At 52.7% G+C, this 69,304-nt stretch overlaps 1 protein-coding gene across 2 annotated transcripts; it reads left to right on the forward strand.

Annotated features, from left to right (window-relative positions):
- The first annotated feature begins 3,610 nt into the window (after positions 1-3,610).
- IGSF9B (immunoglobulin superfamily member 9B) lies at positions 3,611-57,078 on the forward strand. Of its 2 annotated transcripts, none has more exons than XM_045790830.2 (20): positions 3,611-3,868; positions 14,835-15,032; positions 16,817-16,963; positions 22,189-22,340; positions 22,611-22,728; positions 24,101-24,242; positions 24,562-24,707; positions 27,367-27,509; positions 27,822-27,962; positions 28,046-28,162; positions 28,440-28,590; positions 29,692-29,803; positions 32,175-32,350; positions 33,404-33,630; positions 34,484-34,568; positions 36,841-37,002; positions 37,375-37,420; positions 38,014-39,663; positions 47,414-47,535; positions 50,672-57,078. In XM_045790830.2, exons 1-20 carry the CDS (start codon positions 3,805-3,807, stop codon positions 50,878-50,880), a joined length of 4,308 nt encoding a protein of 1,435 aa, XP_045646786.2. In that variant the 5' UTR covers positions 3,611-3,804; the 3' UTR covers positions 50,881-57,078. The 2 variants fall into 2 exon arrangements, with proteins under 2 accessions (XP_045646786.2, XP_087724394.1); XM_087868268.1 differs by lacking the exon at positions 50,672-57,078 and adding an exon at positions 41,161-41,206 and having other exon boundaries at positions 47,414-47,547.
- The last annotated feature ends 12,226 nt before the right edge of the window (positions 57,079-69,304 follow it).

The raw sequence follows: 69,304 nt of genomic DNA on the forward strand, positions 1-69,304 counted from the left end.
CCTTGAAATTGGCGCAGAGTTTTGATTCTTGCAGAAGTGATGCTATGCATCTTCTAAAGCTAGGACATAAGGGTAATACATCTTCTACTTGGTTCTATTGGGATGCCAGCTCTTGGAATCCAGCCTCCATGCTGTGAGGAAGCCCAAGCAGCCTGTGGAGAAGCCCATATGGAGAAGAACTACAGCTTTGCCTACAGCTTTGGCTAACAGCCAGCATCAACTTGCTAGCCATGTGAGTAAGGCATCTTGAAATACAACCTCCATCCCCTAGGTGGTCAGATACCATATTAAGTAAACAAGAGCTGTCCCCACCAAGCTCTGTCCAAACTGCAAATTTTTAGCAAATAAATGACTCTTGTTGTTTTAAGTCACTACATTTTGGTATTTTTTTTTTTATATGGCAAGACAACTGATACAGTTCCTTAATTATATAAACACTAAACATGGATTCTGGTGCTTATTTTGGGTAAATTGCTTTGACTTAGAGCTGCCTCTCTTCCCCACAAGCAGCTGTCCCAACAACTGTTCTAGCCTAGATTCTACAGAGATGTCTAGAACAGTTGAGGAAGCTAAGTGGTGACAGGTGAGTGGACTATTGTTTTTGAGTCCTACTTGTCAGTGGATATAAAGAGGGAATAAGGATGGTGTCCTCTTCTCCTAGGTTTGAAGCTTCTGTCACCTCCAAGGGCCTACGGAGATAAGGACTAGCATTTTGTATTTCCAAAAAGAAGAAGCGAGGCCATATACGCCCATACCTGATATACATACACTGCATTTGTTAGTGTCACTGATGATTAATCAGGTACACTGCCATGAGCAGCTCCTTCTTCTTCCCTAATGTCCCTCTTGGACAGCTGGGGTCCATGCTCATCTTGAATACACCTATGAATGTGTCCATGCCAGGGAGGGTCTGCCATCCTTCCTGGGTCCAGAAATTAGCCATATGCCAAGAGGGGAAGGTTTAATTGGACCTACTCCTCACTGTGACCTGAAACAGGATAGCTCTTTTGAGCTCATATGAAACCAGACTGAGACATGTCTGATGATGATAATGATGATGATGGTGATGATGCTAACTTTTGCCTTTGTATCTCAATTTTCTTCCCCTTTTCTCTCTGCCTTCACTTTCTTGTTCCACTTCATCTCCAGTAGTCTTATTCAGAAGAAGTTTAGTCTTGGGGTGTCTGGGCGGCTCAGTTGGTTCAGCATCCGACTCTTGGTTTCAGCTCAGGTCATGATACCGTGGTTGTGGGATAGAGTCCCATGTCCAGCTTTGTGCTCAGTTCAGAGTCTGCTTCAGATTCTTTCTCCCTCTCCTCTGCCCCTCCCTGCTTGTGCGCTCTCTCTCTCTCAAATGAATAAATAAAATCTTTTAAAAAATAAAAAAAAGAAGAAACGTAGTCTCTTTTTTAGATAGTTCCTTTGTACGCCTTCCCAACTCAACTTATGCTTTTAAGCTCTTTAGGTTTTTCTTTTTCCTGCTGCCAACCTGACAGACAGTTTTAATTCCCTAGCAGAAACCACCACACTGAGTAGGACAAAGTAGATGGCCAAGCAGATACAATCAAGATGGATGGTGAGAGCGGCTCCATCCTTTTCCTTAATTCTTCAGGTCACTGGAAGAATGTTTTCCTGAGCACAGATGCTTCCCACTCCTCTGCCTTCTTTATGGAACTGGGGCTAGCCCTTGGGAATCCAGCATTTCTCTCTACACCAGTTAGTTGCTTAGAGGTTTTGGAAGGGAAAGAATTCTGTTATCGCTGCTTCTGCAAATGGATCCCTGTAAGGCTTTACAGCCCTAGAACCCTGGGAAAGTAGGTGTATGTGTGTTTACGTATATGTCGAGGGTGAAGTTGTCATTCTTGGGCATGCTAGCTGGAAATTAGCCCATCAGTGGGGGCTGAGAGCTTGTAATCCACTTCATATTCCCAAGAAAGTCATCAAGGCAGACAAAGAGAGACTAAAGCAAAGGCTCATGGAGAGATGTCCTCAGTGTTACGCTCTTGAGTGTGTTTGCACGACTGGAGGGGGTGGGTAGGGTAGGATGTTCTGGTTCTCCAGGTTACGTCCAGATGCTAAAACTTTACCAGTGGGTCTGCTGCTCTGCTGGGGGGGGTCCCAGTTTTCTACCTCCTGGCTGGCTGTGAGCTGAAAGGGCTCAGGTTTCAGGGAAGGCTGTCCCTCCAGCAGTAAGGGGCAGTTTTGATGCATGTTGTGTGTGGATGTGTTTTCCCAGAAGCAAGTCTCCTTCTTGTTCTTTTAGGAGCTTCATGTCCTAGAGCCAGTGCTTTGTGGCCAATGAGTGCTTTGAGAGGGTGAAATTCCTGAACTCTTCTTTGCTGCCCCTGTGTCTTCCTTCCTTGGCCCATAGCCCATCCTAGGGAACTGTGCCACTCTCACATTGTTTTCGCTCCTTGAAAGAACAAACATCTTCACTGCAGCCTCAGAACACTGGTGTGAGGTGATTGTTTATAGTAGATGTTTCCATGACACTCATTTATTTCTTCTGCAGATACAACTGTGTTGGGGGAGGGGATGAGAGGTTAGAGTAGAGAGACTGAGAAATATGGAGACCTTCCAGTTGCCTCATCTATCTTCCTCTGTAGGAATAAGTCCATCTGGCCTTTTCCCTGGGTCCCTCTGTCCTAAACCCCGAAACTATTCCACATCTCCATCTTGGCTTCCTGATGCCGAGATGCAGCTAGGTTCCCAGATAGGTGGGAAGGGGAGGAATTTTGTGCATGAAGAGGCAGGCTTTTTTAAAAGAAGGGGGAAAAAAACTTTTATTGCTCAAAGTAGAGATTTAGTAATGATGAGCAACGATGACCTGCACTGGGGGTGGCAGCATGTGTGTGTGTGCGCGTGTTCCTGAGGAGGGGGTCTCTGACACTCCCTCAGCTGAGCCAATGACTCATTCTAAATTGGAGCGACTTTTGGAGGTCATTTTAGTCATCCCCCTGCCGTCAGGCCGGATGGAGTTTGACTTAACGGCATCACGTTTGGGTGGAAGGGGGTGCATTGCTGAGGGAAGAATGTCGGTGTATGGAAAGGAGTGGGGGAGGGTATCGTATGACCTCTTTGAAAAGATCTCCAGCGAAGGACGTTCCCTAGCTTTCCCAAGCTGCCCGTTCCTGGGTTTCCCCATCCCTGAATCAGCATCGTTCTCCAGGGAACAGCTTTTTGCTGGTTGAAAACCGGATGTTGGGTTTCCTGGGTGGGCGGGGGCGCCGTCCCCTCGGACCTGTCCAGGGTAATTGAGATTCCCGGGGTCCCGTTAGCAAGCCCGAGAAGCTACCATTCCCTTCACCAGAAACTTGCCATGCAGTGTGAGCAGAGAACAGTACAGAGCAAAGACGCTACAACGCCTTCTCCCTGGCAATGCGCATGATTCTGCGGCTCTGTGCTCGCCACACTTCAACGCACCTTGAAATGGGCTCGCCTCCTTCGCACCGCGACGAACAGACAATCGAGCCAATCGGCCCCCAGGCCTGAGAGCAGTGTCCAATGGGCGGCTGGCGGGGGCGGTCCCGGAGGCCCGGCCCGGCTAGGCTTCACCGTGAAGCTGGCTGCGCTCTGCCTGGGCTAGTAGTGCAGGTGCCGCTGCGCCGGGGGCCGGGGAGGCTGCGCGCCGAGCCGAGCGGAGCCGGGGAGGGATGGAGAGCGGGCCGCCCGGGCTGCAGGAGCACCGGCGCGGGGCGTAGGCTGGCGCGAGCGGGCGTGAGCAGGCGCTCGGGCGCGAGAAGTGTGAGGGCGCAGGAGCACTTTGCGATAGGATGAGGCTCTTGGCTGGCGCGCGGTAGTACTATGATTTGGTATGTGGCCACTTTGATAGCAAGTGTGATCAGCACCCGAGGTCTTGCGGCTCAAGGTGAGTTGAAGTGCAGCGCCCCTCCTCTGGCCCTCCCCGGCGCTTTCAGCCCCTTCATCCCCGTTTCGGGCTCCTCGGCTCGGCCGAGTGCTGCGCCTTTCCGCGGGCGAGGCTCCAGTTCCAACGAGGCGCGCTCCGGAGCACTGCCGGGAACGGCTGGGGGCCGCGGGCCGGAGGGGCCGGGCGGAAAGGGGCGCGAGTCCATGGGCTGCCGGGCACTCGGGAAAAGATCTTGGGATCCGGGTCTACTTCTTCCGCCTTCGGCCCCGAGGCTTCATACCAGCGTGCCGAGACAGGTGCTCTTTGCCGGAGCAGCCGCCTCTTCTAGCGTTGGGGAGTCGGCGGCTTTCCTAACTCTGGCTGCCGGGGAGTTTGCGGGTCTTTGGGCAGGCTGCAGCACGCTCGAGCCCCGCGCAGCGCCACCGCTCCGCAGACGAGCCCTTGCAGGGAGGCGCGACCCAGAGCCTTGGGACTCTTGGCACCCACAGCTCCTAAAGGGACAGGTTTTTCGGCCCTGCGGGCGCCCCCCGCTCCAGCTCACACCCCTTCTGATCACACATTCTGGCGGCTGAGGGTCGGATCCCCCTCGCGGTGCAGGAGGCGCACGGAGCCCGGAGAGAGGAGAAGAGCTGGTTAAGCGCTTGAGTCCCTGCGCCGGCTCCGAGGAGTGTCCGCTTATGCCTAGCCCTGCCAGGTGCCCGCTCCAGTCTTAGCCGCACCTGGGCCCCGGCCAGGCAAAAGTTCCCTGGGAGCGGGCCGCAGCCGGGCCGACCCCACGCCGCCCCCCTCCGCTGTGAGGCAGAACTGGCTGGGGGTGAGGGCGGCGGGGTGGGGGTCCCCTCTGCTACATCTCCAAGCGGAGGGAGGTTTTTCTTTTTCTGATTTTCTCCGTCTGAGCTGGGGGTGAGACGAGGGAAGCCAGCGAGTTGGGTGATGCGTGCGTGAGCGCGCGCGCTTTTGCTTTGGAGACGGGCAAAGCGACCTACAAGCCTCTGGGTGGCACCCCAGGCTCTCGGCCCTTGTATGGAAGTAGGAGCGGAGCCTGGAGGGTGCTAGGACTCTGAGCTCACTGTTTTCAGCACGCAGACACAACCCAGCTGCGGGCAAGTTCACAAAGCCTCCGGGAGGAGAGGAGAGCTGGGAGAGAACCTGTCGGGGGGTGGAAGTGAGCTGGGAGGACCCGGCGAAGAGAGAACCCGCTCCCAGCCGCGCTAGGGCAGAGGGGGTCGTAGCGAGGCGCCTTTTACAGCCAGGGTCCTCTACTTGTCTGGGGGTGTGTAGGGGGAGAGGGGAGTGATTTGAGAAAGTTTCTAGAATGGACTGTCTTCCAAGCTATTTGAGGAAGGGAGTGAGTCTGAAAACGGAACCAGAGGAAGGCGAAGGAAGGGTGATTTTGTTAAATGATATGTTGACTTGGGTGGTTTAAAAACTCCATTTGTCAGGTGGGAAAACTGAGGCCAGGGAGACTCAGAAGCTTACGGAATGGGGGTGGGTATGAGGTGGGTCGGGTTGTGTGTGCGAATCTGTCCTTAACCTTAGCCTCCTCCTTTCCCATATATTCTTGTAGTCTTCCAATGCCCTCGTCCTCCTCCCCTCCAGTTTTTGGTACGTTCCTGCTATGGGACTGTCGCTGAAAGCACAAAAGGATCTGCTGGGATCTTTGAATAAAAAAGAGACACTGAAAGGAGGCTCTGAAATAGTCTCCACCCTGAGAAGTCAGGGTGAGGGGAATGGACTTTGTGCAAATTTAAATACAGAATAAAGGCAAATGGGTTTATATTGCAGCAACACACAGAATGGCCAGACAGAAGGAAGGACTTCCCAACATTGAAGGTTGTTGGGCATGAAGGTTATACGCTCTTTCTGGGTGTGGAGAGGTCCTTCTATCTGGGATGGCTTGACATGCACCCTTGAACCTGCCACCCCTATTGGTTTTGGGGTCCTTTTAGCTCGAAAAGACTATTTGTATGTTAGTTAAGGACCTAGGTATGGGTCAAATGATCTGGTTTCAAATCCTGGCTCTGCCACTTGCTGGCCCTGACACTTGCTGGCCCTTTGACCTTGGACAAGTTGCTTAACCTTTTAAATGTCATTTGCCTCAATGGCAAATAGGATTAACAGTATGAGCTTGTAGGGTTTTTGGTGAACATCAGTGCTGTAAAGAAGTGAATATAGTAATATAATGTAGTATAATTGGGAGCCCTGGAAATGTCTTAAGGGAAGCTCAGAAGGCTGCCTCTGTCAGGAACTAAGTACCCTTTCGCAGGCTGACCTTGTCTGGGGAGAACCTCTTGTTCCTCTGAATCCCAGGGAGGTATGCAGAGGGCGTGCAGACCTCAGGACTGCTTGGAAATCCTTTGAAAGATCTGCAGAACTGGGAGTTTTGTCAGTGGCCAGAGGCTTGTGGGAAGGATGCAGGGAACCCAGGAGGCAAACGGGTCATAGCATCACAGCCTGGGGGCGGGGGGCGGGCTGTGTGGCAGGTGTTTACTCACATGGGAGTAACCAGCCACTGTTCAAATTCTGGCTCTGTGTGAGACCTCAGCTGTTCTCTGACTGGCAGAGGTGACTTCTGGGGAGATTCCCTCGAGGTAGGGACTTGGAGATACCACTTTTAGGGTTTGGCTGAGGCAGAGGTTGCTCTAGCAGAGGGGTAAAAGGGAATGGGCCCTTAGGCAGTGTCGGGTTGGGCAGAGTTAGAATGGGCTCCCCTTTTGCCTTTGATCATGTGTGTCTGAGTGGTGATTAAGGTCAGTAGAGAGGTTGGGGAGGGTACGGAGAAGATACGTATCTGGAGTCTGGGAGCTGGTGATTGGAGACTCAGCATCCCAGATGGAGCAAGCTTGGGGGAGGACTGTGGGCCATGCCATAGAGGAGAAGTCTGGGCCTTTATTCCCAAGGCTGCCTCCTCCTGTCCACCGCAAATTCTGTGGCTGGATTATCCCTGACTGCAGTGTCCCCAAACCAAGAGGGGTTCTGACTCAGATCCCACTGGTAGAGTGCCCTCTCCTCTTTGCCTGGCCTTACTCTCCCTTCTTCCCTTTGCGGATGAAGATGGGAGGGGGAGGTGTAGACCAGGAGGCTTCTAGCAAGACCGCATGGACAGTCCATCAGCAAGGAAGGACTCTGCTCAGCAAGGGGCCAAGTGGTATGTGTGTGCATGTGTGCCTGTGTGTGTGTGTCCCTAGCACACATGCCAGAGGCCGGGGTGTGTCTGGCAGCATGCGTCCTGGAAGAAGCTGAGGACGGGATGTGTTGGAAAGGGCATGGCAGGGGGGCAGTGGGAAGAGTCAGATTTCAGTTCCTGGCTTGAGGCCCTACATGCGCCAGACTTGGAGTAGGCAGGTCCCAGAGCCGGGTGGTTTCGTGTTTGTGGCTCTGAGACAGAACGCTGGGATCTGGTTACCCAAGGAGCAGAGGCTGCCTCGCTGGGGAGATGCTGAAACTCAGCATCTCTCTGCTCCTCCCTCTTTCCTGGATCCTGGCACTGCTGTCCTGGTGCCTGCATTTTCTCTCCCCTCTGCCCACCCCAGCCAGGGTGCGGCTCTCAGAGCTTGGCCTGCTGCTCTCTTCTCCCCTGGTCCTGCTTGCTGCTTGCTCTTCTCTCCCAGCCTTCCGGTGTGCTGGGGGTGGGGGGTGGGGGGGTGGTTTGAGGTCTGGGTGATAGAAGGGGCTGGGCCCGAGATTTAAGACACTTCTCTTCCTCTTGGAAGTCTCCTCCCTCCCCAGACGCATCCTGTGACCTTCTCAGGCTGGGGCCCAGGGTCTCAGGGGGCAGTTTTCTTCTGTCTGCTGCCTAGGATGGGTTAAGCAGCTTGTGAGAAGAGTGGATCTGAATTATGAAAAGAGCTGTAATTGGTGTGAGCTGTCTGCAGATGTGTGCACGTGCCCGTATAGGTGTGTGTGTTTGCACGTGTGTGTGTACACATGCCTGTGCTTGTATGTGTGTGCACACACACTTGTGTGTTGGCATGCACATGTATAGAATGCAGCAGGACAGGGGGACAGCTAGGCTCCAGGCACGGCGTGGGGAGTCAGTCCTCTCCGAGTGCTGTGTTTGTCAGTGAGACGACACTCAGAGCAGGCACCTTACTTTCTTCATCCCCCTGCTCTGCCCCTGAGTCTAGGCAGCCCAGAAGTTTTTGAAGTTGGAGGCTCAGCCCAAGGGCTGGATTGAAAGATACCTAAGGTCCCTGAGAGGAAGCCTAAATGGGCAGGGAGGGGGCACAAACCCAGGCGGAGCTCCAGGGGACACAGAAAATGGGCCTGTCTTGCTACAGTGGGCTCTGGCATCAGTTCCCTGTTAACCCAGTGCGCTCTAGAGTAGAGAGGGGCTGGGTCCCTGGGGAGATGGGAGAGGGTGCTAGGGCTGCAGGGGCAGCTTGTAGCCTGGCCCCCTCAGGGGCACTGCCCACGGGTGCCAGCTCAGTCTGCCCGAGGCAGCTGACCTATTTTTCTTAGGAATCTTCCTGCTTTTCTGTTCTCTCTTGCGTGAATAAGCAGGAGACTGGTGAGCAGAGACAGGGCCTCCGTGAAGGTTTTGGAGAACAATTCCATGTGAGCCAAAGCTTTGAGGGAGGTGCCAGCCAGCCTAACTGTCCTTCTGAGAAGAGAGGGGACTGGGACAGTCCCCGCAGCCTGTCATCGCATCCCTAGTGCCCTTCCTTCCCTCCTGGTCACAGTCACCCCCCGAGAAGGTCTGTGGCAGATAGCTTGCACACTGGCTCGCCTTCACAAATTGCGCGAGGTGAGCCACTGTCCTCATTTTCTGGCTTCCGAGTAGGGAATGCTGGCGCTTCACTGTGAGTAAATATGGGGCTTCGATTTCCTAACTTCCTTGTCTTACCCGAGGAGGGGAGGGTGGCCTGGTGCAGGCCGAGCCCACCATGCCCTCACCTGTCTGGGCCTGCCCGCCTGCCAGCTCTGAGTACACGCGTGCCCTTGGCCACGCGTGAGTGTGCAGGGTGCAGGCCTCCACCATGTGGGGGGGTGGGGGTGGGGTGTGGCTTCGTCTTTCTGCTGAGGAGCCATTAAATAGCAGAGCGGAGGTTGAATTACTGACTGCTTCCTGTCAGTGGCTCATGGGGAAAAGGCTCTTGGAAATACAATCTAGCTGAGAGCAAATTAAGGTTGCTAATAGCATCGCTGCCTCGTGGGCTGCCGAGGGGAGCCCAGCCAAGAGGGTTAGGAAGGAGAGGCACCCACAGGAGAAAGGAGGCCTGCAGTTCCTGCCCCTCCCTCCCCAGTGCCTTGCTGTTTGGAAGATGGGAAGCTTTCCCGGCTAGGGCCTGTCTGGGCTCCCCTGACCTCTGACTTCCCACCCTGAGAGGTTTGATGGGGAGTGGGGGCTGGAAGGGCTGTGAGGATTCTGATAGGGAGACCATGGAAGGTGGGGACTTTGCTGAGAACCTGCCTAGGCTGGGTGTGGGGGCCCTTGCTGGAGGCAGAATGATGGCCAGATGACCGCTAGCCCACCTGCCTTCTGGAAGGAACAAGGACATGACCAGATGTTTTGGTCCTGTGTCCATCTCACACTTGTAGAGTGTTCTTTGGTCTGGGCGATAGGGAGTCTGTCCTCTGCCTTCCTCAGGCCATCCCTCTGGGTGTATACTGCTGTGGGAGGCTCCCTGGGAGCCCGAGTCCCCGGCTTCCTGGAATCTCCTGGAGCCTCCTAGCTGGTTGGGGAGGAGTGATTGGGGGACTATTGGGGGCTGTGCCTTTTTTGGACTCAGCAGGGATTATTTTTAGGCTGGCAGATGGAGGTGGCGGTGGCTGTCGCTGGTATTATTAGACAACAGGCCTGTGGTTTGGGAGTCTGGTGCCCAGAGGAGGAGGGGGCGGGGGACGACAAGGAGGAGCTGGAGGAGGAGGAGGAGGAGGAGGAGGAGGAGGAGGAGGAGGAGGGGGGAGAGCAAGAACAGGAGGCTCCCGTAAGGACTTATAAATGCTGGAGGCTGGTGCTCATGCCGTGGTTTTCCCTCACCACAGCCACTAGCAGACTAGCCGGGGCTGCAGACTGATGCCGAGCCCAGAGCCAGTCAGAGACACCAGCCGCCTTTGCAGCAGGTGCACCGTGTCTTCCTTCTCCGGTTGAGGACTGCAGGGGCCTGGCCCTTGGAACCTGAGCAGAGGGCACCGTAGGGAGGGACTGCCCCTGGACTCAGGGAAGAAAGGGGCGGGGCGCTGTGTCTGGGCTGTGGTGCAGGAGAGGCCTTAGTGCCTGGGCCTGTGGTCCGGCAGGATGGTGCCCATGAGTGTGGGCAAAAGGAGGCATGGCAGCTGGAGCCTGACTCCCCCACCTGTCCCTGAGTGACTGTGTGGAGCCAGGTAGCCTCCCAGTTTGCTCATTTGTGAAAATGAGCCGGTAGTATTTCTGTCAGGTGGGCATTGGGAGCATTAAGGGAAATTTGTGTTACATGCCTGCCCGGCCCAGAGCCTGGCATGTGATAAGTATTTAGAAGAGGTTAGGTTTCCTGACAGCCAAAGCTCTCCCTGCTCTGGCTCTTAGGCCTTCTCAGGCATTTGGAGTGTTTGTCATTCTCAGGTACCCTTCTTCCTCCAGCCCTGCCCTGGAGGAAGAGCCCCAGGCCGTGAGTGTCGGCACAGGGGCTGTGCCAGGGCCTGGCTCCTCATGGTTCTGTGCCCACAAGGGAGCCAATGGCAGCCTGGATTTGGCTGCCCACCAGGCACCACCTGGCATAGAGAGCAGAGGATTTGTACCCTATGGGCTTCCAAAGGTCAGCCAGACAGCAGGGGCTACCTTGTCCTCCTTTGCTCTCCTGCTTTCTCTTCCCTATCCCGGTAAAACAACTCCAGAGTGGGCTGGGCAGAGCCCCAAAATGCAGATTCGCTCTGCTCTGGGGACTGCTGTTTCCTGCCTCCTCTAAAACGGGTATGTGGAATCCAGGGCACCTCAGGCCTCCTACCGCCCTCACCCCTGCAGATGCCAGTTTGCCCTTTGAGGGTGCAGCCTCAGCTCTTGGGGCTGCTGTACGCCTCTTTGGTGGGGAAGGGGCCTGGGGGTGTCACCCCCTCTTGCAGCTCCTCCTCACCCAGGTCACTATCCGTCCTTCCCCTCCCCTCCCTCCCTCCATCTCTTCCTCCCTCCTTCTTGCTCCCTTCAGAACCGGTGGACAGTTGCTCCAGTCAGCCCTGCTGGGGAGAAGCCCACTCGCTTCCCGAAGGAATCGCCTGCATTCTGTCCCCCTCCTGGTTCTGGGGTCCTTTGAAGACCTGTGTCTCTGTGTCCTCTGTGCCCCAGAGTTCTCTCTCCTGCCCTGGGCTGGGCTCTGCCTGTGTCAGGTTTGCACTGTGCCATCCCTTCCTCTGTCTCCTTCCTGGTTTCTTGAGTCTCTTTCGCTCTTCGATTTGGGTTTGGTGTCGTCCTAGGTTAGAGTTTCTCTCTCTCTCCTCCATCAAACCCCTCTTCCCTTTTTACTGCCAGCTTGTTTACTTTTTCTCTCTTGCTTTGAGCTTTTCTGGGGAAAGTGTTTTATTAGACATATTTTGGCTCGGAAAGGATCAGGCTTAGGAAGAAGTGCTTGTAGGTGATGAGTGAGAGTGCTATGTGTGTGTGTGTTTAGGAGTTGAGGAAGCTGATAAATATTTTAGGGTTCAGGGATGCCTGGGTGGCTCTGTCAGTGAAGCGTCTGCCTTCAGCTCTGGTCATTTTCCCGGGTCCTGGGATCGAGCCCCTCTCCCTCTGCTGCTTCTCCTGCTTGTGCTCTCGCTTTTGCTCTTTCTTTCTCTCTCAAATAAATACAGTCTTAAAAAAAATATTTTAGGGTTCAGAAAACCAGGAGGGTTGGACCGAGTGCAGAGGCTGGGGCAGGGGCTCCCACCCCTCTGCTTTCTTCTTGGGAAACACCATCTCTTTTTGCTTGCTTAGAATCTTTGGGATGCTTATCTCATGGAGTCCCCTCTCCTGCCGCTTGTCCTTGGTCGCAAGGGGCCTTACGCAGAGAGGAGGGGTGGGGCTGACTGGCTCCTGGGCTGGCCTTGGGTTGGGTGCTCAGTCCTGAGCCCAGGGGCTGGCTAGGGGGTGGGGGTGGAAACCTGGAGCCAGCGCGGTGCTGGGGGAGGTGTGAAAGAGGCTGCCTCATTGCCATGCGGTGAGAATGAGGCAGCGTGGAGCGGTAGGCACTGTGGGGATCCATTGCAGAGCCGCCCCACCTCCTGGCCTTGCCCCCCAGAGCCCGCAAGCCCGGTCAGTCGCTGGGGAGCTACAGAGCCAAGCTTCACTGCTAAAAGTGGGCAACCGCCTGCTCAGCAGTGCTGGCCGTTTTCTCAGAGCCCCTTCCTCTTGCCTTTGGCTTTAGGGCTAAAGCCCTGGGAAGGAGCCCCCTTCGTGGACTGCCTCTGTCCCCCACACCTGGTAACCAGGCCCTGGAATAGGTCCTTCCTCTTCCCCTAGGCTCCTGTGTTTCCTCTTTTCACCTCCTGGAAAGTCTGTGTGACAGACACTCACATATACTTGCACACGGCCGCATACACACATCTACATGCTCACACACACGCATTCCGCCGTGCACACACTCATCCCCGTCCTTTTCCTGAGAGCCACACATATGCACACATGCACATACACACTCCTACATCCTTTTGCCAAGAGCTACTCTCATGCACATAGACTCTCACATGCAAACACACATTGTTCCCCCTGCTCGCTCATGGTGCCCGCTGTTTGCCCATTCCTTCTGGGTCCAGGATCAGCCTTTGTGCTTCTGGAGGCTGAGAGGCAGCCTCTGTCCCTCTCTAGGTGCCCCTGGGGTTGTGGGGGAGGGGCCTGATGCAGCTGAGCCCTCTCCTTGCTTTCCCTGAGGGGTTGGAATTCAAACCTAGCCTGAAGCAAGGTTGGGGGTGGGGGGATTGGGAAACCTGCTGGGGCCTCAGGCAGGTGAGTGCAACACTCTGCTCTGCTCCAAAAATACTCTGTGATCTTAGCTCTTTCTCTAGAAAACAGTGATGTCACCAGCAGCCAATCAGCTTCTAGAAGAGCTTGCCTCCTCCTCCTTCCGCAACTTAGGGAGGAGAGGGAGAGGGGGATGGGGAGGGAGAGAAGGAGAGACACAGAGATGAACAGACAATATGTAGTCAGACATGGAGAGAGATACAAACACAGAAACGTAAGCACACAGAGGTCCCTCCACACAGAAAAGCAGGCAAAACCCTTTCCCGGTGCATAGGCGAGAGGAAATCCACATATTTCCCCCAACACACACACACACACACACACACACACACACACACACACACACACTGATAGAGACATGAAAACTGAGAAAGACCGACAAGTAGAAGCATTCACATAGAGTGGGAGCTAAAGAGGAAAAGACAGAGAGACGGAGCAGCACAGAAAGACATGGAGAAGGAGTAGGAGAGAGACTTCTGTCTCAGAGCCAGAGAGACAGAGGAAGAGTCAGAGAGACAGACCCATAGAAGGAGCCAGAGACGCAGAGACGTATAGGAAAGACAGAGAGGAGAGAAGGAGACAGGCAGGAGCACACAGGGGTCAGAGATGCAGTAAGAGGCAGAGGCAGAGGCACCACAACAGATAGGCAGACAGACAGATGGACAGAGGGACAGACGGACAGGCAGATGCCGTTCTTCTGGGCGTCCTTTCTGTGGTGGGAGGGCCCATCAGCTCTTGGCTTTGCGCCTCTGGTAGAGCAGCTGCTGTCCTTGGTGCTGCCTGGAGGGGCCCAGCAGGGACTGGGAAAGGAGGCGAGTTTGGATGGTGAGAGCTGTGGTCTAGTCCGGAGTTGTGTTGGGTAGTGTGAGGGAAGGCAGGAGGGAGAGGCTTCTCCAGGCTGTCCCTTTCACTGGGAAACAAGCTGGACAAGGTGACTTTGTGGTCACGGAGTCCTCGTGTGGGAGGGAGCAGTTTCAGGCTCAAGGTGGGGGTGGCATGCCTCCTGTAGGGGCTCAGGAGTAGGCTGCCAGGTGAGAGAAGCTGTGCCTGGGTTAACCTGTCCTTTGTGTCCTCCAGCTTGGGGGTGGGGGTGGGTCTGTCTCCACTTTGCCCTCCTGATGCCAAGAGGATAGGTGCACCCTATCCAGCTGTATGTGTTATCATCTGCCAAAGGTGGATGATATCCCCTTAGCTGGCTGAGCTTAGCTGTCCCAGGGGCCCCGCTCTGTCCCCATCATCCTGCTTTCCTAATGGTGATGCCTGGGGTTTGGAAATTGGAGGGCTGGAGGCCCCTCCTGCTCCCCTCTCTGCAGCAGGTGCAGTGGGGCAAGGGAGGAGGGGCCTGGAGAGGCCAGTCAGGCCTGTGGGGTTTTCCCTCTGGTGTTGCCATGAGCAGCCTCTGCTCAGCTTGTTAGGGATTCCCCTGCTCCTGTATGGAGTACTCTTGTTTTGTGCTGCGAACATCAGGCTGAGCTGGGGGTGGGGCGTAGGAGGAGGCTGGCTCTGCGGCTCCTACCAGGCTCTGGTGGGAAGCATCCTGCACAGGAAGAGATTCCATATTTATACTCCCGGCTACAGCAGGCCCCTGTAGCCCAGACTGCGGGTCTCCATAGCGAGGCTGAGGCCCCTCCACTTTCTCAGTAGCCAAACCCCTTAGAACTGTTGGGGGGGGGTGCAGTGGGGGAGGACATGGTCATGGCTGTGCTCTTTGGGATTAGGGAGGGAAGGTTTGGCTTGCAGGACTGGAAAGAACTGCTTCCCTTTCTTCTTCCCCCCTTCCTCCCCATCTCAGGTTCATGGATACATGGGGCCCCCAGGGCTGTGGGAGGTATGAGCAGGGAGGGGGAGAAGGGGGTTCAGGGTGCATTTGGGACCCTCTGGGGAGTGACTGAGCTCCTTTTCAGGAGGAGGGCTGGGGTGGGCAGCTGGCCTTGGGGAGGGGGTGGGAGATGGAGGTCCTTGGACATGGATGGACAGGGGGCTGCCTCTTGGGCTGCTGGGGCAGGATGTCCTTGTCACCGCCCTTTGTGCATCCCAACTTTGCTGACCCACTAGCTGCCCACGGCCTGCGAGAGGAGCCCGAGTTTGTGACCGCAAGAGCCGGTGAGAGCGTGGTCCTGCGATGCGACGTGATTCATCCGGTGACAGGACAGCCCCCGCCCTATGTCGTGGAGTGGTTCAAGTTTGGGGTGCCCATCCCTATCTTCATCAAGTTTGGCTACTATCCACCCCATGTGGACCCTGAGTATGCAGGTAAGGTCTGGGCTACAGCCCCCCCCACCATTTCCTCTCCTGGTTTTGGCATGGCTGGCCCTCTTCTCTCTCAGTGGTCATGGTCACTGTTCCTCCTGCCTTTCTCTCTGTTGCTGCTTATATTTTTCTGACTGGTCTGTTATCTGCTCTCTATAGTCTCTGCCTCTTTCCTCCATCCTTTGGACTTTGGTAGGTTTTAATTAAGTGATGGGGAGGAGAGGTATGAGGTGACGCAGGCACAAGGCATCACAGCACAGCTAGGGACGTGCAGGGGCAGAGGCAGGAGTAAGGACAGGCAAGCCTAGAGAGCCCACCGTGTAGGACAGCAGGGCTGCGCTGAAGGGCCGCTCTGTGCAGGAAGCAGCTGAGTCAGAGCCCTGCTGCCCTCGGCTGGGCTGGCTGGCGGCAGCTGTGGAGTCTGCTCTGTCTGCCTGGGCCCACTCCTTCCCTCTGGCTCTGAAGTTGGGGCCTCATCCCGTCCCTGAGTGGAAGCAAACATCTGGGGCTAGTTCATGCCGCGGCGGTGGGCACCTGTTTCCTCCTCCTCTGCCGCTGCGGCCTCCCTCCTCCAGGCCCCCTGGCTGTCTTGCTCTGCAGTTGCTCCTGCCAGCAGGGGCCTCGTTGTGAGTCACTGCCAGTGCCTGCCCGCCAGCCTGCCAAGGAGGAGAGCGTGCGGCGTGTGCATGCATGAGTGTGAGCGTGTGTGTGTGCACGAGTGCGCGTGTGTGCTGGGGTTTTAAAGGAAGACAGGAAGCTGGCAGACCTTGCTTTTATCTTCACTTCTGGCTCCTGAGGTCTGCAGTGCATTTCTCCCAGAAATCTTCCATTTCTCTGTCTCTCCCTCTTGGGCCTACCCCTCCCTCTCTTTTTGGCTGTGGTTGGTTTTACATTCTGGTTTTTAGGCAGATTGCCAGTGTTGAGATAAGGATGAAAACAGAAGGTGGTGACATTGGGGTGAGGGGTGGGCTGAGGTCGTGGGTGAAGGAAGGGTGGGCCCCGAGGGCTACTCCTCATCCCCGACTCCCAGTCGGCTTGGCTCCTGCTGCGTCTCGTACCTTCTCATCACCGTGAGTGAGATGAAGATGGCCTCCTAATGGGGAAGAGGATGGAGTTAAGGAGGGTAGCTGGGGGGCCTTTGCTCTGCTTGCCAGCCCTAGCCTCATTCTTGGGCTTATGGGCCCTGGTGTCTCAGGTCCTGGGGGCAGTGGGCTCTGGATAGATGAGCAGTCACTGGCATGGGCAGTAGGACTGGGAGGGGACCCCACCACTCTGGTCCCTGTGTGCCCTCTCTCTGCTTTACCGTAGGGAAGCCAGGCAGAGAGGTGCTGGGGGTGGGGACCCGGGTGGGAAAGGGATGTCACTTAGCCTGAATTGAGGTTCTGGGGCCTGCTCTTGAGTCCCCTACCTCACCCTCTTCTGTTTGCACCTTTCCTTCCTCCCTCCCTTCCTCCCACTCTCTTTCTTCAACTCTGCATCCCCCATGCCTTTCCTTTGTCCCAAGAGATCTGCAAAAGAACAGGAGTATTCCGAGGGACTGAAGTTCTTCCCAGTGCCAAACCCAGAGTTACAGTTGCAGGTGGGTGGGGCCAGCCGAGGCTGGGAGAATGGCTCCATGGCTAGGCCCTTTGCCACCTGCTGCCTGGAGTTGGTGCCAGCTGTTATTTTGGGGCCCTGCCATGGGAAATGGTCTGAAGGTTACAATGGGTCCTCTGCCTTTGCCGAGTGTTGTGCTGTTAGCCTCACCCTGACGGCCTCCTGGGCTTTTGTCCACTCTCTTCCTGCAGGCCGGGCAAGTCTTCACGATAAAGCATCCCTGCGGCTGGAGCAGGTCCGCTCTGAGGACCAGGGCTGGTACGAGTGCAAAGTGCTCATGCTGGACCAGCAGTATGACACCTTTCACAATGGCAGTTGGGTCCATCTTACCATCAACGGTGCGTATGGGCCTCATTCCTGGGGTGGGTGAGGAGTGACCTGGAAGGTTATACTCCGAGGACGTCCTTTAGGGGAACCCTCTTTCCTGATTGTACCCTATGCCTGCTCCGAATCTCTTCTGCAAAGAGGAGTCAGCAGGGCTGGGCCCCATTGAGTTAGCCATTCCCACCTCCTGCTCCCCCTCGGTGGTCTCCCTAGAGCCTCTGGGGTCAGTGGAGGTGCCTGGGAGGAGCCGCTCCCCAGGCATGAGGTGGGGTTTGCTGTGGGTGTTGGCGTCAGAGTTCCTTAGAGGGAGGTCGGAATCTGGTTCTTGAAACCAGGAAGGTTTAGGCTCTGTGGAAGCCAGATTGGTAACTGCTGGCACCATTTCTCAGCCTTGGGAAGACCGTGCTAGCCCGGGAAATGCCTTCCCACTCTAGTGGGATTCCTGGAGTCCCACCAGGACAGTTTTCCTTTTTAGGTTAAGATTTTGGTTCCTTGTTAAATATGTTCATTTGAGTGACATGCAGTGAGGGTCTGTTATGTGCCTCGCCTGCACCAGGTGATGGGAAAACAATGGTGACAAAGCCCAGACACAGTCCCTGCTCGTACTGGGTTTACTGTCCAAGGAAATGTAAGAATCCAGTGAAGAGTAACCATTTTAATGGCTATCAGGTGTTTAGAGCTCACATGCAGTGAATTGTGCTGTGTGTTGATGCTTTTTAAGTGTTTGCAGCGGCCCCAGGTGAGCTGGCCCGGTTCCCAATGCTGGTGTAGGCTTGGGCCTGGCTCTGAGGCTGTGACCGCACCAGGCACTGGGCCTTCTGCGTGTCCCCAGATGGAGAGTCTCTCTTGTGTCCCTGGGAGTCCTTCCTTGGGAGGAGATACTCAGGAGGAGCCAGGAGAAGCTGGAACCGCGGAGAAAAATCTGGAGAAGTGGCATATATGCTTTCGATGTGCCACAGACAGCTTGGGTCCTTATGGTTTTGATGTCTGTGACTATAGATGCTGTGGGTGGGAGAGAGAAATTGATGCTGTTCCTGGCTCGGAAGCTTCTGATGGTAACGATCTGCTCTGAAGGATGGCTCTGTCTGCCCTGCCTCGTGGGGTTGGGTCAGTCCTCCCACGGGGGTCAGGCCGTGCTCCATGGCTTGACAACCTCTCCAGGGTCCTAGAGGAACACACTGTTTTAGCCAGGGCACTGGTCTCTTAGCCACTGCGGTCCTAGAACAGTGTTGGTCCAGGCTGCCTGACCCATTCGATGTAGTTGGCTCTTGTCAGTCTGTCCCAAGAGACTGATTGGAGGCTTATTTTAAGTCTTGGGTGGGCTGTCCCCACCACACAGCAAGCTTTTGAGTCACCTCCTTTTGATGCCAGCTGTTGTGTGTGCCGAGAATGAAAACTCATCTTAATATTAGCCCAAGCAAAACATAATTAGGAAGGTAAATCGGCTGCTAAAAGCTTCACTGACTGAACACTGAGCCAAGAGTCCCCACGTTGCTTTCTGTCTCTCTTACGCCCTTTGGAAGCTGGGCTGAAATCTCGACCCCCTTCTCCTTTCCTGTCATCCTGGCTGTGTCCATTCAGTGACCTGAGACATCGGGTGCTCAGTAGGCATTCACATGACAGGAAAGTAGAATTTAGTTGAGAATTGTGTGTTCTGTAACGTCCCTATGTGCGTGAGTGGGACTTGATACTTTGAGAATTCCTAATTGCTTAGAGTGGAATGAGCATGGGACGAGACCCTGAGAAGGTTTGGTTTATTTCGCGAACCCACTGCATTCATTCATGAATCCGAGAGCTGTAGGATCCCAGGTAAGTCTCTGAGCGTCAGCTTCCAGTGCCTGTTTGCAGAGGTGTTGTGAGGATCAGATGGAATGCTGTGTGAGAGAGTGTCTTGCACAGTGTCTGGAACGTTAATTACATGTGGGTCAGCTGCTGGCCATCCTCTTTCTCAAGAGAGAAAAAAGACGAAATCAGATGAGTGCGTGGTGGCAGGGAGACAGTGACACAGGAAGGTCCTCAGACTGGAAAATGTGGAGGACCGTGGTAGTTTGAAAGTCCTTGTCGATTCACAACACATCTCGAATCCTGGCTTTTAGTATTTACATGAGTAACCTGTATACCCTGGGCCTGGAGATCAGGCTGGAGTGCTCCTTGTAAATCTTGTAAATAAAGGGAAGTAACACACACACACACAGACACACACCCACCCACACCCACACCTTGAATGTTTACTCTGTGGCAGGCTCTGGGGACACAGCAGTGGACCCAATCCAGACCTAGCTCTTAAGGAAACTTCCAGAGGCAGTAAGTCTAGGGACAATTGCAATATGGGTTTGGGAGAACAAAGGAGGGAGAGCTTCTCCGAGGGAATGACTCCTGTGCAGAGACCCGACTAGGGAGTTAGCCAGGTGCAGGGGTGGGAGGTGCGGAACAGTATTCCAGGCAGAGGGAACAGCATGCCCAGAAGCCCAGAGGAAGGAGAGTCAGTACATTCAGGGAGGGCGGGCAGGTTGTTCATAGGGAAGTGATGGGCAGAAAAGCTAAGAATGTTCCCCTCTCTGCCCCAGGCTTCAGAACCAGAGCTTACCATAGAATACTTTGCCCTTACCAAGGAGCCTACCTCTCAAATGGGGAGAACAAAGCAGATACCTTTCAAGGTGAGAGAGCTCTCTCCCTTTGTTCCCGCCCTCCCTTCACCCTGAGTTCTGAGTTCCTTCCAGCATAAATATTTCCATTATAGAAGGAAAGAGTCTAGAGTGCCAACATTCCATTGCTTCCAAACTAGAATGTTTAGTGTCAGGCATTTTCTGACAGAGATCACCTTTGGAAAATGAAAGGCCAATGAAAAATTAGAATTACAAATGGTCTCATTCTCCTTCTGTGTGTTCCTAAAGACCAGTTGGGTGGAAACAAACCCAATTATTCCTTTATCACATGTAAAAGACCCAAAAAGCCCAAGCCAAGTGTTGCTTTAGGTTGGTGAATTACTTGGAGGAGAGGCCAGCCTGTTTCTAACCTGCACTATTAATTACAGGGCACTTGTAAAAAAGAATTAAGCCTGGAAATGCAGCTGGCAAGCTAACACCTAATTCTGTAAATAATTGAGAGTCAAACCATTATTTTCCTGAAAACTCGAGATTGTTCAAAGGACTTTCCTGATTAGCACCTAAATAATAAAGTAATTATGTAATTAGTAATTAATTTGTCACTTGAGGACGTAATTTTATTTATTATCTTTTCTTTTAAGCTTGACACCAGAGGTAATGGAGGCTGTGGCTGTATTAACTGTATTTCAAGGGACAGGCTTGGCAAGAGGGGCTCTGTTGGAGATGAGCACACTTCCATTTCAGAAGCTGGGATTTCAGAAACCCCGTATAAGGATTTGGAATGGTTCTTGCCGTCATTTTTATTGAATTCGTTGTTGCATGAGGATTGACGTGCTTGAAGGTGTCCATTGTGTGTGTTTCGTGTGTGATGAAGTATGCTTCTTAATTCACTCAGGATTCACCCTCCCGGTGCCCCCCATGTGCCCACACTGAGCTAAGGGCGTTGGAAATGATTGAAGAGAGTGGTCTTGTCGTAATCTCGCTCCTAGGAAGTTTTGTGTGTTTGAATTCGTGTTGGTCTGTAGGTGTGTGTATGCGTGTATACTAAATTCGTCCGTCCATTCAACAGCTGTTGTGTGCTCTGTTGCATGCCAGGAACTGTGCGAAAAGCTGGGCATGCAGTGGGATTTACAGAAAAGATCTTCGTTCTCAGGGAGAGTCAGTGATCATTACTTTAAAGAAAATAAAGTGGTCCAAGGAGGTAGAGAATGCTGGAAGTCCTGTCTCACATGGGTTGACTGCTTAAGGCTGAGACGACATTTTAGCAAAGTTTTGAAGGAACCAAAGTAGTGAGGTCTGGATACAGAGAAGACGGCAAATGCAAAGGCCCTGAGGTTGAACGTTCTTGGCACCTTTGAGGAAGCCAAAGACAGCCAGTGTGGCTAGAGCACCGTGAAGGGGGTCTGTGGTAGCAGACAAAGTTGGCAGAGTGAGGGGCAGGCAGGACCAAATCTCAAAGCACTCTGATTTGGTTCTCAGGGCAGTGCTCTCTGGAGAGGTGCCACCCATCTCAGAGCTTCTCGTGGATGCCTCAGAGGTTTCCGGGGAGATGATAATGATAAGAGTAATGGCAAAATAACCAACATTTCACACATACTTACATTACAAGATCCCTTTGACAAACTTTATCTCACTTACTCCTCATGTCAATCCTGGAGGGGGCCAGATTTAGGTAAAGGCCAGAGAGGATGAGTAACGTGCCCAGGGTTACCCAACAAGTGGCAGGCTAGCACTTTAACTTGGTCTTGACCTTTGGGTAACTTGCGATGAGCTAAAAATGTCCTGCCCCAGCCTGGCATTGTGAACTCCAGGGCCGATGTTCAGCAGTGGGGCCTCTCCTTGTCACTTCAAAAGCACTGACAGTCCTGTGGGTTAAGACTGACCCGATTGCCTCCGCAAGCAGCTCAGACTAACGAGGCGGAGTCTCTTAACAGCTGATGATCCAAACAGGATGGAATTTTAGTCAAAACTCCAATCAATGCAAGTCATGGTGCGGGGATAGCCTGGCATAATCAGAAGAGAATTGAGAAGGGAGTAGCCTGCAGAGTGGGCTGTCTTTCTGCCCGGATGCCAGAAAGGGAGGAAGGTGGATGATTTTCTTTGCAGAATCTGGAAGAGTAAGATTCCTTGTAACCATGGTCTGTGGTCTATGTTAGGCCTAGATGGAGCTCAGATAGCAGACGTCCCGGAAACGTGGGGCCTGGCTGGGCCGGGGTTAAGGAAATAGGCGTATCAGGGATGAGGTGAAAGACTGGGGGATGACGGAGCAGTCTGGAGCTGGTGGCAAGTATGTGCAGGCTGTGAGAGAGCTGTCTTGTTTATTGCTCTGTCCTTAGTACTGAGCATAGTGGCCTCCTTATAGATGCCCAGCAAACATTTGTTTTATTGGTAATTAGCCAAGTACAGTGGGAGAAGTTCAGAATTTGTACCCAGCCAGACTGACTTTGAATTTCAGGGCTCCCCTCCCGCTGTAAGACTCAGGCGCAGAGGATTTTACCTGTCTCCCCCTTCCTTTGTTTTCCCTAGCACCTCGCAGAGGTGCTGTGTGAACACAGCGGGCGTGGTGCCTGGCGTGGGTGGGCGCTGCACGCAGGGCCGCAGCCTGGCTAACCGCACCCTGGGTCTCTCTGCAGCTCCTCCCACCTTTACAGAAACACCCCCCCAGTACATCGAGGCCAAGGAGGGTGGCAGTGTTACCATGACCTGCACAGCTTTTGGGAACCCCAAGCCCATTGTCACCTGGCTCAAGGAGGGGACACTCCTAGGTGCTAGTGGGAAATACCAGGTAAGTGGGGTTCTCCGTTGGGACTGCGGCACTTCTTCCTTGCTCACCTTCCTTTGCCTCCTCCCTTTCCACGGCCACCTCCCACTTCACATGACGGGTGACACTGTGCACAGCATGCAGCCTGGCTCGGGTCTGTTGGAGGGAGATGGGACATGAAACCCCTGGCTCCGTATCCCCCCCAGTGTATGAGCCCCAAGACCCTCTCCGCCAAGGGATGGCATTGGTGGGGCCCCAGGGTGGGTGCTCAGCTCTCTCTCTTCTTGGCCCCAGGTGAGTGATGGCAGCCTGACGGTGACATCGGTCAGTAGGGAGGACAGAGGCGCCTACACCTGTCGTGCGTACAGCATCCAGGGAGAGGCTGTCCATACCACTCACCTGCTTGTCCAAGGTAAGGGCAGTTTCTCTCCTCTTCGTGCCCCCGACCTTTTGCAGGGATTCCCAGCCATCTGAGCTGCAGTGGGGTTTGCCTAGGGCACGGTTGGCACAGCTGCGGTGGCTGGAGGGATGGGCAGCCCACGAGGAGTGGTGTCGGGCCTCTCCTGAGTATTGTGTGGCTCACAGCCAGAGCTCCCATGGTGGCCTGCTGTGGCCATCACGTGGGTTGGTGGGACGTACCATGTTGAGTTTTGGGTTTCTCTCTCTGTCCAAATAGTGTCCTGCCATGCCTCCATCTTCCCTGGGGGAGGGGACCTCTCTCAGGTTCCAGTGATGGCATCAATAAATAAAGATAGGAATTCAGTCCAAACCTCAGACATTTAAACAACACTGAGGGCATTTGGCAGAGCTGGGGTCTGCCTGGTCAGCACTGGGAAATGCCAGGCTGCCCTGCGTGGGGCCCCAGAGTGCCGCAAAGGGGGCAGCATCCGGGTGGCGGGGTCTCTGTGCTAAGCCCATCCACCCTGGTTGCCTCCCACCCACTGCCTGCTAGAGGAACAGTGAGGGCTGGGGGCGGCTGTCTGGGCTGCCAGGGCTGCTGAGACACATGTTCTTTCTGCCTCCTTCTGACGTGGACCGTTGAGTGGCAGCAGGGGCCAGAGGTCCCTCTGCAGCTTGGAGAAGAGCTGCCCTCTCAGAAGAGAGCCAGGTGGCAGCTATGGCCTGTCCGGAAAGCCAGCGCCAGGGAGGGCTGGGATTTCGCCCCCTGTTGACTCTGCTTGCCCCCTGCCTCCTTGCCCCCAGTCTGCCCTCCTGAACTCTGGCTGATAAGCAGCAGAAGCCTCTTAACTCCAGAGGCCAGATCATTCCTTGCTCTGGATTGAAGAGAGTGGCCTTTGTCCCTCCTGCTTGTCCCCTGCTTGGGGTCTGCTGGAGAGAGGGATGGGCAGGAATGGGGGTGCGTGCGTGCGTGTGTGTGTATGTGTGTGTGTTTGTGTGTGTGTGTGTATGTGTTTGTGTGTGTGTGTGGCGGGTTAGATGGCCTTTTGTGCATGGAGGTGGGGTACAGGTATATGCCAAGAAGCATGTCTGCAGCGGGCTCCAGGGTCTGGGGCATCCCGTGACCACACCCCAGGACCTTTTGCATCTCTGGGACCTGTAAGGAGAGTAAGAACCTGAGCTCTGGCAGCAGCTAGAAGCATCTCTATGACAGCTGCCCAGGGTGTGCTGCTCCCTCTTGGGCCAGTGCTCCCCCGCCGTCAGCTCCCTCGCAGAGTTCTGGGCACCCCTTCCTGAGGCATCTCAGAGCTTCCTGGGAGGTGCCCTGAGCTGTCGCTCTCCCCTCCTGCACCGGGTAAGGTCATGTTTATTTCCTCTTTCCCCAGGGCCTCCCTTCATAGTCTCCCCTCCCGAGAACATCACTGTCAACATATCCCAGGATGCTCTGCTCACCTGCCGGGCAGAGGCGTATCCCGGCAACCTCACCTACACCTGGTATTGGCAGGATGAGAACGTCTACTTCCAGAAGTGAGCATGCTGCCCTGCCCTCTCAGGGGGGTCCCCAGCCACCAGGCCTCCCAGGGGAAAGGCCTTTGAGCAGGGGCTGCCCCAGGCTGCCCTTGGGCTCTGAGAGCTTGTGGAGGGGTGGTCCGGTCTGTGCCACGTGCAAGGCCAGTGTCTGCACAGAGCGGCCTTGAAAGGGGCCAGGAGCGTGAGGAAGTGCTGGGTCTCCTTGCCTCATTCACAGGGTGAGGGGACTCCTTGCTGCCTTGCTCTTCGGTGTCGCGGAAGACCCTCTTCCCTCCGTGCCAACCCCGCCCCTCCTTGTCTCCTTGTGTGTTTGCAGCGACCTGAAGTTGAGAGTGCGGATCCTGATTGATGGGACTCTGATCATCTTCCGGGTAAAGCCTGAGGATGCGGGGAAGTACACCTGCGTCCCTAGCAACAGCCTGGGCCGCTCCCCCTCTGCCTCAGCGTACTTAACTGTGCAGTGTGAGTAGGGGCGAGGCAGAGCTACGCATGGTAGGGGTTCCAGAGGAGGCAGGCCTCGTTAGCTGTGCTGGAGGCTGAAGGACAGCAAGAGAGCGAGGGCCATTTGAGGGCATGTGGGCAGAGGAATGGCAGGAAACAGGGACGGCCCGACAGGAGGCCAAGACCTGGACTGGTCAGTTGAGGTGGAACTCACACTTGCTGGGCGCCTTCTGTGGGCCACACATCGCTACACGTGTTAGCTGACTCATTCCGTCAGCCAAGCTTATGTTGGAGTCAAGGACCTGCAGACCTTCTGAGCAGTTGTCCGTGCGTTGAATGCTAGCCAGCCCCTCTCTCTGGACCACGAACAAGATGCTGTCTGGTGCTTTTACTCCCTCAGGGATGTGAGGGAGGGTAGGTGACGCTGATGCCGGGTGAGAGTTCCTGCCCGCCCTACGCCTTCCCCCACTGCGGACGAGCGGGTGGGGCGAGGGGGACAGAGCCCCCTTCTGGGGTGACTTGATCTAGTTCTGCCAACGCTTGGCTCCCTGTTGGTTCTCCTTGCTCTTCTCTAGGGCTGCCAGAGATCCAAACGGATGAGCCGCTCCTCACGCCGGAACAATCGAGGGCTTTTGTGCAAGCACAATAATTCAGTTTGCTAATCTTGACTCCGTCAGCATAGTCAATGCTTTCCCACCCCCTGGCAAGCTGATCATTGTGAGAATGAGAGAGAAAGATGAGTAATGAGGATTAATTTCTTCCTTTTGATTTGTGCATGGCCCTGTCACTCAAACAACAAAGGCGCTGCATTGTTACTGTAGGTGACAGGCTCTCCATCACTTGAGGGCTGGTGTGGGAGAGCCGCTCGCCCCCAAGGGCATGCAGCAGCAGGGTGAGAAGGTGAGCAGTCTGGAGATGCCTGGGTCAGCATTTGAGCTGAGAACAAGCAGAAGAACAGTCGTGACCCCAGGAGGTGGGGCTGTCTCCGAAGCCACTCTGCAGAGCTGGGTGTTTGCCCTTGTCTCCTGTTGAATGGGCGCTGGGGTGTCGGAGCCAGGATGGACCTTGGAGCCCCGCTCAGCTGCTAACCTCACATTCTCATCATTTTCTTCTCGATGCAGTGACTTTGCGGCGGCGACAAAGGCGACATTTCACCATTTCCACTGTTGTCAACTTAAAAGGGCTTTCAGCACGCTACATTAGGGGTCCCCAGTTTTGAAAGGCTATGAGGCCCAAGAAAAACGATGTGATGTGACCCAGGACCTCAGGCCTGTCCTGCCCAGACCTGCAGTAGGAAAAATCTGGTCAAGAAGCTATTTGCATGTGACTTAGCTTGTGCCCCAAGCTGTGCTAGGTGTGAAGGGGCCTGGGGAAGGGAAGAGCCCGCTTGGAGTAGCATCTCGTCTGGCTATGTCACTTGGGCAAGAAGGTGGCAGTGGCAGAGGGGAGAGCCAACAGGGGTCGTCTTCAGAAGGATGATGAACTTACCAGGAGTAAGCCCCCCATCCGTGAAGCCATGGGCCATTTTTCTGCCGAGAGGGGTGTGTGGTTTCCTCATCTCTCCCCAGTACCATCACCCACTCCCACTTGTCCTTTTTTACCTCCTTGTTGCCTTCAAAGAGAATCCGGGGGGTGAGATTTTCAGGTGGGTGAGACAAGGATCTTTATTTCTGCTAAAAAGCAGTGTTCAGAGTATTTCCCATTCATAAACCCTTTGAAAATCTTGGAGGAAAAAAAAAAAAACTCTACATACAAAAGTAGGAAGCTATGTCTAAATATATAACTCGGCCTGGTATTTATGTAATGCTGTTCTCTGAAGAGCTCCAAATGCTTAAAAGATACCAGCTCATTCATCCTCACTGCCTCACTGGAAGTTCTGGATCTTTCTCCTTGGTAGCCCTCAGGGGAAACTGGGGGAATCGAAAGGTGGTGAGTCACCCACATCACAGGATGTGCTGTTCCTGCTGCTCTCCTGAGACCTAAACTTTCATCCGTTCTTTGGCCAAGGTTGAGTCTGCATTCCAACCGCAGAGGGGAAACTGAGGCTTGAGGGGGGCTGGGCAACTAGCACAATGGAGAGGAGAGAAAAGAACCACGGGTGGTCATGCCTCTGAACACCTTATACATAGAACTGACGTTCCTCTTCTGGCTTATGATGAGGACTGAGAGCGGCTTGCTGTCCAAGAGAGACTTGGGATAAGCAAGTTGATGGAGGGTGTGGTTAAACGTTGACTTGGAGTTTGGAGTCTAGGGCCTGGAGATACGATGTCCTTGTTCTGCTTGTTCTGCAACTCATTCCATGCGTAGAAGCGCGTTTGAGGAGTGCCATGGAGCGCAGCAGGCCAAAACATGCCTTTGTTCTGAAGAATGCAGTCGGCAGGACAGACAAAAGCAGCCTGCAGGTTGCGCTGCATTGGGGCAGCCCATTGTGGCCTCTGGGGTTTGTCTGTCTTGTTCCTTGTGGTGGTCCCAGCACCTGGCACTGTTGTGAGCACCGAGGACACCGTCACGCAGAGTTTACTGAATGGGTGGGTGGGTGTGAATGGCAGTTCCTCAGAGACGGGGTGTCCGTAGGAGACCCCGGGGGTGTGTGTGGGGTCTTGGTCCCCTGCCCAGAATTCTCACTCCTTGACTTCCCTCATGCCTTTCTTCTCTCTCACCCCACGCAACCCCTCTGCAGACCCAGCCCGTGTCCTCAACATGCCCCCCGTCATCTACGTGCCCGTGGGAATTCACGGCTATATCCGATGCCCTGTGGATGCAGAGCCACCGGCCACCGTGGTCAAGTGGAATAAGGATGGCCGCCCCCTGCAGGTCGAGAAGGTGCTAGAGCGATGCATGTGGGGTCACAGGGAGACACACTCCTTCGCTGAGATGCTGCCTCTGAGGGTCTGGGTCCCTGCCAGGACTCCTCCACTCCCCACCAGAAGTCTCTGGGGAAGGAGAGCGGCTTCCTGTGGGGGCCTGCTGTCTGGTAGAGCTTTTGCCATTCTCCCAGGGCACTAGGCAGCCCCCGGCCCAGGCTAGCTGCTGCTCTGCTCAGGTCTGGCCTTGAGGGGGCCGGGACCCAGGGGCCGAGACTGAACTTCTGCCCCCTGACCATTGCTCCCCACTCTGCTGTCTGTGCTCCGGCAGAACCTGGGTTGGACCTTGATGGAGGATGGCTCCATTCGGATCGAGGAGGCCACAGAGGAGGCCCTTGGCACTTACACCTGTGTGCCTTACAACACCTTGGGGACCATGGGCCAGTCTGCTCCCGCACGGCTTGTCCTGAAGGTGAGGCCTGGGGCTGAGAGTGGCCCCCGTGGGAGTGGGCACCCGAAACGCTCGACTTCATGGCTTTGCTATGCTCTCCCTAGGACCCCCCGTATTTTACGGTGCTACCAGGCTGGGAATATAGGCAAGAGGCCGGCCGGGAGCTGCTCATTCCCTGCGCTGCTGCAGGGGACCCTTTCCCTGTCATCACATGGAGAAAGGTACCTCTGGGTTCTGGAGCTCCTGGGAAGTGTGGCGGATGGGCAAGACCTCTAGTGGCTCTGTTCTGACAGGGCCAGGTGCTGAGTAGCGGGGCTGACTAGAGGGATGGGCCCTCTAGAGGAGGGGCGGTGGTGGGTGCAGGCGAGTGTTTGGGTTCTGCTCTCTTTCTGTTCTGGGACTTCTGACATGTTGGTGGCTTCTCTTCTTCCCTGTCGACCTGGTTCCTCCCCTGCCGCCCCGCTCCTGCCTTCCTCTTTGCCCCCTTGTTTGGCTAAGGTAGGGAAGCCCAGCAGAAGCAAGCACAATGCCCTGCCCAGCGGGAGTCTCCAGTTCCGAGCCCTGAGTAAGGAGGACCACGGGGAGTGGGAGTGCATCGCCACCAACGTGGTCACCAGCATCACTGCCAGTACCCACCTGACCGTCATCGGTATGGGGGCTGTGGGCAGGAGGGCTGTGGTCTGGGTGCTGGGCACTGTCCACCCTTTCTGGGCGTCTTTCCTGAATCAGCCCACCCCTGAACCCAGAGCCTGCCCCGTGTAGCCCTAGCCCTCTGTAGACTCTGCAACAGGGAAGGTGACATAGCTTCTGTCCCTGGGAGATCTTTTTCTGGCAGAATGTACCCAGGAGCACCGCCACACAGAAATGGGGCAGGGGCGTGGGCAGGAGCAATTGCTCAGAGGTCTGTGTCTAGGGCCTAGGAGGGGAGCTGGAAGAACAGAATGAGGGGGATCTGAGAGGCACGCGTGTGCTGAGCTCCATAGGCTGGGCTTGGCATGGAGGTTCCTGGCGTTCCCATTTCCTGGGGTGCCAGGCATTATGTTTCCACTTATGCCTGACCTGTGTGCCTAAGACCTCAGCATGTACCGTGGTAGCCTGCCCCTCTGGGGACGGACAGCTGGTTGTAACAGTGGCCAGCACTTCGAGTGTTTGCCACCAGTTTTAGGCTCTGTACCAAGTGGTGCCCCATCGTTTATAACCTATGAGGCGAGAGCTGCTAAGTCCCCAGCGTACATCCATTAGAAACCAAGGCTGGCGTGGATCGCACGCCTCACCGAGCATCGCATCGCTAATGAGTGTTGGGTCCAGGACTCGAACCCAAGATGAAGTTCGTAACAGTTGTGTTGTGCTGCCTCTCACTGTGATGTTCGGGTGGAATATGGCTATCTCATGAGGCCAGAGAACTTTACAGGACAGGGGCTTTTTGGCTTTGCCTGTGACCTTAAGGGAGAGCGTCTCTGTGTTTGCCAGGTGAGCACAGGACTGTGGCCTGGGGTGATGAAGGTTGTGGTTTCCCTTTGGCCATAGTCCTGGTGCTCATGCCATGTCTTGCTAGAAGGGCTGGACGGCACAGGGGGGACGGGTTTTCTCGTGCAGCCCTGCTGCTCAGGGCGTCCGCTCCTCAGAGCGTCCCTGTCCCCAAGCGCTGCACTCGGGGCACTGCATTTTGGTACTGCGCAGTGCCACTGTGGGTGCCCAGCCCACTGGGCCCAGCTCATTTCAGTCTGAGAGGACTTCACTTGGTCTCCAGGCACCAGCCCCCATGCCCCGGGCAGTGTCCGGGTCCAGGTCTCCATGACAACTGCCAACGTGTCCTGGGAGCCAGGCTATGATGGAGGATTCGAGCAGACATTCTCAGTTTGGTACGGACCTCTGTGAGTCACCCCCGCATGCTTTGCTCTCTGCTTCTCCCTCCCCCAACCCCCGACTTCAGTCAGTCCCTGGGGTGGGTGGACGTTATGAGAAGGCTGTGGTTCTTCGCGTGCTAGACCTCCAGGCAGTGAGGTGTGTGGACGCAGTGGCTAGGTCTTGTGGGGGAGGGGTGTGTCTGTCTGAGGGATTCCGGACGTTCTGCATTCCCAGCCTGCAGGGTTTGGGATGCCAGTTCAGGTTGTTGCCTGAAGTGACCATCACCCTCTGCGGCTCTTTCCCCAGCTTATCTCACGACCCCTTTTTGTGTCCTTGGTTCATGCTTCTTTTAGGTCCCTCTGTCCTCTGGAGTCTGGAAGTGACTCCTCATCTTCAAGGGCGTTGTGAAACAGCCCAGCCGGAAGCCTGGAGTCTGATTTTTTTCTGCCACTTCCCCAGTGGTTCCAGAAACCGATTTGAAGTGGTGCTTGCCTTCTGGCCTTGTCCTCAGCATCTCCATTTTCTCTAGGACCCCGTGTCTCTATTGTGTTTCTATCTCTGCTGTTAATTTGACCAGATGTAGTGATTTGAGATCTTTGCCTAAGCCTTGGGGTGGGTAAGGGATCTCAAAGATGTACAAATCAGGCTGAGGTCAGGAGGCCCAGAAAAGGTGGAGAAATGAGCCATAGCTGACCTCCTTCCCATTCCCCAAGGATATCTCTCCCCACACATTCCTATCCTGAGCCAGGAGCTGGCCACCTGCAGCGTGGGACATCCTTGTGCAGGAAGGATGAGTCCTCCCACTTCCTCCTTTTCAGACCAGCCGCATCTGGGTGTGTATTCCCAGTCAGGCGCACCCAGAGCCTGGGAAGGAGGAAATGTCCCTGCAGAGGGCAACTCGTGGAGAGTCAGGGCGAGCCCCTGATACACTTCTCCACAGCAAGGGAGGTTGAGAGGAAGCTGCCCTCTTTCCCATCATGGTGATTTGGTGGATATGTCCTGAATATCCTAGGGGTTTGGAGTTCTGGATAGACACCCTGGACCTTGATGGTGAGCGTGGGGAGCTCTCTGAGTTGCAACCAGAACATCCTCCAACCCTTATCTCTGGTCCTCCAGAGGTGGGGGGGATGGCGGCCTGGCGAAAGAAGGGGTGCTCCTGACAGCGCTGTCAGGTGACCAGTGCAAGAATCATGGTGCTGCCAGGTGGCTGTGTGTCCAGGGAAGGGTGTTTGGCACGGCCGGGCCATCTCTGGGGACGTCGAGGTGGCAGGTGTGGGCATAGATTGGGGTTCCCCTCACTGCTTGCGGTCCTGCTCCACGCTGCTGCTCATTTGCACCGCTTTATTACACTTTGCTCACTTGCTTGGTGCCCGGGGCCGGGGTGGGGGGTATGGGTGGTTGCAAAGTCTGGGGAGGTCTTCCCTGCTCTCATCCGGATTGCCTCTGACGCTCCCAGTACTGACTCAGACATTTGGCACTAGCTTCCTTTTTGCTGTGCTTTCTGCTGCCTCAGCTCAAACTCCTGAGCATTCATGGTAGTGAGCCTTTAAACATAGAGGGAACCCGGTGGGCGGGCGTCCCCGAAGTTGTAGCTCAGGGCTGCAAGAAGAAAGCGGCCCAGGGTCTCAGTCCCATAGGATGATGTCTCCTCCCCGTGGTGAAGTGGGGCACTGCACCTGTAGACCGCCGGCTTCATTGCCAACGGAGAGTTAGGTGGGCGGTATAGAACAAGGCCTACCCTTCACTCCTAGTTCCAGGGTTCTCCACACACAGCGTGACCTTCCCCTTGATGGTGAGTTCTAACCATTAAGGACTTAAGGATCCTGGTCCTCACTGTGGGGAAACCCCTGGTTATTTTTGTCATATACGCTAGACTTCCTCAGATGACTCAAAGCGGGTTGGGCTAAATGAGCCCTCTGGGTTACTTGACGTCCCACTTTTGGCTGTGCCGGGAAGGGTGCGCAGCTCAGGTCACCTGGGTTCTTTCCCTCGTCTGCCATTGCTGAGTTGCTCATTCTCACTTTCCCACGAGGGTTCCTGCCTTGCTTCTCATGTCCTGACTCTCTCAAGGCAGAGCCATTCTCAGGGTTGTGACCAGGGTGAGATTCTCCCAAAATTCACTTGGTAGTTTGACCAGGACCTTGAGTGTCACTTATACCTAAGGGCTCCTCTTAGCAGAGGAGGTACCAGCAGTGGCTGATGACCTGGGACAGCCGAAGTTGGGTAGGTCAGCCCACCTTCGTCATTACCTCTTTCTGTCCCGAAGCCTGGGAAGGCCAGGTCTGCCCACCGCCACCTCTTTGAGGAACTTGCATGCACTCTCGCGTCTCCAGTGTAACCCACCCCACCCCCTTGTCCCCGATCCTCTCTCTTTCTTTTGGCCAGGATGAAGCGGGCACAGTTTGGGCCCCATGACTGGCTGTCTTTGCCAGTGCCACCGGGACCCAGCTGGTTGCTAGTGGATGCCCTGGAGCCTGAGACAGCATACCAGTTCAGCGTCCTGGCCCAGAACAAGCTGGGAACGAGCGCCTTCAGTGAGGTGGTCACTGTGAACACTTTAGGTGAGGGCCCCAGGCTGGGATGTCTTGGGGGTATTTCCTGGAGGAGCTGGGTAAAGACGGTAATGGCGGTGATGGTCTACCAGCTAACTTTACTGCTTACTATGTGCCAGGCGCCTTCCTACGTACTTTACGTAATCATATCATTTGCTCTCAGAGGAAGGACTTGTCATGCTATTCTGTGGCGTTTGCCTGGACCATAGTGCCTTGTCCCACGTCAGAGCACTTTTGGCCAGATTCCTGTTAAGGAAGAGGCTTGACATTGATCCTTCCTTGTTAAGCCACATGTCTGTATCTTCCTGTGGCTTCACAGGGCAGGCTGGGAATCCGTCCTCCTTCTGTGCTCTTGCCTCTTGCCGATTCTTTCCTCTGGTCCTTGGCCTCATTTGGTGGCAGGCATGTGGCCAGTTCTCCCTGTCGAATCGTCTAGTCATGCCAGCTCTTCCTTCCTGGACCCAGTGGCTCACTCCATCCCACCCCAGAGCAGCTGTGAAGAAGTGGCACCCCGCCGGCCTATTCCTGGATCCTTTACTGCCACCGAGAGGTGCAGCAGTGATGGGATGCTTACCCCAGCTCTGGAACTTTCCTCCCTGGCCCTTGTTTTCCCACGTGGGCCAAGAAGGCAATTGAGAGCAGACAGTGAGCTCTGGAAAGACATTCCTACTTCCTTAGAAGAGAACATAAGATACATTTTGTAGTATCTTTTTAAAGATATTATCTTATTTAAAAGATTACATTTAATTCTTCTATCTTCCTCCCATGGTTCCCCTTTGTTAGCTTTTTTGCTTTTTTTTTTCCTTTCCTTTCGAGGGACTCCATTCCCTCATCTATGCTTTTAGAAGTGCTCAGAAAGTAGAATCCCATGGGCCACTTCCCTTGGGTGAAGAGAGCTCTTTTATGTGACAGTCTTATCCCTGAAATGACTCATGCATGGGAATGTGACACATTCTGAGGGACACATGCTGAGCCGGAAGACAGCATGTAGGGAGGTGAGGGAGCATTGACCTCAGCACCGCCATATACCTTCTCTCTCTCTCTCTCCCCTCTGTGCGGCAGCATTCCCTATCACAACTCCAGAACCCCTGGTGCTGGTTACCCCACCAAGGTGCCTCACAGCCAACCGGACCCAGCAGGGTGTGCTCCTGTCTTGGCTCCCCCCTGCCAATCACAGCTTTCCCATTGACCGCTACATCATGGAATACCGTGTCGGGGAGCACTGGGAGACGTTAGATGGTGCCATCCCAGGCACTGATGGAGACTTCTTTGCCAAGGATCTGTCACAGGTGAGGTGCCGAGCTTTTCCCTGCTGCTGTTCCCAAATTCTGGACATGACATGAGTCTCTGGAGTGACCCAAGTCAGGTGTACGAGGCTCAGCCATGTACTGCTCCCCCCCCGCTCCCCGCCACACCAATTCCTTTATTCTCAGATCTGCTACCAAGGTCTGGGATCTTCAGGTCATGGCAACTGAGGTCCCACAGACTCAGGACCATGTGTGGCAGCACGGACTTTTATTGCCATGAGGGCTTTTTCCACATATGGACATAAGCCGGGGCAGGGCAGGTGAGGAGTCCTGAATGTGTAACTAGACAGTGACCTCACTCCCTGCTAGGAGTCTAACTTGGGCTGGGCGAAGGATTTCCCAGAAGGATAGTCTTCTAGCTTTGCCCAGGGAAGGACCCCTGCTTTAACAATTTAGAGTCCCCGGAGGAAGATACGTTATTTTTTTTCCCCAGCTGCCCCCCGCCCACCTTTGAACCTTGATGTCTCTCTAGCTGGAGAGAGGAAGCAGCTTATTTCATGGATACAGACAATCTCATCTATCTTTCTGTCTTCCTTCCCTGAACACTCATGTAGTGGTAAACTGGCTCATGGGGGCTCCTGCTTTCAGTGACCTCACAGTTGTAGATCGAAATCTGCCACGGTGGGAGTATTTTTACCACGGAAATTGGCAAATGCTAGAAATCAGGACTTTTTTTTTTAACTGAGAGCTGGTTGTTCATCACTTCCAGTGTGCCACTGTTTTGGGTACCCTGTTCCATGAGAGATCATTGCAGCGTGAGTGGGGGAGGGTCAGTGGTGGGTTAGTGGCTGTCTCAGGTCCCTAGACTGACAGGGTCTTGTCCCGGGGGCTGTAGGACACCTGGTACGAATTCCGGGTTCTGGCCGTCATGCAGGATCTGATCAGCGAGCCCAGCAACATCGCCGGCGTCTCCAGCACAGGTACTTGGTGGTGGTGGTGGTGGGGATGTTGTCTTACAACTGTGGGACATAAGAGCCATGTGGATGTCCTTTGCAAGATAGCTAATATGGGGAGGGTGGCTGAGGTGGAAACAACGAGAGCTCTGGTGGAAACTGAGTCACAGCATTTCTTAAGGCCCTCCGAGCCATCCTTCTGCTTCCACGATGGACAGGATTTCTCCAACTAAAGAGCTGTATTTATGACACTTTCTATAAGATAGCTGCAGGAAGAAATGTAGCCAGTCTTCTCATGATAGTAGTCAAAAAGAACTTGATTTAAGTTCTTTTGCTCTAAAATCCCTGTTTCCTCCAGTGCTGTCCTCTGTAATGGACTGGGGCGGTGAATTAGAGAGACAACAGGTCAGCACATATTTGTTGAAAGCCTATTATAAGACTGCTTTATAATTATGGTGGTTTTATTTGGAAAATTGCTGTTTGGTGTTGTTTCCTCCACTCCTTCGTCTCCCTAGATTTTTTTCAGGCTAAATAAAGCCAACTCCCTAGCATTTTCCCCATTTATCTTCCTTTCCCTTGGCTCTGGTCCCATTTCTACACATCTTTCTCTAGCTACAGTTCCTGAAACATAGCAGAGCCCCTCCCTTGCCCAGTGACGTGACTCCCCCTTGGTATGGGAAGAGGCTTTTGCTTAGTGATTAAGCAATGGCACCATTTCCGTGGGCACTGCTCACACAAGGACCTCTGGGGCTAGTTGGCAAGGAGCTTGGCCAAGAAACTCATGCAGCCGGACTCCCAGAGCTACAGAAGCACCAGGGCAGGCAGACTTGGGGAAGGAGAGGGGAGGACCCAAGTGGTACTAGAGCACTGGGGGCTGTGGGGTGTGACTTCTGCCTCATGTTAGACACTGTGGCACCATGGGCCTTTTTTTCTTTTCTTTTCTTTTCTTTTTTCTTTTCTTTTCTTTTCTTTTCTTTTCTTTTCTTTTCTTTTCTTTTCTTTCCTTTCTCTTCCTTCCTTCCTTCCTTCCTTCCTTCCTTCCTTCCTTCCTTCCTCCCTCCCTCCCTCCCTCCCTCCCTCCCTCCCTCCCTCCCTCCCTACAAAAGTACCCTGTCTTGGTTTGCCTCCAGGGAGGGGGCTCCAAGAGTTGGAGGAGCAGGGAACAGAGCTTGCAGCCAGAATAGAAGACTTGAGCGTTTTCATCAGTGAACCGTTCTGTGTTCAGTGGCTTTAATGTCTGGCACCCGAAAGGAAGCCCACGTACTGGGAAGACTCCCCATGGGTGAATGAAGGCACAGAGACCTCAGCCCCCCATCTCCAAGCCCCCCATTCCCAAAAGCTGTAGCATTCCTTTTGCCCACTCAACTCAGCGGCGTGATTTGGGTTATTTTCATCCATTGTTATTTTCAGCAGAAAGATGGGCTCTGGCCAAATATCTCAGAATCCACGGACTCTAAAGAGTGGCACTTTCTATCGGAACTGACTTTGAAGTGGGGTACAGCAGATGGGGGTCTAGTCTTGGCTCCATTACTAATGAGCTGTATGGATCTGGGCACAAAGTGAGACACTGCTTTACCTGTAAAATGAAATTGGACCTGTGTTGAACGTCCCTGCCGGCTCCAGCATTCTGAACCTGAGATGACCAGGACATGCTCACCCTCCCTGTAGAAATCGTTTGGCTGTGCTGTAATGACTTAGAAATGGACAGATCTGAATTCTGTAGTCACAGCCTCTTCTCCCTGCTGTCATGCGTTACTGTCCAGGTGCTTCCACAGGACGCTCTCGTCTTGTCGAGACAGCATGGCAGAAGGCAGCAAATCCCCACAGGAGGCCAGAGTTACCGTGTTGTGGTGCAGGCCCTCATAGGCAATATTTATGTTAGCAAGTCACTCAAACTCTGCCCGCGACCGTTTCTTTACCTTAGAGGATGATAGCATGTGCTCTGTCGGCCTCATGTGAGGGTGTGTGGTGGCGTGCGCGAGAGCCCTTTGCAAAAAGCACTAGCCAAGTAGACATCATTATTGAAATTATTACCGCTGTGGGGTCAGATGTGGACGTGATGCCTTCCTTACGAGCTCTGTAGCCATCCCTTGACTTCTGTAAACTAGTCTCTCTTCTGTCTTCCCCCTCTATCCCAACCTTTTCAAGTGCTAGAGTTGAGCATGGAGCCCGAGCCTTCACACTGTCTGTTCTGCAGAGGTAGGGAAAGATGCTTGGGGGCTAGGTGTCAGAGCAGGTGGGGGCTTTTACAGGAGGGCGGGAAGGAAGGAGCCATGCATGTTCCTCGCACCCCCTGCAGACATCTTCCCACAGCCGGACCTGACTGACGACGGGCTAGCTCGGCCTGTGTTGGCTGGAATCGTAGCTACCATCTGCTTCTTGGCAGCCGCCATCCTGTTCAGCACCCTGGCCGCCTGCTTTGTCAACAAGCAGCGCAAGCGTAAGCTCAAGCGCAAAAAAGGTGGGTGTCTGCCCCCACCACCCCGCTCTACGGGGCCCGGTTTCAAATGCTCCCCGTTGGAAGAGATGGCCCACTTGTAGCATGGGCCCCCTTGAAAATAGGGAAATGGGGTCTTACGGGTAGAACTGCCAGCGGGACTTGATCTAGAAGAGGGAGGAAGGAAGAAGGATGCTGGGGAGGGTGTGATGGAGCCGGAGTGTGAGAGAGGGCAGGTGTCATGGTGGGCACGGGACTCGGGACTGGACCCAAAGATACTTAACATTGGAAGGAGCTGCTCCCCTCGGTGGCTTTGCTCCAGACCCTGTGGACACCTGAGACGAGTTTTGTGTCTCTGGCCTCAGTAGGCTCTCCTCCCCTTCTTCTTCCTTCCAGATCCTCCACTCTCCATCACTCACTGCAGAAAGAGCCTAGAGTCTCCGTAAGTGCCCCCGCTGTTGTGGTGTGTGGACAGAAGGTGGGAGGTGGACACAGTTAGGTGATTTGACCCACTCAGCCCCCAGACAGGTGTTTCTAAACTGTTTGCTGTCCACTGATCTGCACGGTACTTTTAAGTTGTCCGCATTCACACAGGAAGCAGTAGTCTAGACAGTCCAAATTAGTGGATAATCCATTTCTCTTTAGCTTTGGAATGTGTTTCTGTGATTTTTTTTTCCTCCTAGTAGATGTGCCTTTTTAGTGTGTTTTGCTTCAGTTGGTATGAAGATGGGGTTGCATTTCTTGAGCACCTGGGAATGAAGTTAGAGGTGCCACGAGACCGAGTGGGGCAGACGGGAGGGACAGGGCGGAATGAAAGTAGAAATGTGGTTATTCATTCAAAAAATGGCCGGCGTACACTTAGACAGTGAAGCGTTGGTCAAAGTATTTTACGTGCAAATATGTAGCCCATCTGCACCCCTTTTTTTGAGTATTATCTTAGGTGTTTGTGGTTGTTCGTTAAGAGGAGAAAAAGAAGTGGAAGAGCAGGCGTCCCCTGCCTCACGCTCCTGCTCCCTCACTCACCCCCCCCCACAGCTTGTCATCTGGCAAGGTGAGCCCCGAGAGCATCCGCACGCTACGGGCCCCGTCGGAGTCCTCTGACGACCAAGGCCAGCCGGCAGCCAAGAGGATGCTGAGTCCCACCCGGGAGAAGGAGCTGTCGTTGTACAAGAAGACCAAGAGGGCCATCAGCAGCAAGAAGTACAGCGTGGCCAAGGCTGAGGCCGAGGCCGAGGCCACGACGCCCATTGAGCTCATCAGCAGAGGCCCTGACGGCCGCTTTGTGATGGACCCCTCTGAGATGGAGCCCTCGATGAAGAGCAGACGCATCGAAGGCTTTCCCTTTGCCGAGGAGACGGACATGTACCCTGAGTTCCGCCAGTCGGACGAGGAGAACGAGGACCCGCTGGTGCCCACATCGGTGGCTGCCCTGAAGTCCCAGCTGACCCCTCTGTCATCCAGCCAGGAGTCCTACCTGCCACCACCAGCATACAGCCCTCGGTTCCAGCCCCGTGGGCTGGAGGGCCCCAGCGGCCTGGAAGGTCGGCTCCAGGCCACAGGCCAGGCCAGACCTCCCGCCCCCCGGCCCTTCCACCATGGCCAGTATTATGGGTACCTCAGCAGCAGCAGCCCTGGGGAGGTGGAACCGCCACCCTTCTACATGCCGGAAGTGGGCAGCCCCTTGAGCTCGGTCATGTCCTCCCCACCCCTGCACACTGAGGGGCCTTTCGGCCACCCCACCATTCCTGAGGAGAACGGAGAGAACGCTTCCAACAGCACGCTGCCCTTGACTCAGACACCCACAGGAGGGCGCTCCCCTGAGCCCTGGGGCCGGCCAGAATTCCCCTTTGGGGGACTGGAAACCCCAGCCATGATGTTTCCCCACCAGCTGCACCCCTGTGATGTAGCCGAGAGTCTGCAGCCCAAGGCCTGCCTCCCCCGAGGACTGCCCCCCACCTCCCTGCAGGTGCCCGCGGCCTACCCGGGCATCCTGTCTCTGGAGGCGCCAAAGGGTTGGGCGGGCAAGTCGCCGGGCAGAGGCCCCGCCCCAGTGCCCACCTCTGCTAAGTGGCAGGACAGACCTATGCAACCTCTGGTGAGCCAAGGGCAGCTAAGACATACCAGCCAAGGTATGGGCATACCCGTGTTGCCTTACCCCGAGCCGGCCGAGCCCGGGGGGCACAGCGGCCCCAGCACATTTGGCCTGGACACCCGGTGGTACGAGCCCCAGCCCCGGCCCCGGCCCAGCCCCCGGCAGGCCAGGCGCGCCGAGCCCAGTTTACATCAAGTGGTGCTACAGCCCTCCCGGCTCTCGCCTCTGACCCAAAGCCCCCTCAGCTCCCGCACCGGCTCCCCCGAGCTTGCCGCCCGGGCCCGGCCCCGCCCGGGCCTCCTGCAGCAGGCAGAGATGTCGGAGATCGCCCTGCAGCCGCCGGCCGCTGTCAGCTTCTCTCGAAAGTCCACGCCGTCCACGGGCTCGCCTTCCCAGAGCAGCCGCAGCGGGAGCCCCAGCTACCGGCCCACCATGGGCTTCACCACGCTGGCCACAGGCTACCCTTCCCCTCCGCCGGGCCCTGCAGGGCCTGCGGACAACCTGGATGTGTTTGGACAGACGCCTTCCCCTCGAAGGATGGGGGAGGAACTGCTCAGACCAGAGCCCCCCCCACCGCCATTATCTACTTCAGGGTGAGTGTTTCTCCCGCCCCCCTCCATCTGGTCATCTGCCACCCCCCATTCCTTACCCCCCCTCCGCCCCTTCCGTCAACCAAATGACAGGGCTTGTCTGGACATGCTGCAGCATTCCTTCGGGAGAGTTCTGGTCTTGGCATCAGCAGGGTGTGGTCCTGGGGGTGAGGGTGGGGCTTACCTGCCCAGGTACCCTGCCAGGAGCACGAGGGAGCCTCTCCACCCAGCCCGGAGCTCTCAGGAGGCCCCCAGGGTGTTGGGGAGTGGACACACGCCGGCGGGGGAGGGCGGGTGTGGTGTTTCCAAGTGAGTGGTCACCTCAGTTACTTTTAGAGTGGAGAGCTCTCCACATCCCCGTGATCCTGGCTTTGGGGGTGGTTCCAGGGTTTACCCAGAGACCTCGTATCCAGCCTCCTTTCCTTCCCCGGCCCATCCTCCCTGCTAAGCAGGACCCGGAAGCCTGATTTCCCTGGACCGCCAGGCCTGGGGCTCCTCTTCCCAATCTCCTGCCCGTAGCAGCCTAGTGAGTGGGACCCCCTCCCACAGACGCTCCAGGGGGCACAGCCTGGAGGCTGGGAGCAAAATCTCAGGCCTGTGAACTATGTGCCCGGAGCCACATACCCTACCCCAACCTGTGTGCCTCGCAGGAAGCTGCAGACAGACAGACAGACAGACAGACAAGCTCCTGCGATCAGCCTGCCCGAGAGAGCACACTCTAAACTGTAGCCGCTGGTATTCCAGGTACCAGAGTCGGCCTGGACGCCCGTCTGTGCCTCTCTTTCTCTCGTCTTTCTTCCCCTGCCCCCCTCTTCCCTCCTCCTCCCCCTCTCCCTTCCTTCCTCCTCAAGTCTGGCTTTCTTTCTGTCTGTCTTTCTTCCTCCTCCATCTTCTTTGGGTTGGCCCGACTTGCTCCGACGGGCTTGCCACGTCTCCGTAGTGCCTCCCCGGTCCCTCCTGCCCTCCCTCCCTCTCTCTCTTTCTCTCTGGTTCCGTCCTTTGGTCTCTCTTCTTGATGTGGCCGCCTGTGCAGGGGGAGCAGAGTGTTCCAGAAGAGGCTGGCCTGGTGGTAGGCAGGATGGGAGGCGGTTGGAGAGGAGGGAGCCCAGCGCCCTTCCCCTGCCCCATGCACTCCCACCCTCTCTGGTACCTGGAAGCACAGCCTCTCCTCCCACTGCCCCCTGCTCCTGGCAGGTGGAGAAGGTGGAGGAGAGCTCCAGCTAGGACGCCTGGCGTGGCGCGCCCACGGGCCCGGCCTCTGTCTGTGCAGGCGATGCCGTGCGCCGAGCCCTGTCCTCTGTGCTTCGTGCAGCTCTCATCTGCCTCGTCCATCGTGCCGTCTGGTTCTCTGTCTCTCTCCTCTCCTTCCCCTCACCCCATTCTCTGGCCTCGCTTGTGGTTCTCTGGCCCCTGTGCTCCTCCCCTCCTCCCCTCTGGGTGTGCGTGGGTGGTTCCCCCACGGCCCGTGTTGATAACTGCTTTGTTTCTGATTGATCTCAGCTATCTGGGCAGTGTTGTCGAGACAAGCCTCTCCTCAGCTCAATAGGTAAGGGAGCTCCGCGGCTGGGGCGGGGCGGGGGGTGGACAGGCGGACGGGGCTTTGGCAGGGCCATCGCTTCCTTTACAGGGGAATCCAAACCATGTCCCCTCACCCCCTCTGTGGGCGGCAGCCTCCGCTGCTCTGTACCCCACGGCTTCTGGGTTCCCCACATCATGCTGCTCCAACAGCCTCACCGGGCCGCGCTCGGGCACCGCCTAGCTGCAGCTTCCGACTCCCACCCCACATGCCGAGCCTCTCCCAGAGCCTCCCTGCAGTTTTCCTCACTCAGACCCCTGCTGCCAACACACCCAGGGCCTCCCACAGAAGCCCCCTGGGACCCTGCATGCACCCCACGGGGCCTAGAATGCCTACAATCCGCTTCGCATCTTTGCACTTTGGGAAACATCAGGGCCACACTCAGATCCAGAACCTCCCCCCCTTTTGCCCTGTTTTCCCAGCAGCCTCAGGCATAGTGCTCCCCCTTCTATCCTAGCCCCCCAGAGATTCAGATCTTCCTCTGGGGTTGCTGGTCCCTCACAGTCTTCTTGGGATCTTTCTAATATTCTCAAGGAGCCCAGGGTTGGGGTGTGGCCCAGCTCCTTCCCTCAATAGCTGGGTCATCCTCAGGACCAGGTCGCCTGTAGTCCTGTGAGGGCAAGGGCAGGGGAAGGTCACCACTTCCCATGTCCCTTGCCTTCGGTAGCCCATTCTTGGTTGTTACAGGACTGAGATGTGGACCTCGCCCTCAGGCCCAAATTGCTTTCAAGATCCCAATAGTAGCCACTCCTGATCTCCTTGGGTCATAGCTCTAGGGTGTTGGGAGGAGGTCCCCAGGGATAGAGGACAGGCTTCTCCCGGGTAGGAGGAACTCGAGCAGCGAAGCACTGTGCTCCTTCCTCTGCTCTCCACCGAGGTTGGTCCTCTTCTGGCGTTCTTCCAGGTGGAGGTCTCAGGAACGTGGGCATTTTAGAGGGTTGTCAAGTCTCTTACAGAGGCTTAGGTCACCCGAGACTCACGGTCTTTCATGGTGACTATGATGCTTCTTTTTGCCATGGATGCCATTGCCTGTGCCTCTGGGAACAAGCAGTGTGGGAGCAGGAGAGCTTGCTGGTTTCTCTGGTGAGAAGCATCTGTGTCCCTTGCCCACCTAGAAATGTCAAGGGAGGCTGATTATCCTAACTCAGGACTCTAAGCCTCCAGTCAGAAGAGTGGCCTCCCATAAGGAGGACTGGACTGCTTTGCCATCGCTTTACGACCTGCAGCTACGAACTTGTTAACAGCCAAGAGGCCCTGGGATTGTGTCTGAGGCTGGTTGGGACCACACTGCGGCCATTAGCACTGGAGAGAGCAGGGAGGGTGTCAGGAAGGAGTTATGGGCTATCATGAGGGGCCTCCTGTGGCCTACTGGGTGGGTGCTCCAGAGTGAGAATGACCGGACCATCCTCCACCTTCCCTGCTCTCCCCCCCTGAACCCGAGTTAGGACCCCTCTGTCACCCCCGGAGAGGTGATAGCTGCAGGACCAGCTGTCACTCCACTCCTGGAAAGTGCCTGGACCCCGTTCCCCGTTGTTACCCGCCACTCCCCTCACCCAGTTGTTGACCCCTCTCTGCACAATGTCCCCACTGCGCCAGACCCGAGAGCTGAGCTACCACACTCTCCCTGCTGTGGCAAACCCAGAAACCAAGGGCAGCGATGAGGGCGAATTGGTTCCTTGGGGGCCTGTCAGCATCCCCAGCCTAGGAGAATAAAGTGCTCCCCGCAGCCTCGGAGTTAGACCTTGATGGTGCTGGCAGCCAGAGCCACTGCTCACTCCTGCTTGCTGAGAGCCTCCCCCGGGTGCGGGAGCTGCTGGGGCCATTGGGAGGCGTCAGGCTCCTCTTCAGACGCTGTCTTCATGCCGCGCCTTTGCATGTGTCTCCACTCGGTCTTGCTTGGAGAAGATGTGACACGTCTTGTCTACGTTCGTTCTTGCTCTGTTCCTGTTTCCTTCAGTCTCTCTCCTGTTCCTTCTCCCCCGTACCTGCAGTGGTCTTCCCACCTCTCCTCCTCCTTTCTCTCTCCCCTTTTTCTCCTCTTCCCAACTCCCATCTTGGAGCGGGGAGTTGTACTGCTGCACCTGCCCTTTCTGGGGCCGGCTGGGAGGCCGGCGGTTTTCTCGGCTTCCTGTCTCATACCAGCAGCAGCCCTCTTCTCACCTCCCCCTCGAGCCCCCTCTCCTGTTAGTGCCGACTTTGGCCTGTCTGATCAGGTGGGTCTGGGAGGGTGGATGGGGCCCCCCTTTTACTGGGAGGACTGTAGGAAGGAGCTCCTGTTTGAAGACAAGTCTCTCCCGAGCCCTGAGGCCAAACACTGGGTTTGTCCCCTGACCCCAGTGGAGAAGTTGTCATCCATCATTACAGCTGGGTGGGAGCTGACCTCTGCAATCCTGGCTTTCCGTTTTGTAAGTGCAGAATGCGGGGGGACCTTTTTCCCAGCCATGCCTCGTATACAAGTGGATTTCCTCATCCCCCCTCCACGGCCTAAGGTCGGACGAGCAGAGCCTGATGTCAGGCAGTTATGAAGGGGAGGAAAACACTCCTTAAATCACTTCCCCTGCCTGCTGACTGGGGACAGCCACCAACTGTTGGAGAGGTCAGCCCTTAGGGCAGTAAGGGCAGAAACTGTCCAGGGGAGTCGAACTTTTCTGACCTGTAGTTTGCCTACTTTTTGAACTTTTTGTCTGTGTCTTTTCTCCACTACTCTGGGTAAGCACAGAGCTAAGCACCCAAGGTCCCGGGCTAAATGGTTGTGATTTGGGTTTCGTATGGATTTTATGAAAACAGAGAGAGAGAGAGAGAGTAAATTCCAGGCAGTTTTTGGTAGTTCTGAACCGCAGAGAAACATCATGGGGACAGAGAACTGGGGTTTAGGGGGAACTCCATATGACATGGAAGATCCAGAAAAACCTCTCAGCTTTTAGGCCTCGTACTCTTACTTCCTGTGAGGAGAAGAGCCCCAGAGTTTGCTGGATTCCTGTATGTTTTAGGAGAATTGAATTGGATTGGGAAGAGAGCGGTGACCTCCATTTCTTAGAGAGCCCAGGGTTGGATGCTGTCCTAACAGGGTAGCCTAATGGTCAAGCTCAGATTCACTTACCAACTTGATTCCAGGGATAGGATGAAGTTGCTTAACCCAGGCCTTCCTCTGTTTGACAGACAGTAGCACCAAAAGCTTCGTTGTCTGATGGGTCCCCTGTGGGCTGGATATTGACTGGGGACGTGGTCACCCTTCTAGAAAAGAGAGGCAATTTGACTCCAAAGGGCTTTTTACATGCAGCAGGTAAAGTCAGTTGGGCCACATTTCACATATCTTTTCTGTATAATTTGCTGAAAATAAAGATCCATTTTTGCCCCCCGCCCCCCCCCCCGCCCCATCCTTCCAGACACTTGCTTTTATTTTTCCCTCCTGCATCAGTAGAGTGTCTTGGTGCCTCCAGGAACCTTCTGTCATGTTTCTGTGTTTGAGCACTGAGCCCAAAGCAAAAACAGGTGGACAGCAGGTGTCCTGGAAGGGCTGGAGCTTGGCTGTTTCACAAGGGAAAATTGGCTTACCCTCCTCCATGGATCATTACTGTTTGGGACTTTTTGCCTGAAGATATAACTTCAGCCAGCTTTTCCCCATCCCTGGTATGTCTTACCCTGGCCGTGCCACTGAAGCAGAGAATGTCAGGGACTACTGCAGCATGGCGAGGTGACTACTGCTCCGGTGAAGTGTAGGAGTGCTGCTTCCTTCTAGATAGCTTCTGGACCTGTTTCCTTTAGGAGGAAGTTGGAAGAGCAGTTTAGCCTAATGTTGAGAGTCTTGGCTCTATCACAGAGTAACTGGATTAGTAGACAAGCTGCTTAACCTTCCGCATTCAGTTTCTCCCTCTGAGAAACAGGATCAGTGTAGTATTTGCCTCTTAGGGTAAGGATGAGTGCAAACTATTATAGAGAACGTAGACCAGTGCTTGGCATGGTAAGTGGTAAATAAATGCTATGTGATAGAAATGGTAAAGGTAATGATGTGTTAATTTTAGTAATACTATCCTTGGAAGTTTCACCTGGCTTGGAGAAACCTAGGAATGTTCTGGAGCGCCCTGAACCAGTTTCTGTCGTGCCCTCGTGGGTCACCCTGGGTTATGTGGTTTCAACACTGCTCCCTGGGGGCACTTGCTTGTCATAAGCCTCCTCGGACCACATATCGCTCACCTTGTGTGGTCTTTTTGAATAGGCTGGCCAGGACCAGGAGACAGGTAAATGGAACGGCTGATTCATACCTTTGATTTTCCTTTTAGGTAGCTGAAGAAGCCCTAGTCAAGGATGAGAAGGGGGTGAGGACATCTCGCCAGCATTGCAGAGTCATACTCCCTCATACCCTAGCCATCTCCACCCTTTGCCCGCCTTCCAGATTCCCTTGCGGCCGCCCCTGCTGCTGTGTAGGATTTCTGTGGGTAGAGTCTAAAGGAGGAGGGGATGGGGAATTTGCAGGTTGGGTCTTTGGGGGTGGAAGACCTGACTTCTCATGGGGAGTTGGACTTCTCTCCAAGACCCATGTGTGGCCTGTGTGTGTGTGTGTAGGTGGGGCCCCTGGGTTCCGTGCTGTCAGGGGGATATGGAAAATCTAGAAGCTGTCCCTGACCTGAACTTTGGGGAAGCTTCTTGATACTTTATTTACGAAAAAGCTATGAAATGATGACATCCACCAAAGAAGATGGAGCTTGCTTCATTGCCAGTTAATGCAGGAAACCCCAGAGACCAGAGGCTTATCCACAATGAGTCTGTAAGGCTTTTCTTCCTTCATCCCCACAAGTATGGCCAGTACTGGGGAGATGGGGCTGCAGACCTCCCATCCCTCTGTCATTTGTTGTTCTGCTTTGGATTGCCTGCTCACCATGGGGCACTTCTTTTCCCCTCGCAGGGTTGGCTGTCCTCCTTTTAATCAGGATTTACCCAAAACCAAAGTGATGGAGTTGGAAGAGGTAGATATGGGGACTGAGGAAGAGTGCGATTCACCTCAGTGCACTGTGGCCCTACGATGTCCTACTCCCAGAGACAGAGACAGCCAGCAAGAGAGGGAACACATGCTAATGCCAGCACTGGCGGGAAAGAAAGAGCAGCTCCTCTTTCTCTGCCTTTATTCCTTGGGCTCCAAGTTTGGCTTACTTTGCGAAGAAATGACATTGATAACATGTCTTCTAGATTTCCTTTTATGACTCTTGAAAAATTCTCTCCAGTATGAACTGGTTGTCACAGACAGTCCCTCCTGTCAGCTCCCTTTGGTCCACTTTGTCACAGGGGCTGCATGGGCTCCAGCAGAACTGTGGGCTCTGGTCTAACCTCATGGTCGATCCACATGACAGCATCCACCCTGCGGCTGGGGAAGGAGAGACCGACGTACATGGTATCTCTCCCAACCCCAGTTCTCTACTGAATCTTAAAATGGAGAGATTCGCTGGACAGTTGCTACCGAAGGCAAGGGCTTTGCAAGGCTCCAGATTGGGACACTAACCGTCATAATCTACTTCCACCTTCTTTTATTCTCGTGCGTGACTGATGACATCTGAGCCTGGTCTACAGTGGGTCAGGGAGACCCCCCTGCTGAAACGTGGGTAGATGACAAGTATTTTTTGCTGTTAGCTGCTGGGGTGCTGCCTGACTCTGGTGGACGGAGGGGAAGAAGCCCAGTGAGGCTGGGATTTATGTACCCTCCCTCTCACTGGATATTGGGTTTCTCATTTGGTCCTGGCCTTCTCTTTTCTGGAGGAGGACAGTTCATTGGGATGGGGTTCCTCACCTCCTGCTTTAACCTGCCCTCTTACTTTTCAGTTAAAGGTCTTGGTCGTGATGATTGCTAACAACTTTGGGCATTGAAGCTGCTTTCTTCTCTGACCTACCTCCTCCTAGTTTGAGTGAAATGTGATGAGGCTCACTATTAAAGTCTCTCTCTCCCTTTCTTAGGTCTTCTGGTTGCTCTATAGAGTGGTTTCCATCTGCGGCAGGCCTCCCACTGCCGGAGCTTTCTACCGGCCTTTCTCCCTTCCAGGAGCAATCAAGAGGGAGGTGTCAAGGAACCACTGCGGACACCTGGGACTTTGTCCTCCTGTGGGTCGGCTGTATGGTTTTCTTCCAGCCCCTCTTCAGAAGCTCCCTCTTCTGGGAGCTGACCTGTGCCTCTCTAATTGTCCCTTCCAGAACACATCCACCTGCACCCGGGAATGCTGCTGCACCTGAGAGGCTGGAGGCTCTGAAATACCAACGGATAAAGAAGCCCAAAAAGTCATCCAAGGGCTCTTCGAAGTCAAAGAAACGATCCGGTAAATGGCGGATCCTCTCTTGCCCCCTCTCTCTGCCGCTGTTATGGGATTGTTTGGCTCAGGATCCCATCCTTGGGTTTTCTTTAGAATTAAATCCACCGGCTTATGTTATTGTCTCTTTTTAACATCGATTACCGTGTAATACATAAATACAATTTTCATGTAAAAATTAGAAAGATAAAGTCTCTGATTGTCCTCGCCATTGTTTCCTCCCTCCTGGGAACCATCCCTCTTGGTAGTATGCACACTTTCAGAGCCTTTCTGTGCATATGCCTCTAGAAAACACCTTGTATTGTTTTAATGCATTTTTAAACAACATAAGTAATATCTTAATTTTTTCCATTCTGCCCTACGCCTTTTGGAAGTATCCCTATTTCCTTATATATTTCTTCTCTATTATTTCAGACCTTCTAGTTGGACGTGGGAACTATTCAGTGCTTAGGGGACATCATGGCATGGACCCCGCCGCTGCGGGATGACCAAACTTTTCTCAGTGAGATAGAATGAAATCTCCTTATCATAGGAAGGACATTTCTATTGAAATATATCTGATGTTTATATTCAGCAGTGATCGGTAGCTGCTAAGATAATGCAAAAATGATTCAGCCCTTTTTTACACCTAGAAAATTCTTTAGTATTTATCATGTACTCTATTTTTTTTTTTTTAAAGATTTTATTTATTTATTTGACAGAGATAGAGACAGCCAGCGAGAGAGGGAACACAAGCAGGGGGAGAGGGAGAGGAAGAAGCAGGCTCATAGCAGAAGAGCCTGATGTGGGGCTCGATCCCATAACGCTGGGATCACGCCCTGAGCCGAAGGCAGGCGCTTAACCGCTGTGCCACCCAGGCGCCCCTGTTTTTTTTTTTTAATCAATGGTTTTAGGAATCCTGTCACAGGCTGTCAAAAAAAAGACAGCTGAACAGTTTCCTTGCAGATCTTTAATAACCACTGGAGAGTAACTTTCTTTAGAGACTGGGTTATGGGAAAGTGTTCTACAGAGGTCCCTGGAATCTTCGGAGGACAGTGAGCACTCGTTTCTCACTTAGCCTTTGGGTGGTGCTATTATCCTGTTCATTTATAGATGGGAGTACTGAGGCAGAAAAGAGGAAAACGATTTTTTTAAAGTTTGGGTGAGACATTGGAGCCCAAAGCTGAATGTTCAACCTTCTTAAGCCCATTGCCGTTGAAATGCCATGTACCTACCTACCTCCATATGTATGTTTTGTTTTGTTTTAACAAAAAGAGCCACCTCGGATCCCTTTTGTTCTGTCATGCCATCCTGTTCCCTGTAATATGTTGATGGCTCTCAAATGTCTGTTTTTAGCCCCGGTCTCTTCCATGAGCTCGAGTCTCATATTTCCAGTTGCCTGCTGAACACGCACTTAGATGTTTTATAAGCCTTTGAAATGTCCACAATAGAGTTATTGATTATCCTCTCCAAATCTGCGTCTCCTCACTTCCTCCCCAGCTTCTTCAGTAGCTGCCTTCCTCGTGGCTCGGGCTGCTTCAGCCTTGCTTCTTCTCTTGCTCTCACATGTCCCGTCCAATCCATTCGGTAAGGTCTGGGGGCCCCACTTTTACAGCAGATCTTAAATAGGACGACTCTTTTCCACCTCAATTGCTAAAACTAAATTCTGAGTTACTGACATTCACACCCTGATTATTGCAGCGGCCTCCTAGCCATTTGTCCTGCTCTGTCCTTGGTCCTTCTCACTATATTCTACACTCAGCACCTGGAGTGATCTTTATGAAATGAAACCGCATCCTCTTTCAGTTGTGGCAGTGCACACGCACACATGTGAACGCACGCACATGCACACGTCTGAGGAGAACCTTCCAGAGGTTTCCCACAGCAACCAGAGCAGATTTCAAACTGCTTATGATACCCTTCTCCGTCTTTCCTGCCTCGCTGTCCTCTGCTCACTCTGCTTCAGCTACGACAGCCTTCCTTCTGTCTCTGAAACATGGCACGTGAGCTCTTAAGCCATGGGTTTCACTTTTGCCCCTCCTTCTGTTAGGAACACTTCTCTTTTAGAGCTTCAGAAAGCTCATCATTCAAGACTCATGTGTGACCCTGTCCAGGAGTAGAACCGTGCTTTAGTCCTTTGCTCTCACGTGGCCCTGTTTTCATCTTTCTCTGTAGGACTTTCAGTACCTGGAAATTTCATTTCTGTATTTTTTTTAAAAGATTTTATTTATTTATTTGACAGAGAGAGAGAGAGACAGCCAGCAAGAGAGGGAACACAGGCAGGGGGAGTGGGAGAGGAAGAAGCAGGCTCCCAGCGGAGGAGCCTGATGTGGGGCTCGATCCCAGAACTCCAGGATCACACCCTGAGCCGAAGGCAGACGCTTAATGACTGAGCCACCCAGGCGCCCCTCATTTCTGTATTTTTTAAGCCCTTAATGTTTGTCTCTTCCTCCTCACCCCACGCTGAAATATAGTTTTCTAGAAACCCAGTACTTTACTGCCGTATCTGCAGAAGGGCCATGAGGCAGAGGCATGAGCCTGGCAGTCTACGAAGGGCCACGCCTGGCTCTATTGCAAGGATTGCAATCTTCGGTTAAGTCCGTCACTGCTGGGGGGCACGGGGGTGAAAAAAAATGTATTGAGTTCCAACCCACTCTTAGAAGCCCTGATCCCCAACACCTAGAATGATGCTTGGTACCCAGAAGGCACTAAAAAAGAAATACTGTTATTACTCTAATACAAATTAAAATACTAGAAATACTAGGTAACAGATTTAAATAAAAATACTTAATATTAAATAAAAGATAAAAAAAGAAATGCCGATGGACTAGACCCATCCTGCTTTCTCGGCTCTCCGTACGCCCAGGGGAGCAGACGCGGATCACTGGTTCTCAGCACAGATGGCTCCAGAACGGGAGGCCCTTTGGCCACAGGATCCTGGCTGGACCAAGAGGGCCTGATGGGTCACTGGTGTGGTGCAGACGGGGGTTCTCTGCTGCAGTTGCCTCCAGGCCCTGCTGTGCTCGGTGACTCTCATTTTCATACTAGAAAGCCAGGCTATGTGTCTTGGCAGATGACAAAGGTGAGCATGCGAGGTTACCATTTTCCTTTTCACGCACTTTATTTTCTTCCCATTTGTTTGGTGCGCCTGTTCCCTTCTCCCTAGACGGTTCTGCCTCCCAGGCTCAGCAGCCTCCAGACTCCCAGGTTCTGTGGCCCGAAGAAGCCGTCTGCCTCCGAAAGAAGAAAAGACATTCTCGGCCTGACCCCTTTGCCCGCCTCTCAGACCTGTGCCACCGCCAGCTTCCGGAAGATCAGACAGCGATTCTCAACAGCGTGGATCACGACGACCCCGGCCACGCCACCTTGCTGTGAAACGACGCAACTCTAAGTGGTCCCAGTGCGGCAGCGCTGGGCTGAGGGGCAGGGGAGGGAGGATGAGGGTGCCAGCAGAGGGGCAGTTTCGGGGGCTGCCCCGACCTTTGTTCTGCTCATTCTCTCTCCGGTGAGAGTGTAGCCTCCTCCGAAGCCTGGCCAGCGGGTCTCGCTTTGGGGACAGCGGGCCAGGGGCAGACCTGTAGGTAGAGATCAGGAAGTGAACTGGGGACAAGGAGAGATCTGCCTCCTTCCCACCTCTCCCCTCTTCACTGGCTTGATTTTTCTCACCTCTTCAAATACCTTTGGAAGTGAAGAAGGGGAAAGCAATGGCTTTTACTGCTCTCTGCTTCTGTTTCAGTTTTTCAAGTCCTGGAAGAGGGCTGGACTGCCCAACCCATCTTCCAAATCTACATATATATAGATATAGATACAAATGCATATGTATGTAGTTTGTGGGTTTCTCTATGTATATATATGTACATTGAAGCAAAGTGCTGTTTATTTCTGTGGTCAGTGAAGGAAGGAGGAAGAGGGCAGCAGACTTGTGGAGTTTGTAAGGAGGACCGGCAGAGAGCCGGCTGGGCGTCCTGATGTCTGTCCTGGGTGTTAGTCCTCCTGAAACAGGATTCATGACTTCTCAGCTGAACTCACCGTTCGTTTCTCTACCCTTTCCTGTCCAGAGCAGAAATGGGGCTTGCCATGATTGCCAGCGGCCTGCTTTAGGGGTTCAGTAATGAGTTACCACAGAACTAAACACAAGCCCTTATTTCTTGGTTCCTGGGTGAAGAGAGGGTGGCCAGCAAAGGGCCAGACTGGTGTCTTTCTTCCATGGTCTGGCTTGTGCTACGGAAGTGGAAGCTGCTTAGCAGTGGGGCCAAGAGGCAGGTCCTGATGCACAAACTTGAGCTCGTCCATCAGTCCCTCTTGGTCCAGCCGGGGCCGGGAGCCCTGTGGCCAAAGGGCCTCCTGCTCTGGAGCCATCTGTGCTGCGCACCAGGCTGCCGCGGCTCTATTTATATCCTGCCTCTGGCTCGGCACCCTCTGGAGTACTGTTCCAAAGGCGCTGATTGGATTCCTCCTTTCCTTTTGTGGGAGCTAATTCCCCAGATTGATTAATTGCCACTTGTGGGGAGCCTGCCTGCGGCTCCTTTCCATCTCTCCACGTGCTGCCTGCAGAATCCTCTTTGCCCTGGGCCCTCCTCCATCCTGTGGACCCAAGCTCCAACAGGATGGGATCAGATGAAGCCAGGGTGCCTCAGGTTTCCAGGTTCTGGGGGCACTCTGGATCCTCTCTCCCCTCAGTTTTATTTATGTGGAACTGGCTGAGGCGGGGGGGAAGGGTGAAGGTAGAAGGGGTGGTAGGTGGGGGCCTGGGCTCTGATCCTTTCTCTGCCAAAATCTTGTCCGAGTTCAAACTATTAGCACCCAGGAGCGTCTGTGAGGTCGTCTTACAGTGACTAAAGATGGATCTCTCTCTTGAGGTGAGATAGGGGTGCTGCCCAAGAGCAGGGCAGAAGGTCCTGAAGACGGATGGGGTGCCTCTGCTCTTTCCCCTCTGCTTCCGCAGGAGCCTGCCCTCTGGCTGCCTGGGAATAAAGGTGGCTATCAGGTTCCTTGAAGTATTTCCTTCTTGGTGCTGTTGTCTTGGCGGGTTTGGGGACATCTACCTCTCCCCAGTTGCCTGCTTGGATGCTGGCCAAGTCAAAGCACTAGAGGCTTCTGCTGGTCTCACTGCAGTTGCTAGTGGCTGAGCCCTGATGACCTCAGCAGGGGGAGGCTCTGAGAGCTGGGGAGCTGCTCTTGCTGGGAGCTTCTGTCTTAGGGAACGGATTCTTCTCTGCCACAAGCCCTGGTGCTTCCTTTCTCTGGCCTAGCGAGGGGGGGACCGGCTCCGCTGTTGGGGTTCTGCCACATGTCACACAACCAGAGTTCCTTTCTGAGGGTGGTGAGTCATCGTGACAGAGGGGGGAAGGGGCAGTTTCTGGCTCTCATCTTGTTGACTGCTCCACTCTTCTGGGCTGGGCCTGTGCCCTGTGGGTGGAGCCCGGACCTTCCGGCTAACGCCCTTCTCTGGGGATCCAAGACCCCCCACTTTACCACTGGGCGGCAGCTCCAACGAAACGGAAAAGCAGAGGTTGGGTGACTCCGTCTGCTTTTCCGAGCAGCACTACCTCTGCCACCGCACCCGATAAGTGACTCGCTGAGTACCTCTCCTAGGGCATGTGGGGAACGGACACAGACTTACACTGGGTCAGTTTGTAGCCTCTCTCAGTGTGTGGTTTGCTGACCGGGGCGGATCCTGGCCGAAATGTGAATGTGGGATGCCAGGGCTGTAGGACTTCAGGGTGAATTGGGCCAATCTTTCTGGGCCCTGTGCTGGGAGTTCCAGGTTCTGAGCTTAGCAGAGAAGAGGAGAAGATGAGGTGGAAGGCTTTGCCTCTTTAGGATGTCCTACAAGGCTGAGAGCCAAGCTCTGGGCTGAGGTGCCTCAGACTCTGGCTGTGCTTTCCCGAGGGGCCCACCAGCAAGCTATCTCCAGGGCTAACAAAGGTGCTGACTCCTGTCTTCTCTTCTTCCTCTGGCAGTGCCCCTTACCTCAGCACATCAGACCAAATGGTGGGAGCTGTGCTTTTCGCTGGCCACTGAGTGGCAGCTCTGCTGGGGCGTCCCCAAGGCTAGGCAAAGGACACACTCTCAACGGCCTCACACTCACTTATCCTCCCAAGATGGCATTCTCCTTGTGACAGTGTCCTTGAAGGCCTGCAGCCTTCCTGCACCCCTGGGAGCTATTTCAGCCCTTCCTTGAAGGACTGCAGTGGAAATTGGCAGAATACGGTCCCCTCTGTCCATGCGATGAAGGGTAAAGATGTCGTAGGCACACGCTTCCGTGCTGGGTGTGCGCACACGTGTGAGGGTGTGGTTGTGCACGTGTGTGTGATGGGGGGGTAGCCGTTTCTAGGGACCAAATGTCCTTCATACTCTGCCCTTGAACAAGTGCGATGTGCACTCTCGAGCTTCCTGCAACTTTTGTGCTCCATTCCGTGGGCGATCAGATGTCTTCCAGACTTCCTCTTCTACGGTCTGGTACCTTTGCAGTAGAAGCAGCTCACCTGTGTCTCAGAGCCTGCCCCTTCACTCTGCACCCTGACTAGAAACTGTGACTGTTTCAGGGTTAGGCGATTCGCAGACCGGGACAAGGGTAACGGGATTCTCGAAGGAGCCTGAAGCTGAAAGCATGTAGGAGGGTCTGCGACTGCAATTGTTTGGGGAAGAGATGAGCAATAAGGAGAAGGCAAATCCTGTTTCTTGATTGCTGGCTCACCACACCGAGTGGGTTTCCTCGCTTGCGTGGGGCCACGTGTGGATCGTCGTTTGTGGCCAAGTTCAGCACGTGCTGGTGAGCCCCACCACTGTATCTCCCCGCCTGCCTCCCTAGCTTCTTTCCTTGAGAGCTGAGGGGGCACAAGAGACCTTTGGAGACTCCACTTTGTCTGTAGGAAGGATGCTTCATCCCACAGGGCTGGTGGGGTTGGTGCCCCACTTTGAAGAGCCTGTGTCCAGTGATCACGCTCTTGGGGGCATCTCAAGCAGGGGTGGATTGGGGTAAGTTTTAATATTTTTCAATGCTGTCTTTATTTTGATTTGGGATCTAGAATATTTAGGGTTGTACTGATTCCAGTTGTTTTCCTGTATCTTTTTTACGCAGAGGAAACTGGGTAGGGTTCAGATGTGGAATTTCCTGACTAGTTTGGTTTTTGTTTTATCTTGTTTTGTGTTTTGCTGAGTTGACAAAACAGTAGCTTCAAGGGAGAAACAGCCTTCACCAAGCGTCAGGGCAACTTTGCCACTCCCCGGGATTAGAATCCAGGGCTGAGGTGTGCGTGGCTGCAGCTGTTTCTTCCAGTTTTGTTAGAAAAGCCTTCTGGGGGGTTGGGGGGGTTGGGGGGAGAATTGTACATAAAGTACATTTTATTGTTACATAGAAACATAAGAAAAGAAAAGCTAATGGTTACTCTTGGGCTTGCTTTGCTTGCATGTAAAGGAGCTTTGGGCGCCATCACAGGGATTTCTGGGGAGCAGTAGGAAGAAGTCAAAGGGGAGAGATGGGTGGGAGCAAGGGCGGCTCCCCTGAGTGCATCCCCACTGCTCCCCCTGGGGAAGAGTGCACATTTTCACCAGCCCTTCTGGGCCAGCTCTGCCTTCATATTTTCTCCAAAACAAAGGGAGGCAGGCTCCGGCAGGCTGGAGGCTTGGAGCCCCATGGGGCTGCGCTTGTTGCTTTGGGGAAAGAGTCCAGATCTAAACTGAATAAGGGAATTGATTGAGTGGGGTGTTTCAGGAAAGGGAGTTAGAGAGTTGGAGCACAGAAAGGAGGTCAGATTCTTTTGCCTAGTGTCTGTAAGGCTGGAAGGGGAATAGAGAGCTAGGTCAAGCATAAAGTAGAAAGAGCGTGGGGATCCTGAGATATGACAGTAAGGCCAAAGCCAGGGGACATCAAGCCTTACCTTTCTCTTTGGGGCATGTGATAGCTTAGTTACCCCTGAGGGTGCAGTGTGTAAGTTGGGGGAGTCATCCCAAGAAAAGAAAGAGGAGTGGTTGCCTGGGGTGGGGCAGGCTGGGGAGTAGTGGCAGTGAAGATCATTTAGGGGACAGGTGTGGGAGGGTGATACAGTCGCTGAAAAAAAAAATGAGGGGTGGGGTCTTGGCACATAGGCCCTGATTGGATCTTGGAAGAGGTCTTGCTTCTTGGCTGGACTTCCTTGCTTCTTCTAGAATTAGCCTATAACACGAAGTGCCCAAACCAAACATGGTCATATTCTCTGTGATGTCTTTCAGCTTCATCTGTTTGTTTTCAGGGGTTCCTCAGGCCCAAAGTTAGGAGTCTTGTCTTGAGATCCCCATCGTATTGCCAGCTCTGTGTCAGTAGAGGAGGAAGACTCGTTCTCCTGAGCTTCATGTGTGTGTTTTCATAAGTAGAAGTGGCAGGTGGCCTTCTCCCTCTCTCCCATGATCCTAAACTGCTCGTAAGACATTGTTGTTGGTGAAGGAGAGGAAGGACCGGGGTTTGCATTTGCATTTGTCACCCTTTCTTCTTGAGGCACAGAGACTGCCTTCAGAACGTGAAGTCACACAGTGGTTTATACCTAGACGTTTGGTTCTCACTTTCTCCTCCTTTGACAGGGTAAGACCACCAGTCTTATTGACATAGAAGGACAAAAGAGTTTCACCCTAAAGACAGACCAGCCATTCTGCTATCCTCTTTGATGTCTCCAACCCTGCCTCCTTTCAGATTGAGAGGCAGAATTAAAAATCTCTTTAGAAGAAGTCCATAAAAGTCAAGCCCAGGGGGGACTTGAGCCCTCCTAGCACCTTGATGTTTGCTTAGGGAGGGGTATCCATCACCACCCCTCCTTCTGACTGGTTGTGAAACCACACTGGTCCAGTGCTTTATTTCTGGGCCCCCTGTCTATACTTTCAAATAAGTCTGTCATGAACAAATATAATATCCTTACCACCTGCTGTGTTTTGGGTTGCTGAGAGGGTAGAAGTGTTTTCATAACCTCATTTTAAGCTGATCACATAATTTCCAACAGATAGGGTCTGATTCAAAGACTCTCCTTACCCCAAAGGTTTCTGGGTAGGATAAAGAAAAATTAAGCATTAGTGCAAATATCATTAATGGCTCACCACACCTTATAGAAGGAGAGTTGAAGTATCTTGGTTAATAAATACTTTGGTAGGACAGCAACCAGCAATTGAAATCACTTAGGTATTTTCTTCTGTGATGGGTCTGTCGTAGTAGTTGGGGTTTCTGAAGAGAGCTGAAGGAGTAATTGCCAGCTCTGGACCCCTGGCTGGGAGAGCTAGACTGCACAATTAGATTCTCAGTTCCTATCCCTGGTACCTTGGTTCTTTGCCTTTCCCATCTCACTAGACGGGGACGTGAATGGCTGTCTGGGCCTCTTGTTCTTTTTGGTCTTGAAGAAATGTATTCTATCATCGCCACCTCTCCCTGGTACTGGATTTCCTGGATTTATTTTAGGAACTAGGGCAAACTCTCCACGTCCACCCCATATACGCACCAGTTAGGCCTTTCCTTCCTTACCCCACTTCTTTATGGCTCCAGGGACCTTGAACTTGTGCATGGTTTACGATGGGGAGATGGTAGGGTGGGGAAGGGGATCTGGGAGGGGAGATGGGCTGGGCCGGGAGGGGGGATTTCCATTTTCAGCCTTAGAAATACTGTGAGCATGCTTTTGGGTGATGTGTGGGGTTTTCACATAGTAGGTGGAAGGGGCAAATGCTGACCCCTCTCATGGGTGATGAGGACTTAGAGGCTTTTTCCTTCCTTTTGGCTTAGGGCATCTATGAAGCCTCATTTCTCACGGAGGGAAATAAACCTCCTCACGGTCATCTTGCAGTCGTTGGAAGGCAACTGTCAGTCATTCTTCAGTGAAGATCTATATTGCCTACGCGCGCGATGAGAGGTCTGTCCTGAGTAGACAGTGTCCTAGCTGGGTCAGAGAAATGGGGCTGTCTCACATGTCCCTCTGAAGTTGCCAGGTCATCTCCCTGGTCTCCAGCCCCAGCCGGCTGTCTAGTCTGTGTTCCTTTCCTGGGCTCAGGAAGTGAGAATGTGTGTGCTGTGTGGGTGTGAGGGTGTCTGGTTTCTCTGTGGGTGTGAGTGCGTGGGGTGTGAGAGTGTGTGGCACGGGAGCGTGAGTGGGTATGGTGTGTATGTGGTGTTTCGGGGACGTGTGGTATATGTTGTGGTGTGATGTGGGTGTTTTTGTTTGGCATGTTTGTGGTGTGTGTATGTGAGTGTGTGGTGTGTGTATTTGTGGTATGTGGGTGTTTGTGTCTGGCATGTTTGTTGTGTGTCAGTGTGGGGTGTGTTTGTGGTTTGGGGTATATGTGTGTAGAGGTTTATAAGGACACACTAATCTGTCTGAGTAGCATCAGGCCTAGACGACCCTCTTTTTGGTTAACTCTTTGACAGGCAACTTCTGTTTAGGTAGGAGGGTGAAATTAGTAATATACCATCTTTAGTGTATTTTTTATGGAGATTGTATATAAAATTATATAAGTACATATAATTTGTTCTATTTTAAGGAGAGAGGGGAACTTATGTAAGGGGTGGGTGGGTGCAAGGATCAGATGCAGTAGTCAAGAGTGGGAGGCTTCTGGCAAATGGGGAATCTGGGGAGTGGGAAGTGGGAGGAGAGGAGACTCAAGCTGGGCAGGAGGAGTGGGGCTCACGCCCTTGGCGCACATATATAAATATACAGAAAACCTATATAAAGTCTATCTAGCTAGCTTATCTATATATCTATATATCTATATGAAGTCATAGTTTGCTTTATTTTTGTACCTGTGCTTAGAGATGTTTGGAGCAGGACTGCCTTCCCCAGGTGGTCTGGAATACTAGCTCATGCCTTGATGCCCCCACTCCCCCATCCTTCCTCCATGCCTTTCTTCCTCTGAGACACTCTCTGTTCCGAGTTGCTTGGGTCTTTCTGATAGAAATGTGTGTATATGAAAATTAAAAAAATAGCAAAATAAATAATCCACTTGCAGAAAGGAGGAGTGAGCTGAAGGTTGTGGGAAGCTGTTGGATCTGATAGCTGCAAGGGGCACGGGTCCAGTATCTCTTGTCACTAGCGAGGACACTGAGGCTTGAACGCTTGCATAGGGGCTTACTACAGTGAGGATGGAGAGTTGAAGACTGGGAATTTATCCTCTTATTGCTGGGGGTTGGTTCCTAGTTCCTCTGAAGGAATCTGGCTCAGCAGCATTAGAAAGGAGAAGGTTAGGGTTACTTACGGGCTTACCGCAGTACTCACCCTGGTTGTAACACCTTGACTCGCGCACTCCTGGAGGGTGTGGCCGTGAGACGGAGGCATCTTGAGAGAACTTGGTCGGGTTGCCTGCATGGGCTCAGACATGGAGAAGAATACCCTCGTCATTCTTGCTGCAGATTCTTGGAACCAGTGTGAATATGATATCTAATATAAATATATCATATAGCTTTTTACAGTTATTATTTTAATTGGAAAATAAGGTGTCATTGGAAATGGGATGGTCCAATCCTGGGACACTGAGTGGAAGATGAGGTGTGAGAGAAGAGCTTTGGGCATGATGGGGAGGATGGGGCTGGGTGGAACCTCCTGCCACCTGGCCTGGGACCTACAGAGCCGCCAATATATTGGAAGAATTTGGCCCAGAATTGGAGATTCTAGAGTGGTAGCTCGCTTGCACTGGAGCAGGAAACTCTGTGTGGCCTGAGAATACCTCTTTGAGAATTCAAGACCTCACATATGCTGCAAGGACTGTGCACCTTGCAGCCTCAACAATCGTCTCTTGGGTGCTAGCTTTTTCTTCCGGCTTGCCAAGAGCTCAGAGTGATGTGTTTGAAGCTGGTAAAGGGCCGGATGGTACAAGCAGCCAGGAGAGACTTGTGGCTGCAATCTCTCTGCTCTCATCCTTCTCATCAACTACAAAAGGCAATACTAACCCCTCCTCTCCAACCAAAGTGTCACGTTATCCAAGAGCTTTTGTCCTAGGGAGTTGGATCGTTAGAGGGACTCAGATGCCTCAGCCACTGGAAAGGCTCTCTTTACATTTTGGGGGTTTTATGGGAAGAGTAGGTTGGGGTGGAGCTTGAATCTGACTCCTGACCCTACTGCCCCCACAACGTGGACCTTATAGGGCTCTGACATTCACTCAGGCACTGTGCTAGAGGCCCCGGGATTACTTGCTCAAAACGCTTCTCATTTTCCGAGGACACTGAAGGAAAATGGGTTTTGTCCATGCAGTACTGGAAGGGCTCTAATACGAGTCCAGTTGGCCGTGGGTCCATCTTTGATTAACTTTTTCTGCAGTCTTCCAGGAGGCCAAAGGAGGATATAGCCAGATGTTTCTTAGTGAGATTTTTCAGGGAGCTTGGGCAAGAGACAAGGCAGCACATTCTATGTCCCTTCCCAGCTTGCAACCTAACCCCTTCCTACCTACCCAAGCCTCCACACAAAGAGGGCTTTCCATTATTGGTTTTTTGTTTGTTTGTTTGTTTGTTTACTTTTAAAGTGGTCATCCTTTCTTTCTCCATAGACCCTGTCCTATTACTAGTACTCATGCAACCAGCAAAATAAATCACTTTAGCATCCCAGGTCCCTCAGAGGGTTAGTAATCTCAATAGATCTACAGTTGCTCCAAACTCTACTTCTTCCCACATTTTACTCAAGGATTGATCCTTAAGAATCGTCAGCAACATCAAAGTATACAAGGTCAAAAGTCGTTGACCACATTACCATTTCATTCATTAAACTCCAGTTGGACTCTTCATTTATGGAAGGAAAAGTGAACACAAGGGGTGTAGCCCCCACCTTGAAATTTTGGAGGTTGGAGGGGATATAATGCTTACTTCTACCGTTTCCATGATCCTGGCCATAAGCCCTCAGAAAGATGGTGAAAAGATAAGACATTGGAGTGGAGGGAAGGATAGATAGCCAGCCTTTTACAAAGGCACGTGGAGCAAAATGGGTTGAGATCTGATTATATATGGAGTAAGCAAAATTTCCTGTCTTTGAACCTCTCAGTTAATGGGACAGATTGGTGGGATGGGTGCTTCGATTAGACCTGCAAGGCCCATAGCCCTGTTGGGAACAAGAGCTGTCCCATATGCTTGTGCCATGCTCCTTGGTCCCCATGTGGTAGAAGGGATATTGAATTTTGGCTTTTCCCTTTTGGTAGCTGGTGGCAGAATCTGTGGAGTTGTTTTACTTTTGCTGCCTCTGTCTGCTAGATGGGACAAGAGTTTGGAGTAGACTGAGTCACTGGGAATTGCTCACCCAAGGATCTGGGTGGGTCATATCCTTTCCCCCTTTATCATCAAGCAGAAGCTTGGGCAAGAGGGGTTTATCTATTGCTGGTTGGCTTTTTGCTAGGCCCTTCTACTCCTCTTTGCTGTAGATGTCCATGTTGTGCCACTTTGGGCAATGTAAAAAGTGGGTGGTGGGGGAACAGGAGAACCCACACAGCACCCTTCCTGTCTATAAGGGATTGGCCACGATACTGGCCTGTGGGGGGGGGGGCTCTCCTGTTGCTTAGTAAACCACAGTGCAGTGCCCAGGGACTGGGAGGAAGTGCTTTATGGAATAATCTCGACTGCTGGAACTTTAGATGCTGTTGGTTGGTTTAGGGAAGAATAGCAGTTTAAAGCTCCATTTACCAAGTCGTATACATCAATCTCAAAAGGTCTTGACATCTCATTCAGATTTCATTTCTGCACTACTGTCTGTGGGGCCAGAGACCAAAGGCACACGGATGGTGTGTGTTTTCCCCCATTGCTCCTTTTCCACAGCCATTGACTTGCAGGGACTGCATCCTGCTTCATGTCAGGGATGCTCGGTTCCCTTCTCCTTCAGCTTTTTCTCTTCTACCAGGACAGATGCTGTTGTCCTGAGTAGACTTCTTCCATCATACAGCTGGAGGCGAATTTGTATGAATTTCTTTTGCCCATTTCACCCAGTGGCCTGTGGACACAAAGAAGGTGGGGGTGGCTAGGCAGTGCAGGTGGGGAGGGGCTCCCGATGCCCCCTCCCCAAGACCTCTTAAAAACTCCATACCTCCAGATGCCCGGTAGCCTCTTGTGAGTTCTTTTCTGATGAATCTGGATGTGACTATCAGTTTCATCATGGGAGTTCTTGCTCCCATTTCAACCTCTTTCTTTTCCTTCTTCAGCTTTCTTTGGGAGTTGCTCCCCACCCATGCCAGGTCTTTTCGTGAAGACCATTCAAACCTCGTTTCCATTCTTGAATGTCAAGTATTACCACATACTGCGCTAGGGTGCTTTATGGTGCTGTTCCTGAAGAGGCCAGCTGGACTGAACCTCCTTCGTCCCCACCGGTTCCTTAAATCTTGCTGTGTTTTGTCTTCTATTTGATTTTTTTCCCCCCTAGGGGTTGGGGGCGGGAGACATGGGGGTGGCTTTTGTGTTCTCTCCCTCTCTTTTCTTTATGTATGGACTGGTTAAAGTCAGTTATCATGGGCAGCTGACTTCATGGTATTGGTTGGCTGACTTTGGTTAATTATTAAAGACAAACCAACAAATTGTACAGCTGCACACAGAACACCTTTAAGTGTGAATTTGAATGGCAACTAGAGGCTTACTTTTTGAACTTCAGGTATGTAACTCAAAAGTAAATAAAAACACTATTTTTTCAGTAAGCTTTTTTTTTTTTCCTTCTAAGAGACAATTTAGAAATCAAACTATAAGAACATTAAATCGGTGCTGTACCAAAGCCTTATATGAACGTACTTACACTCTGTATAGCCCGTCTCTGGTGGGCTTCCTGCTCTCTCACCCTCTTCTCAAAAGCCTGGGAATGCCAGCGTGTGCCAAGCCTGGGGCTGGGACTGGGGGACCTGTGGGCCAAGGCAACACCTTGGAGCAGAGGATGATGGTGAAGATGGGACACCGTTCTGCTTCCTGAGTAGACTCTGAAAGGAAACCGGGCATTTGTGTATGTGTGCATGTGTGCGTGTATACGTGTGTGTGTGTGTGTGTGTGTGTGTGTGTGTGTCTGTTTGCTTACAGGTGCACAATGCCAAAGTGAATGCACTAACCAAGGGTCTGAAAGGGAGACCCAGGTTGGCTCTGGGAGTGGGCTGGTTGTAATGAAAGGGGGAGCATGTCTTCTCCCTTATTTCCTGTCCTTCCCTTTCCTCTCTATCAGGGAATGGAGGTGTATGGAAACAGCTACACTCTTAACCAGGTGCTTTTCCCTCAAAATCTCCAAATGCTAAGCATCTCTAAAGAGCCCATCTGAGAGGCAGGCTCCTCCAATCACCAAATCACAGACTGCCAAGATGGGGAGGAACCCTTCTTCTCTCCAGCTCTTGCTTGCTTTCTTGGGGAAGGAGGCTCCTCCTGCAGGGTCCCTTGACCTCCATTCCTGGGCCCGGGCCTGTTCAAGCTGACACCCCTCCAGGTGGGCTCCAATTGGCTTCCTACCCCTTCTTCCCAATACACAAAGAAGACCCGGCTTGAGATGACCCCTAAGCCACGCCTGCTCTGTGGCCCTAAGCAATAATACCTGCCCTGGCTACCAAGGACTCCTTTGGCCTTAGAGTCTTGCCAGTTAAAAAACCGAGTGACACCCCAAACTCAATTAGGAGAGGATCTGCAGCCTGTGTTGGCTCAGGTTGCCATGCCAGGCTCCACTCGCTGGTACTTTCAGGCTTGCTGGATACTAACCGACTCATCGCCAGTAACACTGCATGTTCATATAGTGAGTTAAAAATCAAAACAAGCAAACCCGTACATAGGCAAACAAACAGAGGACAAAGGGCACATCAAACGACAAGATGTGTAGCCAGTGAAGGTATCCTGGGAGTGTTGCAAGTTAAACTGATTAAGAGAAGTTAAGTATTTAATTGCTCCTCATGTAACATTACTCTGCTTCAGAAATGTTTTGTATTTTGATATAAATAAACATTTGCTAAAAAAAAGTTTATTTTCTAATTTTATTTATACCTAGGAAGTATTTTCTGATCTCTTCTAATCTCACCTCTGGCTTTAGGGCTCTCTAATTAACCCTAAAATTTTAAACTCATGACTGAACCTGATTCTGGAAGGATTTGAGGCTTGGAGATTAAGGAACGACTCTTCATTCATTGAGCAAATATGTACTGGGGGTATATTATGTGTGAGTCCCTGTTTCGTTCAGTTGGAATCCATCAGTGAACAAAACACAAGGCTTCTATTCTTCTAGGGCTTCTATTCTAGTGGTGGGGAGAACGACAAGAAGCAATTACTGCAATAAGAAAATTACACAGAATATAATAAGGTGATAAGCGCTTTGGGGAAAAAAATAGAGCAGGATAAGGGACAGGTGGAGTGCAGAGCGAGGGCATTGGTTGCAGTTAAAAACAGATCGCCTGAGTGGACCTCCCTGGGAAGATAACGCTTGAGCAAAAACTAATGGGTAGCTCAGTGCAGTGTCTAATGCCCATAAAGTTCTTTAACTTCGTAGATTTTTTTTTTTATGATGCCTGAGAGCTTTACAAACTAGAAGATATGCTGACTTTTCAATTATGGGATGAAGATCGTTTTTGTTTGATTCCTTCTTTGTCTAACTGAGCCCCCACTCTAACGGAGGCTGGCCCGAGGCAAAATGTTACTACAGGAGTCAGTGGTGCCTTCTACTCAAGCATGGAATTGTCTTCCCTTTCACTTGAAGGGATTAGCAGTCTTCCACATCTCATTCCATCATCCCCAGGGTTGATTTGGTGGACTTCACTGCCTAAATCAGCATGCTTTCCCTCCCTTAACACACCATCTTTCTTGTTTCTTTTCTTTTCTGTGTGTGTCTACGTGCCATTTGGGGCAGGGGCAGAAGGAGAGGGAGAGAGAACCTTAAGTAGGCTCCACGCTCAGGACAGAGCACAAGGCAGGGCTCTATCTCAGGATGAGTCGAAATCAAGAGTTGAAGGCTTAAGCCACTGAGCCACCCAGGTGCCCCTCTCTTGTTTCTTTCTTTCTTTCTTTCTTTCTTTCTTTCTTTCTTTCTTTCTTTCTTTCTTTCTTTCTTTCTTTCTTTCTTTCTTTCTCTTCTTTCTTTCTTTCTTTCTTTCTTTCTTTCTTTCTTTCTTTCTTCTTTCTTTCTTTCTTCTTTCTTTCTTCTTTAAGATTTTAATTTATTTGGGGCGCCTGGGTGGCACAGCGGTTAAGCGTCTGCCTTCGGCTCAGGGCGTGATCCCGGCGTTCTGGGATCGAGCCCCACATCGGGCTCTTCCGCTATGAGCCTGCTTCTTCCTCTCCCACTTCCCCTGCTTGTGTTCCCTCTCTCGCTGGCTGTCTCTATCTCTGTCAAATAAATAAATAAAATCTTAAAAAAAAAAGATTTTAATTTATTTGTCGAGAGAGAGCACAAGCATGGGGAGTGGCAGGCAGAGGGAGAAGCAGACGCCCCACTGAGCAAGGAGCCCCATGCGGGACTTGATCCCAGGACCCTGGGATTATGACCCGAGCTGAAGGCAGACATTTAACTGACTGAGCCACTCAGGCACCCTCCCCTTTCTTGTTTCTTGATATCCTTCCTTGTGTTCTATCTCTGCAGTACTCTCTGATTATCAATTGATAGGATGCTTGGTTTTAATTTCATCTGGTCTTTTGGTGTGGGGCAAACACCATGATATCGCTATCTATGCCCAGAGTCCCAGGTGAAGAAAACAACTAACCAACCCATTAGCCAAACAAACAAAAACAAAAATAAGTCCATCTACAAATTTAAACGCGTTTGCCATGGAGTAAATAGCCTCCATATAAAATTTCCTGAACGCCATGAGATGGGGCTGTGATGCCGGGGAGCTTTCTATCTAGTGTCCATGTAGCTTGCTTTGGCCTTGATTATTGGTCACAGTTCTCATCCATACCTAGTTTCCATTTCATGACCTCTGCCCTCCCTTTTTCTCAGTAGGCCATAATGAAAATCTTTTTGATACTTCTTGTAGACTCTGGACTTGATTTTTAAAAGCCGATACATGAAGGAATGTTTCACAGTCTCCCCCTTACATAAATGAGTGTGGCTACATCGCCAAACCCACCCTTGTGCAGGCCAACAGCTCAATTTTGACACATTAGGTGGCAAACCCCAGCGGTCCATTAATCCTCTCCCAGTGGTGTGTATTCGACAGGAGGAACTTGTGGACAGAAAGAAACATTTTTGTCACATTTGTCAGCTCTGCGGCAAAGCCGAGTTTATTTATTTATTTATTTTATTTTTTAAGAAGATTTTATTTATTTATTTGACAGAGAGACAGCCAGCGAGAGAGGGAACACAAGCAAGGGGAGTAGGAGAGGAAGAAGCAGGCTCCCAGAGGAGGAGCCTGACGCGGGGCTCCATCCCAGGACCCTGGGATCACACCCTGAGCCAAAGGCAGACGCTTAACGACTGAGCCACCCAGGTGCCCCCAAAGCCGAGTTTAAAAAAAAATTAACTAGTGAGGAAAAAAATAAAAAATAAGTAGTTTGGGTCAGGAGGCCCCCCTCTTTGTGTTAAATGGTATTATTTTTAAAAATTGGCCCTAACTTCATGTTGACCCAGTGCTCCATGCTTTAAATAATTCTTTCACATCTATTTTATTTGGTGCCCATGGTAACTCTATGCCTTAAGTAAAATAGGCCTTCCTCTATTTTTTAGAGACAGGAATGAGGGGGTGAGAACCAACAAAGGAGTCAACCAATCAATGTCCCTTTTTTCCTCTTCCCCTCCCCCTCCCTCCTTCCACCTTCCCACCCCCATCACTTCCTCCCCCATTCACTCCTTTCCTCCAGCCTTTCCATACACCTCCTCATTCCACAAAGGCTTTAAGGTACCAAGAAGTTGCCTAGAAAATGAGAAGAGGCCTCAGACATTAGTCCTGGTCCTGTGCTTTTTCTCTTAGGCTTCCTTTCAGACGGACGCAACCCAGTATTCTCCCAGTGAGCTCATATAGCTCCCTGAGTCTGGAAAATGAGACTCTGGAACCCTACTGAGCAAAGCCAATACATTTATTAGTGGGAATTCAGCTGAATGACAGTGACAAAGAAAGGTGGGGAAAGACCATGTGATAAGCGCACTTTATAAGCTTTATAATTTCAAAACACTACTGATTTCTGGGGTCAAGACCCTTTGCTTTTAGGTTTTAGAAAGAAACCAGGCTGGTCTTGGGTGGTAAGGGACCTTCTGTCATGCAGACTGCAGGGTGCATGGTGAGCCCAAGTCAGACTTGTAGACTAGCAGAAGTTTCCTTTTGTATCCCTGGCCTTCCCTTTTGGGATCCTTTCTCCTATTTCCATTGAATCCTTTCCCTCCATGGTAAGGGCCCTCATGCCTTTCTGTCCACGAACACAGTATTAAGGAAGGATCTCAAGATGCTTTAGTTTCTTCATCAGGGGAGATGGGCAGGATCTTTCCCCAGGACCCTGAAATTTCAGATTTAACTCACTCTGCTTTTGAGAAATTGCCTTTCTCCTTTATGCCCTCAGCCCAAGTCTATAAACCAGCCATATTTATGACGGTTTACTCCCCATCCCCCCTCCCAGGCCCCCTGACCCCCTTTGTCTTGGTTCTGCCATTGAATAACTGATGAATTTGGAGAAATCACTTGACCTTTCTGACAGAGCTACTCTTGTCAGCATCCTTCAAGAAACACTGGGTGGGAGGTGTGCATTCTCTGTGTTGACGCTTACTCTGAAACATCAGGGTGTACTGGTCATTCTCTCTTGGGAGCTCCCTTAGCAGCATCAGATTGAGCCACAAGGTTCTGCAGCTCAGCCAGAATCCGTTCCAAGGAGAGAGACAACATTCTTTCCCTCTTGCTGGCAACCCCAATCTTTATGACAAGTTGTTTGAGAGCCCTTATTTCATTTGGCTTTGAGTGGAAAGCATACGCTTTCTGCCCACATAGCGGGGCGAGAGATAAGCCTCTCAGTATCTACAGACACTCTCCATAAGGGAGTCTGGCCCTTCTCTACCCTCCCCAGGCCTCTATCTTATCAGCACAGAGGTATGGGGTGTGGGGTGTTGCCTCTTGGTAGGTTGTGGTGGAGTAACTGGCCCTCTTGACAACTGCAGCTATCTTGAGGAGAGGTACTTAGCTCCCCTTTATCCTCAGTTTGGGTCCTTAGTTGCCCATTTGAAGATAGCAGGAATGTTGCCCATTAAGTGCCCTTAACACTCTGTTACACTAGCTCATTGTGTGCCTGCATCACTCATGTATAAGCTCCTTGGGGATTGGGCCCTATCTGACCTGTTCACTGTTGGATTCTGAATGCCACTCACGAGAGGGAGATTTAATAAATGCTTATTGAAAGAATGAGTGGCTGGTCAGAAAATGCCTATTCTGTTTCACAGCATTGAATTTGCTGGTCATTGGTAACCTTGGTAAGAGCATTTTCAGTGCACTGGTGGGAGCAGAAACTAGATGCGATCAGTTGAGGCATGGGGAGGAGCATGAGAGACAAATCTAGAAGCAATATTTTCAAGAAGCCTAGAGTTTCAAAAAATGGAAAATCTGAGGTGAATTAGGGCCAACTGATCAGTAGACAATTGTCATTGAAAAGATGGTTTGTTACAGTTCCCATGGGGAGGGGACATACTATGCTATCAGGGGCCACACAGGGGCACACCAGAGTTGTTCAGGAGGCAGAAGGAGAAGGGGAGCTGAGGGCAAGAGTCTTTATTGTAGTTTCCACAGGAAAGAATGAGCAAGGCAGGGGAAACAGGTTAAGGATTGGCTGGTTTGGATAATTTCAGCTGGCTCCATGGCACTGTTCCTAGTCATCTCGTCCTTGGCCCTGGGGTGATTAGGGCAGGGGGATAATGTTCTGGAGTGTGAGAGCCTGATAAAGGAGCTGATTGGGGTGTAGACACTGGATAGGTTCATTTGTATTTGAAAAATGCACTTGTGGGCAAATTATCGACTATCTATAGGTATTGGCTAGCCCTGGGAGGGGCAGTCCCTCCAGGGTCAGCAAGGCCCCAGATGTCAGTGCATCAGAGTATAGGAAACAAGAGACAGAGTTAATATAGCTTGTAGCAAAGGGGAACAGAAAAATGGGATGGGAGTGAGGGAATGATGTCATAAGGATAAGCTCTATTTGTTTTTAAGTCAGGAGATATTAAAGTATGTTTCATGCCACTGGAATGAGCCAATGGAAGAAGAGACTCATGATACCAGAGAGAATGGTGGTAACAAAAGTAACACGGTTCTTGATTAAATGTCAGCAAAGAGGATCCAGACCACATACAAATGAACTGGACTTTTGAGAAAGGGTAAGATACGTTATCCTTTGGGACGGGAAGGAAGATGATGCCAGTATGTCATAGGAATAGTGGAGAGTTCTCATTTGGTGACTTGTGTTTTCTTATGAAGTGAGAGACAAGGTTATCGGATAGATGAAAGATCAGAGGGGTTGTGGTGGTGGTGGAAAAAATATGAAGAATAAATGGGCTTCCTTGAGAAATGCTGAGAATTGCTGGGCTGTTTTTTGTGTCAATTTGAGGTTGGTGATGATATATTGTGTCTTATCCAGACTTGTGGATTTCCTAGAAAAGTATGATTTAGAGGAAAAGGGACTATGTAGTTGAGGGAGATTATAAGGTAATAGTCATAATAAACCATAGAATCTAATGTTGATAAGTAAATAAGATAGAACAAGATTGATAAATACAGATAAAGTGGTGGGTCCAATGGTTTGGAGTCTTTATTGTTACTTGGTTTTTGGGGGAGGGCAGTGTGGGCCACAGTGCTTGAAGAATAGAAGCTTGAGGTCAGATCCTGGTTAAGAGTGTGTTCATAATTTAAAGGAAGAGTAATTCTAGTAATGACCAGGCCCATTCTGTCACTGTGGATGGATGGCTTAAGCAGGGTGAAG

Source organism: Ursus americanus, chromosome 16, assembly GCF_024610735.1.
Source record: "Ursus americanus isolate L20-20 chromosome 16, mUrsAme1.1.p, whole genome shotgun sequence".
Taxonomy (NCBI): Eukaryota; Metazoa; Chordata; class Mammalia; order Carnivora; family Ursidae; genus Ursus; species Ursus americanus.

What these genes read in the sequence shown, in the direction of transcription:
- IGSF9B (XM_045790830.2), top strand. Translation starts at nt 3,805, where the DNA reads ATGATTTGGTATGTGGCCACTTTGATAGCAAGTGTGATCAGCACCCGA. An exon ending in GTGCTAGTGGGAAATACCAG is followed by an intron (nt 22,341 to 22,610) that starts GTAAGTGGGGTT and finishes TCTTGGCCCCAG; the next exon opens with GTGAGTGATGGCAGCCTGAC. An exon ending in GAGAACGTCTACTTCCAGAA is followed by an intron (nt 24,243 to 24,561) that starts GTGAGCATGCTG and finishes GTGTGTTTGCAG; the next exon opens with CGACCTGAAGTTGAGAGTGC.